This window comes from Capra hircus, chromosome 19 (genome assembly GCF_001704415.2).
Source record: "Capra hircus breed San Clemente chromosome 19, ASM170441v1, whole genome shotgun sequence".
Taxonomy (NCBI): domain Eukaryota; kingdom Metazoa; phylum Chordata; class Mammalia; order Artiodactyla; family Bovidae; genus Capra; species Capra hircus.
The window spans coordinates 54,222,941-54,277,899 of NC_030826.1; the positions used below are offsets into that span (position 1 = coordinate 54,222,941).

Here is a 54,959-nt window from a genome sequence, read left to right on the forward strand (position 1 = left end):
AACCATAGGTAAAAGTGATTATTCACAACCCTCTCTCTTTGATATGGATTGCCTTATGATAATTTGGACTTTTGATTTTTATCTTTGCTGAAAATAGCTACCTTGTAAGACAATATATATACCTGCACTATGTTGAATAAAACACCTTTGCTCCATCAGAGCTTGGGTCCCTGTGTCTTTCTTTCTCTCTCTCTCTCTCAGGCTAATTCTTTGGAGCGCAGAAGCCCTCTGAGCTTACTTTCTTGCCTGGGCTTCTAAGACCCTCTCGAGAAGAGGCACTGTGCCTTCACCCCCTCAAGAGAGTGCGTGGTGCCTACGTGTAGCAGTGCAAGCTCTGTGCCAAGAGCTTTATTGGTTTTCTCCGTAAACCAAGGAATATCAGCCTCTTTCTCTCTCTATTACTTTCTTATCGTTGACTCCGGACCACCAGGTTCCGGTCCATTAAAGGACCTCAACGGTCTACTTTAAAAGAACAAAAACTGAAAATGAAAATAACATAAAGTCAGGAATTCCCTGGTGTTCCAGTGATTAGGACTCAGGGCTTTCACTCCTGGGGCCCGGGTTCAATTGGGGTGGGGGTGGGGGAGAAATCTACCTTTTTACAATTGAGTAAAATAAAAAGTTTATAAAGAAACAAGCCAAAAGAATCACACAAAATTTCAAGAGTCAGACCATTTTCGTGGACTGTGTGTCCTTATTTTTTAGAAAATAAAATTTTTTTCTTAAGTAGTATGAGTTGAGTTGTAAGGAATTGTTTAACCATATTTTACTTGCTGGAAACCAAACCAAAAGAAGCCAATGAAACAAGCCCAAGTATTTATGTTAATGAGACATCTTGGCTAATTATGTAATTAGACATTAACTTTTTTTTTTTTTTTTTGGCTGCACCTTGCAGCCTGAGGGGTCTTGGTTCCCCAACCAGAGATGGAACCTGTGCTGTCTGCAGTGGGAACACGGATTCCTAATCACTGGACCACCAAGGAAGTCCCTAATTAACTTTTTTAATCAAAAAAATTTTTTTGAAATATAGTTGATTTACAATGTTATGTAAGTTTCTGTTGTACAGCAAAGTGATTCAATTATACATGTGAAAAGTGTTAAGTTGCTCAGTTGTGCCTGACTCTTTGCGACCCCATAGACTACCACCAGGTTTGTCTGTCAACAGAATTCTCCAGGCAAAAATACTGGAGTTGGCTGCCATTTCTTCCTCCAGATCTTCCCGACCCAGAGATCCAACCTAAGTCTCCCGCATCACAGACGGAGTCTTTACTACTGAGCCATTTGGGAAGTCCCAAACAATGTGGTTTATGCTAAATAAACACCTCTTTCTCTCTGCAAGTCTAGAATCCTGGCAAATGCCAGGCAGAGGCTGCCTGCAACCAGCCCCTGTAAAACCCTTGGGTGCGTCTCTAGCAGGCTTTCCTGGTCAGAAACATCGCATGCGTTGCTACATCTCTGATGCAGGGGCAAGAGGAAGCTCTGGGTGACCATCAGGGAAGGGAGAGAGAAAGCCTAAGAAAGCTTGCACCTGGATTCTTCTAGACTCCCCTCCAGGGTCTTTGTCTCTGATGACCTGGCTATGTATCCTTACCAGGTCACTGTAATAAACCCTGAGAGTACCCCTGATTCCTGCTAGCAAATCTCCCAATTTACAAGTAGTCCTGGGGTCGCCTGAGACATATCATGCAGGGCCACACAATTTTAGTGTGTTTTTTTTTTTTTTTGCCACACCTTGAGGCTTGCAGCAATTCAGTTCCCTAACCATGGATTGAACCTGGGCCACGACAATAAACGCGCTGAGTTCTAACCACTGGCCCAGCAGGGAATTCTTTTAAGCTCGACTATGTCCACATATTCCAGTTGCTGGGGCCTCCTTGGACTGTGACCCGTGGAGACAGCCGCTGCCATTAGGAGACGGTGAGAGGGGAAGAGTTCGCTGCTGCTTCAAGGCTGGGCCTGGCCTGCAGGCAGTCATGGGGAGGGCCTTGGAGCTCTCGAGACCCAGCCCTCAGCCTTTCCCCGGGCCCCCAGCACACTTGCCGGCCCAGAGACCCTGGAGAAGCTGACTGAACAGGACCCCTGACCCCGCCCTCAGGACAACCAGCTCTGTTCCTGTTACAGCTCTTGTTCAGTCACTAAGTCATGTTCGAGTCTTTGCAACCCCATGAACTGCAGCCCGCCAGTCTCCCCTCCACCATCTCCCGGTGCATGCATGCTGTCGCTTCAGTCACGTACAGCTCTTTGCGTGCCTATGGACTGTAGCCCACCAGGCTCCTCTGTCCGTGGGATTTCCCAGGCAAGAATCCTGGTGTGGGTTGCCAAGCCCTCCTCCAGGGGATCGTATCTCCCCAAGTTTGCTCAAATTCAAGTTCATTGAGTCGGTGATGCTATCTAACCACCTCATCCTCTGCCGCCCCCTTCTCCTTTTGTCACCATTCTTTTACTGCTGAGTCACCAGGGAAGCCCCCTATTACAGCAGCAGGCAGCATACTGCTGTATGTATAGGTCACACTCTATCCATTCATCTACTGATGGATATGGGTTGTTTCCACCTTTTGGCCATTGTGAACAATGCTGCTACAAGCATAACTGTACAAATACCTCTTCAAGTCTGTTTTCAGTTCTTTGGGGTACACACCCAAACAGGAAATCAGTGGATCAGATGGTGATTCTACTTTTACATTTTTTAGGAACTACTTTACTGTTTTCCATAAAGGCAGCACCATTTTACATTCCTAGCAATGTAAAATTCAGTTTTTCTTATGTCCTCACTTTATTAATTGGCAACTTTTTTTGTATTTTGAGAACTTAACTCCCAGAGGAAAGCAAGCCTCAATGTAAACAGCCAAAGCCTAGGTTTTAAGGTATTCAAGCCTTCGGGTATAGGGGAGAAGAGGTGGGTGGCGGGACTCCTTCACACAGAGTAAAACAGTTGTGACTCAATAAAGGTTGCTCCAGGGCTAAGCCAAATTTCAATATATAGAAATCTACAGCAAAGGAACAGCACACTCATACTTACACACACTCACACCCATGTGACACAAAGTGAAGACTTACTTACCCAGAAGCATAAATTATTTGACAGAGTATATAAGACAAACATAAAAATTAAATTCTTTATTTCATACCACATTTCAAATTCAAATAATGATACAAATTCAAACATGAGCTGTTATCAGTCAAATAAAGAGCCCACCAAGACCAACACCATTTACAGACATAAAGACTCAGTAAAAAACAAAACAAAACCCACCCAAACACAAAATGTGAGTACAGAACTTAAGGCGAAGAACATCACACATAACAACAGGAGGGAGGCGGCCCAGAATTCGTGTTCCTGACAGACTCCCCTCACTCCCTTTCGTTTCTCTTGTGAAAGCAGTTACCAGGAACCTTACCAGTGGTGATAAGAGGCTGCGGCTGCCCTGGGAGAATGTACTCAGTGGTATTAACAGAGGCTACTGAACCTCTGCAGCCCAATTCTGCAGATCTATCACAAGCAAAGGGAGCCTGAGCCTGGGAGAGTGAGGAACATGGGAGTGCAGGGCCCAGTTCCCAGCTGAACGTGAGACAGGCAGCCTTGTGAGACGGTCCTGGGGATCCTGGCTCTAGTCACTCCCTGGTGTAACCCCACCCCTTTCCGTGAGTGTGGCCGGGAACTAGTAACTTGCATCTAGTGAAGAGAATACAGCAAAGGTGATGAGATGTCACTTTCAAGATTTAGTGATAAAAGACGGTGACTTATGACTTGCTGGCACTTCCCTCTGGCTTTTCTCACTTGCTTTCTTTGATGCGGACAGCCGTGAGAAACTAAAACTCCTGGTCCAACAGCCTGTGAGGAATCAACTCCTGCCAGGATGAGACTAAGCTGAGAAGCGGGTCCTCCCCGGGTCACACCTTGGCTGCAGCCTTGTGACAGACCCTGAGCTGGCTGGAGGACCTGGTTCAGCCATGCTGAGACTCTAGACCCACAGAAACTATGAGAGAATACATAGGTCTTGTTTTTAAGGGTTGAGTTTTGGGGTAATATGTCACACAGAGATAGAAAACAAATACATCTGGGTAAACAATAATGTGCTTAGTGAAAAAAACTGTTAGTTGCTCAGTCATGTCTGACTTTGTGACCCCATGGATGCAGGGATCAAATGCGGGTCTCCTGCATTGCAGGCAGATTCTTTACTATCTGAACCACCAGGGAAATGGCTAAGTTTTGGAGTAATCTGTCATACAGTGATAGAAAACAAATACATCTGAGTAAACAATAATGTGCTTTAAGAGATAATAAATTCATTTCTATTAATTCTGAAACAGCATTTATAATTTATATAAAATCAACTATCAACTGAGTTTATCTCAACTTCAAGAAAGAAAACCAAAATTTTACAACTTGGAGCCAAAGAGTTTAGTGTTCCACACAAATGCAATTTCTCTAAGGGTTCCAGCTAACCACAATTCCCTACAATTGCCATCAAGTCTGAAAGTCACACTCCATAAAATTGCTAAGCAAGTTTAAAACAAAATATTGTTTGTCTTCTGATTAAATCTACTTTGCCATAAAACTCTTGATTTGTACAGTTAATTTTCAATTTTAAAAGTGAGCTTTCCCATTTAGAGGGAATATCCAGAAGAAGCAAATCCACAGAGACAGGAAACAGATTACTGACCACCAGTGCCAGGCAAGAGAATGGGGAATGTCTACTAGTAGGCAGGGTGGTTCTTTTTGGGGTGATGAAAACGTTCTGGAAAAGATAGTAGTGATAGCTACATAACCTTGTGAATGTACTGAAACGCCACTAAACTGTATACTTTACAATGATGAATTTTATGATTTCTGAACTATATCTCAATTAAAATAACTGTTTAAAGCTCTGATGGATTACAGTTAGCATTTCCATTCTAAACATCTCCCCAAATAGTTAGAGTCCATCCCCAGACATGCATACGGAATGGTGCTTCTTAGTGACAACAGTCTGCCACCATAGCTTAGACTTCACTACACGCTCTGGGTTTGTTTTTTATGCACTAAATCCTCAGAAAAATTACTAGCAAAAGCCTCCACCAGTAAATGTGTATTTTCTTAAGTGTGTTTCTGTTCATTTACAAATGTAAGATTTCTATTTTTAAAACTTAAAGACAATTTTTACCTCATTTCGTAATACTTGATTAGTACCCCTCTTGCTATGAACTACAAGAAAAATTAACAAAAATGTGCAAATCTTTTCAAAGATGCCATTTCAGTGTTACATGATTTACTTAAACATCATTCCCAGACACACACATGGGGTGGCACATGCTCCCTGTTACTACATAGTAACACACAGCCACACCCTGTAGGAGTCTTCACATGACATATGAGTCTTCATACACATATGGCCTAGCAGTTTCAATCAAAGCATGATCTCTCAATGAGAACAGGGGGCAGAAGAAAACATTGACATTTATAACATGATCATAAGGAATGTGAGACAGATGAAATGAAAAACAACATCTTCGAACAACATGACCAACAGAACAAGTTTGTCTTATTTCACTAGTTTTTAAACAATATCTGTAAACCTGAATACCAACTCTGGCAGATTTAGCAGTCTTAGATCTCGGAGTTTCCATCCTAAACAGCCTCCAAGGTATGGTGAAGATGAGAGCGGCCTCCTCTGCCCAGCCCTGCCGCTCAACCGAGGGTCTGGAGAGGCGGCCTCCTCTCACTGGCGCCCTTCTTCAAATACTTCGGTAGTCAGAGCCCCGGGCTACAATGGCAGCAGCTTCCCACTCCACAGTGAAGAAGGAGACAGTTCCAAAAAACCCAAATATCACCATGACCAGGAGTTGCCAATGAAGGAGAAGGTAGTTACTGTAGAAAAACGCCACGGCGGCGCAAATGGACTAAGAATAAAGAAGACGAAACAGATCATGAAACGTGCACAGGTGACCAGCCGACTCCACAACAAACCCCACAGCTCTGACCCAAGGCTTCCTGTCACTGCTCCCTGCTCTTTCTGCATCTAGAGGGCACCTCCTTAGTCACTAGCTCACAGACACACACCATCAAGTCCCGCTGAGAGCTGGGAATAATCAAGTAAGCTATAGTCTGCTGTGAAGTAGCACAGTCGTGTCTGACTCTGCAACCCCATGGACGGGAACCTACCAGGCTCTGCGGTCCATGGAATTTTCCCGGCAAGAATACTGGAGTGGGCTGCCATTTCCTTCTCCAGGGGATCTTCCCAATCCAGGGATCGAACCCAGGTCCCCTGCATTGCAGACAGACGCTTTACCGTCTGAGCCACTAGGGAAGCCCCATTTAAAATAGTATTTTGTTAAAAAAAAAACAAAACTGGAGTGATCAAATTATGTGCAGGCACAGTGAGATGCACACTTGTTATCTGTGAACGCCATGAATCCTAGCATCTACTGAAAGAAGTCTGAGTCGCAGAGGCAGGAATGTAAAATCTCTTATACAAGTGATGGGACAAAAGATCACAGTACTTATTGTCTCCTCATTCTGATCAGAAATCCTTTTAAAGGATCTCCTGGACTTTCACTTAAGAAACATTAAGAAAATGAAGTTATAGCACTTAAAAAAGACCCGCCTTTAAACACAGTCTAAAGAATTTACCTGCACAAATTTAAAGACAGCAAAAGCCGGGGCACTGTCTTCAGAATAGAGAAAACCTAAAATACTAAGCAGCTGGGTATTGAAGCAGCTGTCTCCAAGACCCAACAGGAAGCTGCAGAAGATGGCAATTTCTTTGCTGATTAAAAAAAAATTGAGAGTCAGCATTAATAGTAATATTTGTTAGAGTCGTTTAAAACATAACAGAAACTCACCCACAAAAACATTTTACTCTCCAATTTAAACAAGTTTATGAAACAAGAATGAATAAACACTGGAATTTACAAAGTAAGAACTTAGGCCCAAACGCTGTCACCTTCACAGTCTAGTTAACTATCAGGGAAGCAAACACTGTGTCTGGGACAGGGCTGCCCTTGGCTTGTGGATCCAGACATAAATGCCTACGTTGACAATGAATTTGAGGGTTGAGTGCAATAAAATGACACCCGCAGAACTGCCATAAACACTGTGAAAGGACTGGGCAGCCGACCCAGCAGACAGATCACCCCTCACTCCCCACTGCTCTTCCTTGAAGCCCAAACTTCTACAGATTTCAATGCTCAAAAGGCAGAGATAAAAAATCCAAATCAGACACTTACATGATCCTACACAGATCAAGAAAAAGATTTAGTGGGAAGAAAGGTTAAAACCAACAATCACGAAAATAACTTGAGATTCTCTATGGATTTCTATTCAAACTCATTCTGGCTCCATTAACACATGACAAATGACCTTATAACAGACTTACAGAAAAGGACTAATTGCTCCATTCTAAATTCCAAGCCATCCTTTACCTCCTGCCCTTCCTTAACTTACTAGAAAAAGGGCCGCCACTGTACCTGGGTTTGATGTAAGCGCTGCTGTCAGTGCCTTCAACAGGAGCAATGGGGGCATCCCCAGGCATGTTGAGGAATATTAAATAAAAAGCTATAAAATGCACCAGGATGCCCAACAGCACAACTGGATTCCTACCAAAACGATTATTCTTGCTCAGCAGGCCAAAGAGGCTTCCACCTATAAGATCAATGAACAAACAAAAAAACCCAAGGCCAAGTTAACATATCAAAAATTTAGTTTTGAAAAAATAAATGGACAAATAGTGAATTTAATAAAATAAGAAAAAGAAAGCACAAATATACAAAATAAGAAATAACTGTTGAAACAAAGGAAATTATAAAAATCAGGACAGACTTCTAGGTAAGATGGAATAACAGGAACTGAATTTACCCCGAGTCTAAACAAAAAAAAATACCAAAAATATGACACAATGGTTTTGAAGACACAGGTTCTCAGGTTACAAAGGGCAGTGATCTCGGAAAGACAGAAAACAAATGAGGTGAGGCCCACAGCTGCCCCAGCTGACTGAGAGGCTATGGGCTTCGGAAAGGGGGAAGGAGGAAGCAGAGCGGGGAGGAGAGGGGAAGGAGACCGGGAAGAGGGGCAGAAGGGGAGGGAAGGCAGGAGGAAGGCCACAGCCTCCCTGAGTCGAGGAGACAGAGCTCAGGGTCTGGGGAGACCAAGGTGCCTGAGTTTCCAAGACAGGGCATCAGAAAGGAGAGCTGATCAGCACAGGATGTGAGCAGCAGAGATCAGAAAGAACTTTCCAAGAGGATTAGTGGCATTAGTGCCCCACCCTGGGCTGGGAAGAGTACCTGGTCCCACCAGCCAGACTGGAAATATTATTCACTAGGTATTCATGAAAGGGTCTTCCCCTGGGGGAGAGAGATAATCAGCCCTCCTCTGAGCACTACTCTGGTTCCATCCAACACACTTTAAAAGCAAGACTCAAAAAGTCACACTGTTTCCAAGTAAATGAACCACATCCAAGAACAAAGCTCAGAACAGCAACAGGAATGTAAAAGTTATCCCACACCCAACAAGGTAAAGTTCACAATGGCTAGTATCCACATTACCAGGCATGCAAAGAAACAGGAAAATAGGACCTGTCATTAGACAAATCAGTCAAACACAGAGTTATCACCTGAGCCAGCGATTGCAGTCCTAGGTTTACATAAAACATAAGATCACACAAAAACTATACAGATATGTTCACAGCAGCATTATTCCTAGTGGGCAAAAAGCGAAAACCACCCCAATGTCCATGACACGATGAACGGATGAACAAAAATGTGGTAGATCCACGTGACTAAACATTATCTGGTAATAAAGAGGAATGAAGTAAAAAAGAAAAAAGAAATGAAGTACTGATACATGCTACACCAGGAAAAAACCCCGCAAACACTGTGTGAAGCAAAAGAAGCCAGGGACAACAGAAAAATACAAATTGTATGATTCCATTCACATGAGATGTCCGGAATAAACAAATCTACAGAGAAAGCAGATTAGCAGTTGCCTGGAAAAAGGCAATGGAAATGTTCTAAAATTAATTATAGGGAACAAAACAATACACCAACCTCCCCCCCTTTCTCCATAGTGCTTATCACTTTGACATTCTAAGTTTCAGTATTTTTACTGCCTGGGTTCTTCCCCCAAAATATAAGCTCCATGTTTTGTTCATGCAATGGATGCACAGAAAGTTTGGGGAAGCTCCTCACACGTTACACAGCATCCACTACTGCAGCTGTTGCATGGGTCACTGCTGCAGGAGCAACTGATGGCATAATCAAAACAGAGGTGTGGTCTTAGCCTGTTCTCTTCTCCCCGCTTTCTGGCATAGAGCTCCTAAAACCCTAGGAGTTTCCTCAGTGAAAGGAGTGTCTCTAATTATCTTTACTAACCCCTTCCAACCATACCTGAGTTAATGCTGACCGCTGAGGGACTGTGGGGCTGGCTCTAGTCAAGATGGGAGGGTGGTTGCCAGAAGGACCCAGTCTTGATTAGAAAACTAGAATGTTCAGCCCCACCTCCCATCTCAGGGGAGGGGAGAGGGGCTAGAGATTGAGCCTGCCATGGGATTTAATCCATCATGATGAGATCTGCATAAAAATCCCCACACAACAGGTATGGGAGAGCTTCCTGTGATGACTACATCACGTGTTGGGAGGGTACCACATCCTAGACTCCAAGGGGACAGAGGTTCCTACACCAGGGGTCCTTCTGGGCTTTGCCCTAAGTAGCTCTTCATCTGGCTGTTCATCTGCACCCTTTATTAATCAACTTTAACAAATAAGTATAGCATTTCCCAGGGGTGTTGTAGGAACCCTTGAATGTATAGCCAAGCTGGACAGAAGTGAAGGTGGCCTGGGGACTCGGGACTTGGACTGGCGTCTGAAGTGAGGTTGGCCTTGCAGGATTGTACCCTTGAACCTGTGTGGTCTGCTGCTAACTCTAGGAGTTAGTGTCAGAATTGAACTGTACTGCTAGACATACAACTGATGTCAGAGATCCAGAGAACAAGAAATTCAGGGATTCTAATACACCTTCCCTAAGTATTTTAAGAGGAAAATCTGGGAAACATAAAGCAAAAATCTTTATGTTTTTCTACTTATGGCTTTGCGTTGAATTACTTGGCAAAAGTTTTTATAATTTAGTTTTAGAACAGTGATAATAAAAGAAAAACCAGACATACCCAAGTGGATAAAAATAAGCAAAGAAATAGAAATCCAAGGACAGAGAAGTGAAATATACTTAAAATTTCCATTATAACTGTAACAAACTGATTTAATGCAAAAATTTTTTTAAACCAACCTAAAATTTCTCCAATGCCGATGAAAATGCCAGAAAGTCCAATGAGGCTTTTCTCTTCTGTTCCAAATTTATTTATAGCGCCAATACAGGTTCCATATACACCAGAGAAGAAAGTCAGTTCCAGACCTTTAGAAAAGAATCAGATTTAAATTACAGTTGTCCTTCAGTATCTGCCGTGGGTACCAAAATCCAGATACTCAAGTCCCAGAATCAGCTCTCTGCATTCAAGTCTCTACACCCTTAGAGTAAACCAACGGCAGATCACAAAGCTCTGGATTTTGTATTGAAAAAACAGTCTCCCTTTCCTGGTTTTTTCTTCGTCTAGTAGTATTTGAGCTATGCATGTATAAAACAAAATTCACTCAGACTGAAATGCTACTCCCCTAGCGGAGCATATTTTACGTGACATAACTGATGAAAAGGAATCAGCCACGAGATGGCAGTTGTCACGTATTTCAGGTTAGAACATACAACTCAAATAAGCAAAGACAGCATGATGTTAAAACAGTCACTCTGCACAGTAAGGGGGTGGACAGAGGACATAATTAACATAAACCTGTAACAAGGACACTAAAGTACTCATTATCCTTATTAATGGCTTTCCAAGGGAACAGGAACATATGATGGCAAGACTAATACCTACTATCTACTTTTGCTTAAAGGAAAAAGTTTTAATTAAACATGTTTTTCCAGGAAAAGAAATTTTTAAAATTTGGGTAAAAAATTAGAGCCAATCAGTAGAAGACCCGATTCCTTAACGTCACAACACCTTACCTGAATTTTGAAGACATTTAATGCTCATTCTATTTGACCTAAAAATAAGATGTTTCTACCTATACCCACGAGGCACACAGGGCTGAACCCTGCACAAATCGAGCTTGAACTGTGCAGGCCCCTGGAGTGCTACCGGGGCCACAGCTGGCCGACCGTGCAGACCAGGAGGCCCAGGGCTGACTACAGTCACACAGGCTTCTCATCACAGGGGAGGTCAGCACACCCAAGCCATCCCTTCACTGTCCAAGGGTCAACTGTGAAGGCAAAAGTAATGACGGACATATCAGAGCAACTTTTGACAAGGAAACAGATTTCCTTAAGACCTAAGCCTATTCCACCTATGACCATATCACATTATCACTGGAAGCCACAGAATTCATCCTGTTTTATTGGAAATTATCTTAATTCATACCCAAGTTGCAAAGATTTACTCATGATTATTTTCTGTAGTACTCCATTTTGTCCTAAAATCACTGGTTGAGATGAATCAAGCCTCCTGCTTTTCAAGCCCTTGTACAGAATCCTCCCCTACGTGGAATTTGGGCTGACCCTGTGATTTGCTTTCACCAACATGGGAAGGAGTCACACAAATGCTGAGACATGGAGAGAGATGAGATCCAGCTTGCATCAGACCCCTCCAGACCTGCAAATGAAACTACCTTGGAAGTTTTAGCCCCAGCTACACTATAACTTAAGTAGCCCCAAGAGACCCCAGCTGAGACCATCAGAAAAACCATTTCACTGAGACAGGTCAATGTACAGAATTGTGAGAAAGTAAGTGAAAGAGGAGAGCGAAAAAAGTTGGCTTAAAGCTCAACATTCAGAAAACGAAGATCATGGCATCCGGTCCCATCACTTCATGGGAAATAGATAGGGAAACAGTGGAAACAGTGTCAGACTTTATTTTTTGGGGGGCTCCAAAATCACTGCAGATGGTGACTGCAGCCATGAAATTAAAAGACACTTACTCCTTGGAAGAAAAGTTATGACCAACCTAGATCGTATATTCAAAAGCAGAGACATTACTTTGCTGACTAAGGTCCGTCTAGTGAAGGCTATGGTTTTTCCTGTGGTCATGTATGGATGTGAGAGTTGGACTGTGAAGAAGGCTGAGCACCGAAGAATTGATGCTTTTGAACTGTGGTGTTGGAGAAGACTCTTGAGAGTCCCTTGGACTGCAAGGAGATCCAACCAGTCCATTCTGAAGGAGATCAACCCTGGGATTTCTTTGGAAGGAATGATGCTAAAGCTGAAACGCCAGTACTCTGGCCACCTCATGTGAAGAGTTGACTCATTGGAAAAGACTCTGATGCTGGGAGGGATTGGGGGCAGGAGGAGAAGGGGACAACCGAGGATGAGATGGCTGGATGGCATCACGGACTCGATGGACATGAGTCTGAGTGAACTCCAGGAGATGGTGATGAACAGGGAGGCCTGGTGTACTGCAATTCACGGGGTCGCAAAGAGTCGGACACGACTGAGCGACTGAACTGAACTGAAACTGAACACAGTTATTGTTTTCGACACTTACTGTCATTATGCAGTTACAGAAAACCAATACTGTAATTAAGTCCATTACCTGTATAAGCAGTTGTAACGCTAAGAAGGAGCATCTCCTTGGTGACACATAACTTCAGAGACTTTTCTGCCCAAAAAAAAGAAAAAAAAATTAGGAGTACTTCACTAGATTTTAGTCAACCGAACAAAAATTCTAAAACATTCATTCAACCAATTCATTATTACTTGTTGTCATTAATGCTAGTAAACAGAGACACTGGGACACAGGTTAATGATTCAGATTAAAATGCTTAACATATGAACTAAACCTGCCCTGTAAGTAAAATGTTGATTTCAACTGTTTAAATATATTCTAGAGTTGTGTTTTCTCTAACACCTTTTCCAGCGCTCATGAAAACAAAACGTGAAACAGAGAAAAGAAACAGAACAAAACAACAGACTGTTCCAACAGACTTGATTAAAGGTTAGGGAGTCAACAGTTGGCAAAGTGCTAACTTCTCTAAGCAACTGTCCCAGGGCAGCTTTAAGGCTGGACTCAAGGTCAGAGTCAGCCCAGAGGTTTTTGAGCACCCCAAGCCGGGATAGCACCACTTCCTGAGATTCTCAGTCTCTGGATCTGAGGACTGAAACCTTAGTTCTGCTCAGTTGTTTCTGATCCCTTTAATTTTTAATTTTTGTTGTTTAACTGAGTTGAAATCTACAGTGGAAAATGCATTTCTAAAAGCTGTACATTTTAACTGTCTTGAACCTGCTCACATTTCATAACTTAAGGCCACTTATCTAGGATCCTAAACTAATGGGGGATCCAGATTTCAGTTCCTACTCAGTGGATGACTAGGAAACTCACATCAGTCATAGACACTCTGTCCTGAATTTCTCCATATATAAAAGGATAGCCTTTTTCTTGAATTTCACTAAAATAAAGTGAGATTAAAATCAGTAAGATATTTTCACCAATCATTTTCATATATTTCCAGAAAAAAATACTTGATTAACAAAGTTTAAAACAGTATTTTTAATTAGAAAAATCATATTAGCAAAGCATATTTGCTTTTGAGTAATCAGAAGATTTAGCTAACAAAAGAAAATTTTAAAACACAACCTAAAAAGAAAAATAATCTAGTATGATCCTATATGGTGAATTCATGTCCTCATACATTTGTCCAAACCTATAAAACATACACCACCAAGCAGGAACCCTAAAGTAAACAACAGACTCTAGTAATGATGCTGTGTCACTGTGCATTCATCAGTCGTTAACAAAAGTACACTGATGGGGGACAACGGTAACAGGGAAGGTTACACATGGGTGAGGGCAGGACATGTATGGGAAATCTCTGTCTATTGACAATTTTGCTGTGAACCTAAAACTTCTCAAAAAAAATCATTTATCAAAAAAAAAAAACCAATATAATTCATTTGAGGAAACTGACAAACTGATCCTAAAATTCATATGCAAATTCAAAGGACTGATAACAGCCAAAATAATCTTGAAAAAGAACAAAGATGAAGACTCAAAATTTACAATAATCAACACAGCATGGTACTGGCATAAGAACAGGCATATTGAGAAATAAACTACATTCACAGTCATTTGATTTTTACCAAGGGTGCCAACACAATTCAATGGGAGAAAGAACAGTATTTCTAGCAAATGGTGCTAGAATGACTGATCTCGTGCAAAAGAATGATGCTGGATTCCTACATCACAACATCCATAAAACCTGACTCAAATGGATCACAGAACAAAATGTAAAAGCTAAAACTATAAAACTCTTACAAAAAAATACAGGAATAAATCTTTGTGACTTGGAGTCTTCCTAGGATACCAAAAGCGCACACAACAGAAGATAAAGTAGATAAATCAGACTTCATCAAAAATTTAAAAATTCTATGATTTAAAAGATACTACCAAGAAAATGAGAAAAATCAACCTAAAGAATAGAAGAAAATATTTGTAAATTATATATATATAAGGGACTTTCATCTAGAATATATAAAGAACTCTTACAATTCAATAATAAAAAGACAAGGAATTCCCTGGCAGTTCACCGGTTAAGACTCAGCACTTCCACTTCTGAGGGCTGGGGTTCAATCCCTGGTCGGGGAACAAGTCACACGGTGTGGCCAAAATAATAATAATAATACAAATAATCCAATTAAAAAATGAGCCAAAGATCTGAGCAGAAATTTCTCCAAAGAAGAGATGAAATGCCTATAAGCATATAAAAATACACTCAACATCTTAGATATTGGGGAAATGCAAATCAAAGCCAGAAAAAAATCACTTTACACCTACTAGAACAGTGCTAGTCCCTCAGTCGTGTCCAACTTTTGCAACCCTCTGGACTATAACCCACCAGGCTCCTCTGTCCATGGAATTCTTGCCTGGAGTGGGTTGCCATTTCCTTCTCCAGGCGATCGAACCCGGGTCTCCCACATTGCAGGCAGATTCTTTATCGTCTGAACCATCAGGGGCTAGCAGGATAGCTATAATCAAAAAGATAACTCTAGAACGTGGAGAAATTGGAACCTTCGTCCATTGCTGGTGGGAATGTAAAATGGTACCGCCACTTTGGAAAACAACCTGGTAGCTCCTCAAAGATTTAACACAGAGATACCAGAGCCCAGCAAGCCCACTACTCCTGGGTACACAGCCAAGAACTCTGAAAACAATGTCCACACAAAAACTGATGCTAAGAATCCCGTCACAGAAGACCACTAGCCCTATGATTCCACTTACACAAAATGTCCAGTATAGGCAAATCTGTAGACAGAAAGTAGATTACTGGATAACTAGGGCTGGGGTTAGGGTTGGGAGAGGAAATGGAAAGTGATTACTAATGGGAAGAAAATGGGAACTGACTGCTGATGGTCAAAGAGATTCTTTTGGGGGTGATAATTAGGTTCTAAATTTTTAATTTTGGCCATATATGTACTGAATCCTAACCACTAGACCAGGTAACTACCTGAATAGGTTTTAAAGTCGATTACGGTGATATCTGCGCAACTCTCGGAATATACTAAAAACCACTGAATTATCTAAGTGGGTGAACTGTATACTATGTGAATTACATCTCAATAAAGTTATTCTATTAAGGAAAATAACCATAATCTAACACCTTAATGAGTCTCCTCCTAGGCTTTATGCTATTTAAAAAGAAATTTCACTACTTTTACTGTTTTACAATTTATTTTCATGTAACAAAGTAAACATTTTTTAACATTTGTAGTAATCATTTTAATGGCTACAGTAATTTATTGGATAGCTGCTTTGTACTTGAATATTTAAATTATTTCTATTTCTCACTAATATAAATAGTAACTAAATCTTGGGGAAAATTCTTAATTATTTCCTGAGGATAATCCTATTAGTGGAATTGCTGGAGTAAAGGGATAAACATTTTTAAGGCTTTTGATTCTTACCGATAAATCTATCTTCAGAAAGTAATACAAGGACTATATTCTTAACAATGTGGTCTTGTGCATTTAAGTACCTACAGCCTATATACTGAGATTTATCTATCTTTGGAAATATAACAGAAAACTTCTTACAGTTTTTAATAACTTTCCTTTGTTTATAACTTTTTTTCTACTGGAGTGTTTATGCCTTTCTTCAGTTCAGTTGCTCAGTCGTGTCCGATTCTTTGTGACCCCATGGACTGCAGCATGCCAGGCTTCCCTGTCCGTCACCAATTTCCAGAGCTTGCTCAAATTCAAGCCCATTAAGTCGATGATGCCATCCAACCATCTCATCCTCTGTCATCCCCTTCTTCTCTGGCCTTCAATCTTTCCCAGCATCAGGGTCTTTTCCAATGAGTCAGTTCTTTGCATCATGTGGCCAAATTATCAGAGTTTCACCTTCGGCATCAGTACTTCCAATGAATATTCAGGACTGATTTCCTTTAGGACTGACTAGTTTGATCTCCTTGCAGCCCAAGGGCCTCTCAAGAGTCTTCTCTCCAACACCACATTTCTAACGCATGCCTTTCTTATTGGTTCATAACCCTTTATCATATACTGTAAGTATTTTCCCTGCCATTTTAATTTTATTTGATTATTGTAAGAGATCGAAAGTTTATATTTTAGGTAAAAAAGAACATACTTTCCCCTTACTGTTTGACAGACCTGTGAAAGGCTTTCCTCTACCAAATTAATTTCTATTATGGTTTCATTTTTACATTTAATCTACACGGAATTTTAGTATAAGATGGGAAGTATGAGTTCACACTTTTCCCATGCGGTCAGCTGTCTGGCCTTGCTTTTAAGACTCTTTTACAGTATTCCACGCTCCTTTATGAACACAGACCTGTGTCTAAACTTCTGTTCCAGTGCTGTCTGTATTCCAGTGTTTTCAAATGAATTCATAATAGGTTTTGATATTTACTACGGAAAGTTCTTTTAAAAAATTCTGTTATTGACATGTTTATTCTTCCAGAGGAACCTTTTATTAGGACCAAAAAATAAATTTAAAAATCCTCATTGAAATTTTCTAGAATTGCATTAAACATATACATTGAGCTGAGGAACTTAAGTGCCTTTAAATAAGCAGGAATCCTTTCTACTCAATACCTACTACAGCATCAACTGAAGGAATATCATGATTAAATAATAAACGAAACATTGGCTCACAAGCAAATTAAAGCCTGGACATTCTTTTCCCTTTCTCTTTACCTTCAGCTTCATTGCCACCTCCTAACTTCATATTCCTCCCCACCTTCCAGGAACCATTGCCTAAATTTAAATTTTCTTGCCCTATAACACCTTATATGCCTTATCTTTTTTAGCTGCTGCCTTCTTTCTCCCCATTCAAACTTAACAGCCCAAATATCCTATTACTACCAAATCCTACAATAGGTAACCAACCAGCTCTGTGATAAAAAGCATGAGGCCCTCACTGTGTTAGTGTCTCATTTTACAGAGAAGTTGAGGCAAAGCTGGTACAACTATCTAGAAAGTACATCCCAAATCTGGCTAATATTAAGAGACATCCAGAGGCGGGGGTTCAGCGTATAGAGGCTGCATCCAGTCTTACCGAAGCTGGATGAACCAGCCCATAAGCCTGAAGGTCATCACCCTCCCTTTGCCTGACTGCATGTTCACCAAAGCAGCCAACATGTCTTTCTAGGCCTCTCATAACAAGAAGGAAATTCCTTGTTTGACCTTGAGTAAATAATTTTGCCAAAGCCTGTTTTCTTTTCTATAAAATGGAGATAATGATATATATGTATTATATGATACTCACAGATTTGTCGTAAGAACAAAATAAAACACATCAAGAGGTTTAGCCAGGAAGAACCCTCAACAGATGAGGATGATTGGTCTTACACATTATTGGGTCACCTGAGCCTCTGCTCTCTTCTAAGGAGTGACAAGCAATGCTTGAAGAAATGGTCTGTGTCCTTACTTCCTCCTATAAACTCCTAAACCTCTGCTGCCTCCTCCTCGGGCCTCCCTCACACATGCACTCAGGTAGGGCACTGAATTATTCTCCATCCCTCACAGGCCTCATGTTAGAGATACTTATTGAGAAGACAAGCGGATTTCAGAGCAGTATACCTAGAAACGTGAAAATACTGGGGTATTGTCAATGCAAAGCTACCAGAGAAAGGGGGAAAGTTATTCCTGAACAGTTCCTGCACTTCCGATACAGAAAATACTTACTAAATGCATCTACTGCCTTTGTCATGTTGTTCTGGGGAGACCTGAAAAGATAAAAAGAAAAAAGTTTTTCCCCAGAAAATTGAAAAAGAGAACAAACAAAAAAATGACCACATTTTCATTTAAGTCTGTAAAAGCTCTGTTCTCTATGTGGTCTGGTAAACACTTCAGTGGCCTCGATGCTCCCTGCTCCAAGGTGTCCTTGCTTCAGAGACTGTGAGTAAAGGGCTACTTGGGTGGCTCTTTATTAACCACAGAACATGATTCGCTCCCATTAAATTTATGACACAGAGTCATGCATGTCTTTTTTAGAAATGGTACTTCTCTGCACGCTCTACAGCCTGTCAGGAAAAGCCCATGCACCGCAATGAAAAGCCCTAGCCACAACGAGAGAAAGCCCACAAGCTGTACAAAGACCCAACCCAGACAAAAAAAGGAAAAAAAATTTAAAAGGAAAGAAAGAAATGATACTTCAGGCAGGACAAAAATCTCCTCTACCTTGCTGTTTCTAAACTGTAAAAACAAATCGTGAGGGCTCAATTTCCACCACTCCAACTACATAAAAAATTACTCTGTGGTTCTTCAGTGTTAAAAGCAACACCATCACCAGCTATATGGGTTTGGGCGTAGTATAACCAACTGGTTAAAAACGTGGGCTTCGATGTGGAGTCTTGCTTTGCCACTTATTAGTTGTGTGGTTTTAGACAAGTGGCTTCATTTCTCTTTTACTTTCTCATTTATAAAACAGGGACACTATCACTTACCTGTGAGAAGGAAACGAGATACAGTAACTTAAGGGTAAGTATTTGCAGGTCATGGTAAGAAAGTCTGTAAGAAATTACACTTCTCATCCTATCAGCCAAGTCTACTCCTAGATCTTGAAAAGATATCATTTACAAACAAACCGAAAGAAAAAAACCTAAAGGAGAGCAGGTGACTTAAATTACTGACACAAAAAAGGTAATATGTTTTAACCAATAGGAAAACATTTTCCCCCACCATAAAAACTCATGCCTGAGGGAGGCTCAAGAGGGAGGGGACATATGTATACCTATGGCTGATTCATGCTGATGTATGACAGAAACCAACACAACGCTGTAAAGCAACTATCCTTCAATTAAAAATAAATTAAATTTAGAAAAAAAACAAAAACCACACCTCATGCCATCCCTGGAAGCGAGTACTCTGTAGACTCCATTTAATGATAGTACCCTCACCTTGTACTTGGATAAGATTGGGTGGTGGTGGTGGTGTTTTAGCTGCTCAGTCGTATCCAACTCTTTGTGACCCCATGGACTGCAGCCTGCCAGGCTCCTCTGTGATTTCCCAGGCAAGAATACTGGAGCAGGTCGCCACTGCCTTCTCCAGGGGATCTTCCCAACCCAGGGATTGAACCTGCGCCTCCTGCTTGGCAGGTGGGTTCATTACCACAGAGCCACCAGGGTGGATATATTATTTAACACTCCAGGCCCCAAATAAGTAGGAACTGATTTGTAGGCTATAGACTATTGAAATAAAATCAACTCACTGTAAATCATTCAGAGTGGACTCCACTTTATGGAACCTTTAAAGTCAGACCCCACGCATGTCCTCAGTGCCTTCCGATCATATCAAGAACAAAATCAAAAAAACAATAATAAAACAAAATCCAAACTCCTGCCATATCCTGATGCAGTCATCTTGCTCCCACTTGCACTGAGCACATCCCGCGGGCCCTCCAACAGCCACCACACTCCCTTCCACACCTGGCCTTTGTTGCAACAGACATCAGCTGATCTTCACACCTTCTCACCACCCTGCTCTCCACCACCTCCCCCTCTCACTGTCTGGTAGAACTCACTCTGCTGTTTTCTTAACATGCATGGTGACTACCAGCCCGTCTACAATTTTCATAAGAAGAGGGACTTCTCTGTCTTGCTCATTACTTCTTCCCTACCTTTTGGAAGACGGCTGGTGCATGCATGGTGCTCTTTATAGAATAAAGACATAGAAGTTTCAAGATTGGGAAGACAATTCAGGAAGAGAGAAAGATCTACAAGGTGGAGCAGAACCACTCCGCACTGCACCTTATGACAGTTACATGCTCCTTTATCTAGCAATGAAGTTCCCTGAACACAGGGATGGACTGTATTTGTCTTCACAGCCCCTAACATTTGCTGAATGAATGTTGAATTTTTGCTAAATTTGTGTCATTTGGAGCCCCCTTCTCCAATATCCATTGGTTTACGCTTTTAAAAATATGTGATATATATATATATGTATACTCGTATAAACACCTCTCTTTTGCTTGGAACAGTGCAAATTCTGAATGCTTAATGATCCTGTGACTGGAGAATTTTATGCCCTTTTGGGGCTTTAAAAAGGCAGCACAGAAAGTTCAATGCAAAATTTTTAACAACAGATAAAATTCTATAAGGCAAGATTCACAATTTATCAATTCACGTAACACAAGAGTGGTAAAGACTTCTTATTCCCCTTTCTTCAAATCTAGATAATGACCTGCAGAGAAATCACCTGCAAGGTTTTAGATAGTTTCACTTACAACTTAAACAGGCCTCTGCTTTCAGCGGCAGGACCTGGGAAAGGGGCAGAAGGCGCCATGTCTGGCCTTGAAGATGGCAAGCAGCCGCTGAAGCAGCCCAAGAACCAGGCCGAGGGGATGGATGAGGAAGATAAGAGATTCAAGCAGAAACGGAAAGAAGAGGTCTCAGGGAATGGCCCCCTGGCCACAAGTGGAATTAAGAAATCTATTAAAAAGCAAGCTGTTCCTCGTGCCTGAGGAAATAAAGGCCCTTAATTCCATTCCTATTTAAACATCTGGATTTCCAGCTATGGCATCTGTTGCCACCTATAGCTAGAATGAAGTGTTGTTTTAGAGGCTGCTGTACATTTAAAAATAAACTTTTGTAAAAAAAATAATAATAACATGGGACTTCCCTGGTGGTCCAGTGGCTAAGACTCCATGCCCCCAATGCAGAGGACCTGGGTTCAATCCCTGGTCAGGAAACTAGATCCCACATGCCACAACTAAAGAACCCACATGCCACAACTAAAAATCCCTGCATGCCGCAGCTAAAAAATCCCGCATGCCGCAGCCAAGATTTCACATACTGCAACTAAGACCCAGCACAGCCAAATACATAAGAAATATGCTCAAGGTTACTCACAGTTTTTAGAAAAACAGGACTATGTACTTATTTCCCTGCAGGGATGATGTCAGTGGAAACTACCATCATAGGTTAGTGCAAAATCCAGAGCATGGGTGTAACCACGGCTCATCTATGATGACTGTTGGTGGCCTTGCCACTCACTTGTACCACATGATTGGAAATTTTTAAGCCTGGATCCAAGAAAGTGACTGAGGACTATTTTCTATTTAACTTTATGAGCCCATATGCTCACACATTAAAACACAGAAGATGTCTGCTGAACTGTAGGAGGAAATTGAGACCTAGAGAAAGTCAGGGGAACACTGCTACTGTCCAGGGTCACACAGGATGTGACCTGGGATGAGACTAAAATCCCTCCACAAACCTTTTAGCTACCTCCCCCACCTCTATCTTCCTTTCCCTTCTTCCTCCCTGACAGCTCCTCTTTATCTTCTTTCTCTGCTTATTTGCTTTAAAACTTTCCCCTCATGTCTGCCCAATGCTGGATATCAGTTAGGGCTATAACAGGTTTGTAATTTCTAGACTGTTATCTATTCAAAATATAGCTTTAAATAGAAAGGAATGTTTCCAACTTCTTACTCGTTGATGTCCAAGTCCTGGTCATCAGAAGATTCATCTTCTCCCAGGACATTTTCAGAATCTGGTTTCCGAATGAGAAAGAAAAGTACTGTCCCCACAAGGCTAATCACTGTTAGGGCGATAAACACTGTTCTTCGGTCACTCTCTAGGGAGAAAAAAGAAGTTGAAAGTAGACAGCACTAGCCACACAAACAATTCCAGAGTCAGTATCACGTTCAGTATTTTGTTTATAACTATTCACATACTTTATCACTAATTTTACTGCATCAGTAAAAACCTAGGACAAAGAGATAAATAGGATGCATCCACCTCTGTCTTTCAGATAGAGAAATACTAATAAGCCAAAAGAAAAACAGCATAAGAACTTAATCATATTCTTTTAATCAGAGTATAGACAAAACAACTGAATTAAAAACTCTTTTGACAACTGATTAGTCTACCCACACATATACAATCTTCTCCCACACTTTGAGATGCTACTTGAAGCACAGTCACAAGCTGTAAATCCTAGTATAATAATATAATCCAAGGGAAGATATTAAAAGCAAAAATCTGAGAGGACTTAAGAGTACCAACGTTCACTAAAATAATCTGAACCAAGCATACTGGGAATTTTCATGGAACTGCTATTTTGCTTTGAATGTATCTGAATAAAGCACAGTGAATAAAACAAACCTGATATCTGAGTTTTCCCTTGCCAAGCAAAATATATGTAGAGATTTCCAAAGAACAAGCTGGGGGAAGAAAAGGAGGAAGAGGATGTTGGGAAGTTATTTTCATATTTATGGGCTTTAAAATAATTTTTCCATTCCTTGTTTTAAAAAAAAGAGAGAGAGAGGCCTTCACAATGAAGTTATCTACCTGCCCTAAGTCATTTAGAAGTACCGACTTCACCCTCTTTCTGAAAAACTCAACTGACCCAAAGGGAACTCAGTCTCCTTCCACATGACAGCAACCTGATTCAGAACTGGCTTCCAAAGACCTGACTCACTTTGAAACATGTGATGTATTGGAGTCTGGAAATGACACCCAGGAAACAAGTTTACTCTACCTCTAAAATTCTGTAAAGAACTGGTGAAAATATCAATGATTTCGTTAATCTGCATCTAATCAAATACTTTATTTAGCACTTTCCTTGGGAAAAAATCGGGCTTCCCTGATGGCTCAGCGGTGAAGAATCTACCTGCTATCCCTGGGTTGGGAAGATCCCCTGGAGAAGGAAATGGCAACCCACTCCTTTGTTGTATTCTTACCTGGGAAATCCCATGGACAGAGGAGACTGGCAGGGCTACATTCCTTGGGGTCACAAGAGTCAGACAGGACTGAGCGACTAAACAGCAACAGGGAAGGAATCATTCACTTACACTCCAGTTTCTTAATATACAACCCCTTAAAACAATATTCATATTTGTTAAGCCTTCAGTTCAGTTTAGTCGTTCAGTCGTGTCCAGCTCTTTGCGACTCCGAGGACTGCAGCATGCCATGCTTCCCTGTCCTTCACCAAATCCCAGAGCTTACTCAAACTTCTGTCCATAGAGTCAGTGATGCCTTCCAACCATCTCATCCTCTGTTGTTCCCTTCTCCTCCTGCCTTCAGTCTTTCCCAGTGAGTCAGCTCTTTGCATCAGGTGGTCAAAGTACTGGAGTTTCAGCTTCAGTATCAGTCCTTCCAATGAATATTCAAGACTGATTTTCTTTAGGATGGACTGGTTGGATCTCCTTGCAGTCCAAGGGGCTCTCAAGAGTGTTCTCCACAGTTCAAAAGCATCAATTCTTCAGCGCTCAGCTTTAAGGTCTCTCACATTCATACATGACTACTAGAAAAACCATAGCTTTGACTAGATGGACCTTCATTGGCAAAGTAATGTCTCTGCTTTTTAATATGCTGTCTAGATTGGTCATAGCTTTTCCTCCAAGGAGCAAGCATCTTTTCATTTCATGGCTGCAGTCACCAACTGCAGTGATTTTGGAGACCAAAAAAATAAAGTTTTTGATTCCACTGTTTCCCCATCTATTTGCCACGAAGTGATGGGACTGAATGCCATGATCTTAGTTTTCTGAATGTTGAGTTTTAAGCCAACTTTTTCACTCTCCTCTTTTACTTTCATCAAGAGGCTCTTCAGTTCTTCTTCGTTTTCTGCCATAAAGGTGGTGTCATCTGCATATCTGAGGTTATTGATATTTCTCCCAGCAATCTTGATTCCAGCTTGTGCTTCATCCAGTCCAGGATTTCTCTGCATATAAGTTAAATAAGCAGAGTGACAGTATGCAGCCTTGACGTACTCCTTTCCTGATTTGGAACCAGTCTGTTGTTCCGTGTCCAGTTCTAACTGTTGCTTCTTGACCTGCATACAGATTTCTCAAGAGACAGGTCAGGTGGTCTAGTATTTCCATCTCATTAAGAATTTTCCACAGTTTGTTGTGATCCACACAAAAGCTTTGGCATAGTCAATAAAGCAGTAGATGTTTCTCTGGAACTCTCTTGCTTTTTCGATGATCCAACGGATGTTGGCAATTTGATCTCTGGTTCCTCTGCCTTTTCTAAATCCAGCTTGAACATCTGGAAGTTCATGGTTCACGTACTGTTGAAACCTAGCTTAGAGAATTTTGAGCATTACTTTGCTAGTGTGTGAGATGGGTGCTGGTAATGCTTCCTAAGGCCCACTTGACTTCGTATTCCAGGATGTCTGGCTCTAGGTGAGTGATCACACCATTGTCGTTAACTGGGTCATGAAGATCTGTTTTGTATTGTTCTTCTGTATATTCTTGCCACCTCTTCTTAATATCTTCTGCTTCTGTTAGGTCCATACCATTTCTGTCCTTTATTGTGCCCATCTCTGCAATGAAATGTTCCCTTGGTATCTCTAATTTTCTAGTCTTTCCCATTCTATTGTTTTCCTCTATTTCTTTGCACTGATCACTGAGGAAGGCTTTCTTATCTCTCCTTGATATTCTTTGGAATTCTGCATTCAAATGGCCATATCTTTCCTTTTCTCCTCTGCCCTAAGCTTCTCTTCTTTTCTCAGCTATTTGTAAGACCTCCTTAGACAACCATTTTGCCTTTTTGCATTTCTTTTTTTTGTTAAGCCTTATCAAAGCCAAAATTTTAGGCATTTAGGATATGAGGGTAAATCCTCAGGACAGATTCCATGACAGCATGCCTGCTGTTGCTTTTTACTGTGGAAATATATAACATGCTGTATCCTTCAGTGGCCATAGAGTTAATCTCTGTTTGAAAATTTAATTGTTAACAGTTGTCAAGTAGCATAACTGGGTGGGAAGGACATGGCCTTTGGAATCTACATGATTGGATAAGTTACTTAACTTTTAGTTAAGCTTTTGTTGGAGATAATACCTTCTGATCACAGGAGATTGTAACTATTACTGAGATTAAAGAGCCCAGTAAGTAAGTAAAGTCACTGAGTCGTGTCCGACTCTTTGTGGACTGCAGCCCACCAGGCTCCTCAGTCCATGGGATTCTCCAGGCAAGAATACTGGAGTGAGTTGCCATTTCCTTCTCCAGAGGATCTTCCCGACCCAGGGATTGAACCCGGGTCTCCTGCATTGGAGGCAGATGCTTTAACCTCTGAGCCACCAGGGAAGCCCTAAAGAGCCTAGTAGTATGTAAGATATATACAAAGTATGCATGCCTGCAAGTCACTTCAGTACTATCTGACTCTTTGTGACCCTATGGACTGTCAGGTTCCCCTGTCCACTGGTGTTCTCCAGGCAAGAATACTGGAGTGGGTATCATACACTTGCTCCACAGGATTGAACCCAATCCACATTGGCAGGCGGGTTCTTTACCAGTGAGCCACCTAAAGTATAGTAAATGCTATATACATTATGGTTAATATTATTTTCCATTTGCTAATAATAAATTTCAGTGAGGTAGATCCATGCATCTTTAAGTAATCCCATAAAATTTTAAATCTCTATGACATGTACCTAGGAACTTAACTCGTGTAAAAAGAAGATCTGAGCTCTCAACACAATCGGGATCTAACAAAATGGTCTGACCAAAAAAAAAAAAAATTATAGAAAAGATGGAGCCATAAGAATTATTACCTAAATTGTAAGAGCGCCCAGAAAATTCCACTGTTTCTCCCAATAGTGTGCTCATCTGAATTTATTGTCAGGCAGTTTCCTTGTGCTGTCCAAAGTACTAAAATTCAAATCAAGAGTTTATCAAGGGAATGAAAGCATTTAGCTTTATATATTAAACATATAAACAATACTCTTAGACTCAGAAAATAGAAATCAAAATGCTTACCAGCAGCTGCAATTCCAATGAAAACAGAGGCTGTGTAGAAGGACCACGGGAAAGGCTGGATAAAAACGGCAATGTACATGCTAAAATATAACAGGTCAACGTATTACAGTCAAACAATACCTGAAACAGAATGTCAATTATGCCTTCTAGGAATCAGTTCTGAGGGATCTCTTCTTTCAAAATTCAAGCTGTAAAGGGCTTCTCCAGTGTTGGAAAAAAGAGGACGAATGTCATTTCTTAACTTACTATTTCAAATTTGTGAACTCAGACATTGAATGAAGGTTTGCAACTGGCCTTCGCCAAACAGCTCAGCACACAGTGGGACTACAGTTCTGTATCCCAGAAAAAATTTAATTCCCATTAATTTACTTAAGATTATTACTTGAGTTCTTTTCAAGCCTATAGAAAGGTTTTTGGATATTATATATATTAGTGGCAAAAAAAAGCAAATATACACAAATCCCATCACTTTAAAACAATAGTACCACTAAGCATCAAGAGCCAAAACTCTAAAATGCTACCTATAATCTATTCCAATCAAGTCAGCAAGTTCAAAGCACAAGTTTACTATGTGCTTGAAAGAAGCTGAAGGCATGCTAATTAAATGAAAGAAAACGGGATTACTTACCTGTAAAATAAACCACTAGCAAACATAGAGAGTTGAGGTCCTACAATAGCAACCACTGATGGTGTAATCAAATTTGAAGCAGAGAACACTCCATAAATAATTGCCATGCTGCACACATAACATACAAAAGGGGGAAAAAAAAAACTCTTGAAACACTGTCTCAAAGCTCAATTTTTTTCAAACCTAATTAGAGTCTACAGTTTTGTTTTTTTTTGTAATAACCACTCATATTATTTAGTCAGAATTCATAACTACTTCCTTACACTGAATGTCACATTAAAGTTTTCACTTGTTCAAAATATTGAAGTCCTGTCAAATGAAAAGAATCAGTCTGCCTTGGACAATATGAATTTTAATGTACCAGTGAATTATTATAGCAGCTAACACAACTCCATGAAGAACATATTATTTTTTATGGAAAAGAGAAGTGAAATACAGAGGGGTCAAGCAACTTGTCAAAAGTACAGCTGGACAGCTAGTCAGTTGTGGAACCAGAATCTCATCCCTGGGAATCTGATTCCAGAGGCCCTCATCAACCAGTCTGCCCTACAGATTTAGCTGACAACTCCTGGCAGTGGGATGAAATCTCACTGCTATAAATAATCATGTAGCTATAACTTGTTTAAACCAAAATTTATTTAACTCAACATAATGGCTCACTCTTGAGAGTCCCTTGGACTGCAAGCGGATCCAACCAGTCCATCCTAAAGGAGATCAGTCCTGGGTGTCCAATGGTAGGACTGATGTTGAAGCTGAAACTCCAATATGTTGGCCACATGATGCGAAGAGCTGACTCATTTGAAAAGACCCTGATGCTGGGAAAGATTGAGGGCAGGAAAACGGGATGATAGAGGATGAGATGGTTGGATGGCATCACTGACTCAATGCACATGGGTTTGGGTGGACTCCGAGGAGTGGTGATGGACAGGGAGGCCTGGCATGCTGCACTTCAATTCAGTTCAGTTCAGTTGCTCAGTCGTGTCCAACTCTTTGCAACCCCACAAATCGCAGCACACCAAGCCACTCTGTCCATCATCAACTCCCGGAGTTCACTCAGACTTATGTCCATTGAGTTGGTGATGCCATCCAACCATCTCATGCTCTGTCGTCCCCTTCTCCTCCTCCGCCCAATCCCTCCCAGCATCAGGGTCTTTTCCAATGAGTCAACTCTTCACATGAGGTGGCCAAATTATTGGAGTTTCAGCTTTAGCATCAGTCCTTCCAATGAATAGCCAGGACTGATCTCCTTTAGGATGGACTGGTTGGATCTCCTTGCAGTCCAAGGGACTCTCAAGAGTCTTCTCCAACACCACAGTTCAAAAGCATCAATTCTTTGGTGCTCAGCTTTCTTCACAGTCCAACTCTCACATCCATACCTGACCACTGGAAAAAGCATAGCCTTGACTAGATGGACCTTTGTTGGCAAGGTAATATCTCTGCTTTTCAATATGCTATCTAGGTTGGTCATAACGTTTCTTCCAAGGAGTAAGCGTCTTTTAATTTCATGGCTGCAATCACCATCTGCAGTGATTTTGGAGCCCAAAAAAATAAAGTCTGACACTGTTTCCACTATTTCCCTATCTATTTCCCATGAAGTGATGGGACCAGTTGCCATGATCTTTGTTTTCTGAATGTTGAGCTTTAAGCCAACATTTTCCGCTCTCCTCTTTCACTTTCATCAAGAGGCTTTTTAGCTCCTCTTCACTTTCTGCCATAAGGGTGGTGTCATCTGCATATCCAAGGTTACTGATATTTCTCCCAGCAATCTTGATTTCAGCTTGTGCTTCTTCCAGCCCAGCATTTCTCATGATGTACTCTGCATGTAAGTTAAATAAACAGGGTGACAATACACAGCCTTGACGTACTCCTTTTCCTATTTGGAACCAGTCTGTTGTTCCATGTCCAGTTCTAACTGTTGCTTCCTGACCTGTACACAGATCTCTCAAGAGGTATTCCCATCTCTTTCAGAATTTTCCAGTTTATTGTGATCCACACAAAGGCTTTGGCATAGTCAATAAAGCAGAAATAGATGTTTTTCTGGAACTTTCTTGCTTTCTTGATGATTCAGCGGATGTTGGCAATTTGATCTCCGGTTCCTCTGGCCTTTTCTAAAACCAGCTTGAACATCTGGAAGTTCACAGTTCATGTACTACTGAAGCCTGGCTTGGAGAATTTTGTAGTGCTGTGGTTCATGGGGTCAAAAAGAGTCGGACACGACTGAGCAACTGAACTGAACTGAATGGTTCACTTGAACATTATTCAGCTACTGCAGACCTGGTCCCAGTATACATGTAGCAAAGTGTGACTAACACCATTTCAAAAGTTTATAAGCCACTATTTATAAATCCAAAGTAAATCATTCTTTAGCTTGTATGAATTTCTCAAATACCAATGGTTCTTTCACCTGTTCTTTACAATATATATATGAAGAAAACACATTAGTAAAAATTGTGATATTATTATTCAGTTCAGTTCAATCACTCCGTCGTGTCTGACTCTTTGCGACCCCATGAATTGCAGCACGCCAGGCCTCCCTGTCCATTACCAACTCCTAGAGTTCACTCAGACTCACGTCCATCGAGTCAGTGATGCAATCCAGCCATCTCATCCTCTGTCATCCCCTTCTCCTCCTGCCCCCAATTCCTCCCAGCATCAGAGTCTTTTCCAATGAGTCAACTCTTCGCATGAGGTAGCCAAAGTATTGGAGTTTCAGCTTTAGCATCATTCCTTTCAAAGAAATCCCAGGGTTGATCTCCTTGCAGTCCAAGGGATTCTCAAGAGTCTTCTCCAACACCACAGTTCAAAAGCATCAGTTCTTCGGTGTTCAGCCTTCTTCACAGTCCAACTCTTACATCCATACACGACCACTGGAAAAACCATAGCCTTGAGTAGACGGACCTTTGTTGGCAAAGTAATGTCTCTGCTTTTGAATATACCATCTAGGTTGGTCGTAACTTTTCTTCCAAGGAGTAAGCGTCTTTAGTCACTTAGAAAAATGGACATTAACATTCTTATGCTCTCAAGTATTATACATAAGATCAGGTTTAGGTTAGATAACAAAAAACCAAATAAGAAGAGTTGAGGAGGGTGGGAGGGGGAGCTGACCACAATCTAACATTTCAGTTCAGTTCAGTTCAGTCCAGTCGTGTCCGACTCTTTGCAACCCCATGAATCGCAGCACGCCAGGCCTCCCTGTTCATCACCAACTCCCGGAGTTCACTCAGACTCACGTCCATAGAGTCGGTGATGCCATCCAGCCATCTCATCCTGGGTCGTCCCCTTCTCCTCCTGCCCCCAATCCCTCCCAGCATCAGAGTCTTTTCCAATGAGTCAACTCTTCGCATGAGGTGGCCAAAGTACTGGAGTTTCAGCTTCAGCATCATTCCTTCCAAAGAAATCCCAGGGCTAATCTCCTTCAGAATGGACTGGTTGGATCTCCTTGCAGTCCAAGGGACTCTCAAGAGTCTTCTCCAACACCACAGTTCAAAAGAATTCTTCGGCGCTCAGCCTTCTTCACAGACTAACTCTCACATCCATACATGACCACAGAAAAAACCATAGCCTTGACTAGACGGACCTTAGTTGGCAAAGTAATGTCTCTGCTTTTCAATATACTATCTAGGTTGGTCATAACTTTTCTACCAAGGAGTACGCGTCTTTAAATTTCATGGCTGCAATCACCATCTGCAGTGATTTTGGAGCCCCCAAAAAATAAAGTCTGACACTGTTTCCACTGTTTCCCCATCTGTTCCCCATGAAGTGATGGGACCGGATGCCATGATCTTCGTTTTCTGAATGTTGAGCTTTAAGCCAACTTTTTCGCTCTCCTCTTTCACTTTCATCAAGAGGCTTTTTAGCTCCTCTTCACTTTCTGCCATAAGGGTGGTGTCATCTGCATATCCAAGGTTACTGATATTTCTCCCAGCAATCTTGATTTCAGCTTGTGTTTCTTCCAGTCCACCGTTTCTCATGATGTACTCTGCATAGAAGTTAAATAAGCAGGGTGACAATATACAGCCTTGACGTACTCCTTTTCCTATTTGGAACCAGTCTGTTGTTCCATGTCCAGTTCTAACTGTTGCTTCCTGACCTGCATACAGATTTCTCAAGAGGCAGGTTAGGTGGTCTGGTATTCCCATCTCTTTCAGAATTTTCCACAGTTTATTGTGATCCACACAGTCAAAGGCTTTGGCATAGTCAATAAAGCAGAAATAGATGTTTTTCTGGAACTCTCTTGCTTTTTCCATGATCCAGCGGATGTTGGCAATTTGATCTCTGGTTCCTCTGCCTTTTCTAAAACCAGCTTGAACTCAGGGAGTTCACGCTTCATGTATTGCTGAAGCCTGGCTTGGACAATTTCGAGCATTACTTTACTAGCATGTGAGAATGCAAAAGAATGCTCAAACTACCGCACAATTGCACTCATCTAACATTTAACCATAGAGAAATTAAGAAATCTGTTTGTGTTTATATGCATGTATGAGTTACATTCCCAACTTCAATCACAATGTACTAGTGACCTATGAAGAGCTTTTCACTTCATTTTCTCCACCTGTAAAATTGCCACTAAACACCTTAAACACCTTAACTGAAATCTAAAAGCTCCTGATGACAGTATATTAATAATTATGAAATTAGAAAAACAAGAAGACCAACAAATATTTCAAGAGTCTTATAAAATATCCTCTGTTTAGCATTGGGAAGATGTAATTATGACAATACCTGAGTGCGTATTAAATGCCAGCCACTCTGCTAAGTGCTTTACACACATTAACCTGAGCAAGGAAACTGACCACATAGAAGCAATTTCCTAAAATACCACAGCAATTAAGTTTTGAACCTCCTATTTCAAACTCAGTGTCTAATTCTACTTGAAACCTAAACTCATCACCTTTATCACATTATGTTCCCCTAAACAGTCTAGATACAGAGAAGAAAAAACAATCCAATCACAGCATCTTATGTTGTCTGTGACTCTGATGAACTTTTAAGCAATTTCTAGGATATACAAAGTAGAACCAATTATACAGTACGATACCTGGTATATCCACTGCCATGAAAATCTGTACTATTTAGGCTCCTGATGACAGTTTGCTGTGTAGAAAATAAAACTAATCAATGAAAACGTTTTGTAACCTCCCTCCCCCTCAGAAAATCTGTCTCCAAGTAGTGAGAATGAAGTAAAAATTCAAGATGCTGGATACTTAATACAGAAATCCCAAGAGGAGAGAAGGGAAAGGAGTACAGAATGGAAAGCAAACCAAAGGCGGGCAGGTCAGGTGGGGAGGGCTGAAGACCATCTATAACTAGGCTTCACGTTTATTCCCTTAACTGTCCAAGTACTAATATAGTCCTTAATACAGATAACAAAAATGAATAGGTCAATATATAAACCCCAAATCAGATCAGAGAAATAAACGACCCGAGATGAAATCAAATCTTATCATGGAAAGCGAGGAAGTGTTAGGTGACAAAATAAAAGGTGAAACTTTAGCGTACTATTAGACATAATCATTTTTGGAATGCATTATGACAAACACTGCAAAGGAGGGAGAACAAAGTCCAACTCACCGCTACATTTCCACAAGTCTGAAAGGCGGTGAAGATAAACATAAAGGCAATTCCTAAAATAATGATGTTGAAAAGCTTTTTAGATTCCGGGGACATTTTGGCTCAACTCTGCTGGAGGTCAGCAGTACCCCAGGGCAGTCAGTCAGCTCTCCTCCAGGTGAACCCACTGCAATCCTGGGAGAAGAAATGAGATGGTGAGAGGAGGCAGATCCAGGAGCAGGGCAGCCAAGCTGTCAACTTCCAGGTCTTGGAGTAGAATCCGAGGCTTAGGGTGAAGTTCTCCCCACAGGCTTAGCTAGGACCTTCCTAACACACGATTCGAGTAGGGAAGGACCCAACACCTTGAGAAGAGGAAAGAACGCTGCTGCTCCAAGTTGAGGAGCCAAGAGACAATCAGGAGTCAAGGGCGAGATGTAGCAGCCGGCACGGCCCCGCCGCCTTGCCCTGACTCACCTCAGGTCAGGCGACTCGGTCACCTGACCGCAGCCGAGACGCCGGCCGCTAGGCTCGCTGGGAATTGTAGTCCAGGGCGGCCGGGGAAGCGCAAGCTCGCGGCTAGGGCTCCCGCATCCACTCGGAGGGAGCAGGGAGGACCTCGAGGGCTCCGGAAAGGCGGAGGCTAAAATGTGGAACCCAGCGAAGGAGTCAGGAATTGAGGAAGGAGGCCTGGATGCCGCGAAGCCGGTCTGAGGAGACGGAAACACAGAGGGGCAAGGTGAAGGAATACCCCTTAACGGAGAGGGCGGAGGTTCCAGCAGCAAAACTGAGAGATTAGAAACTGGCACGAAAAGAAGGCGGAGCCCAGCAGGGGAGCCCCTCCCTTTCCTCCTGTCACAACGGGCCTCGCAGCCGGAAGGAGCGTTTCGCGGGCTTTCCAACTGTCGGCCAATCCCGCTCCCCCTCCCAGCAGCAGTGACTCCGCGCTTTTCGACCCGCCCGCCGACTCTGCGCAAGCGCGCCGGACAGGGGCGGGGCGCGTGGCAGGGACGTTGAGGGGCGGGGTGAGATGAGCCAATCAGAAGATTCATTTCCGGGTGGCGCGGGCGCCATTTTGTGAGGAGGGATATAAACGGGCGCTGCAGCCGCCGCCGGCCCAGTTGCTTCTCTGGTGGAGTCGGTTGGGCCTTTCTCTTGTAGACGTTTCCAGTTCGGCCTTTCCAAACGTCTCCACGCGGAAACCAACCGCCAGGAAAGAGGCGCGGCGTCGAGCCGAGCTAACCTGAGGAAACCGCTGCCGCTGCAGCCGCGCTCGCGGGCCCGCCGGGGCGTTAGTTCGCCGGCGCGCAGCCCCGGCCCGACTCTCCAGAGCCATGAGTTACGGTCGCCCGCCTCCCGATGTGGAGGGCATGACCTCCCTCAAGGTGGATAACCTAACCTACCGCACCTCGCCCGACACCCTGAGGCGCGTGTTCGAGAAGTACGGGCGCGTCGGCGATGTGTACATCCCGCGGGACCGCTACACCAAGGAGTCCCGCGGCTTCGCCTTCGTCCGCTTCCACGACAAGCGCGATGCCGAGGACGCCATGGATGCCATGGACGGAGCCGTACTGGACGGCCGCGAGCTGCGGGTGCAAATGGCGCGCTACGGCCGCCCCCCGGATTCGCACCATAGCCGCCGGGGCCCCCCGCCCCGCAGGTACGGGGGCGGCGGCTACGGACGTCGGAGCCGCAGGTAAGCACGCGGGCGTCGCGGCCGGGGCTCCGGGAGGGCCTGGCTGACTCACAAAGGCCTACGGGGACACGTGGTGGCGGTCGGGCCGAGTCGGCGGGGCGCGGGAGGGCGGGGACCCGGGCTCGCGACCAGGGAAATGGCGTCTGGCGGCGAGATAATGGCGGCCTGGGCGGGCGGGAGCACGCGGGCGGGGCCGCCGAACCCTGACGCGCCGCTGTCCCTGTCCGCAGCCCTAGGCGGCGTCGCCGCAGCAGATCCCGGAGTCGGAGCCGGTCCAGGTCCCGGAGTCGATCTCGCTACAGCCGCTCCAAGTCCCGGTCCCGCACTCGCTCAAGATCGCGATCCACCTCCAAGTCCAGATCGGCGCGAAGATCCAAGTCCAAGTCCTCGTCGGTCTCCAGATCTCGCTCGCGGTCCAGATCCAGGTCTAGGTCCAGGAGTCCTCCACCCGTGTCCAAGAGGGAATCCAAGTCCAGGTCGCGATCCAAGAGTCCTCCCAAGTCTCCGGAAGAGGAAGGAGCGGTGTCCTCTTAAGCAAATGGTAAGGTTCGTGCGACTCCGAGACTTCACGGCCCGAATTCAGAAATGGGGTTTGAAGTAGTTGTTTTGTTCCGTATTAACATAAAATTGGCTCCTGATGTTAGGAGTACTGCTCTGAGCTAACTCGGCTTTGGGAGTTATACTGAAGAGGGGTCTGCAGAAAGGATGTGTATAAAGCTTAGATAATGGCTGTTTCATGAACTGTTTTGAGACCTATTAATGAAAATGACTATTTCTTGCTGTTTTTATCCAACGTCTGCATTTTCCCCTTTAAAGCTGCGGTCTCCTGTTTGATAAAAGAATATTGGCCAGTATTGCAGATTTTAACTGATTTGGCTGATCCTCCAGGGACCAGTTTCTGTGGGCGTGTATTGGAGCAGGTTTGTCTTTAAATGTTAAAGATGCACTATCCTCTTAGAGAAAACAATCAGTTCAACTATTGTTGTACTGACTGGGACTTCATATTTTAATGGATGTGGCAAACGAATTGTGAAAAAGAAGCAATGAACTTTTGGAATCAAAAGTTTACAGGTATTGATTGCACTGGGTGGGGAAAGGATAGTGTGTCTTTAACTCTCAAATTGTTTGGTCCTATTTTTTAAAAGGAAAGGGCCCTAAGTAGCTCAGATGTTAAAGCATTCTAAAATGCCAGTGGTTTCATTTGAAAACTAAAAACTTAAAATATACTGACTAATTGTTTTGTTTGGATACAGCCCAACCCTCCCCCCTCCTTTTTTTTTTTTTCCTACTTTTTTATCCCCCCTTACCATTTTTCACCTTGGTCATTTGGCCAAGAATACATAACATAAACACACATTTTTAGTGCTGATGGTAACCTTTGTGAAAGTTTCCTAATTGGGCCTTTAAAAAAATGGATAATGGCTGGTTGGAACCTTTCTGTAACCTACTGGTTTCACCAGATCCTTAGTAAGTACTGAAATTGAAACCATGTGCACTTTTGGTGATTTTGTTAATGGAAGGTAAACTGAGCTTGTTTCTTTTCAAACCTAGATGTGTCGACAAGCAACATAAAGAAGGACTTGGGGGAAAGGACCACTTACCTGGTAGTACTCAGTCCATCAGAAGAGTCCTTGGAACAAGCAACTGGCTATTGAAAAGGTTATTTTGTAACATTTTGTCTAACTTTTTACTTGTTTTAAGCTTTGCCTCAGGTGGCAAACTCATTTTATGTGCCATTTTTTTTTGCTGTTATTCAAATTTCTTGTAATTTAGTAAGGTGAACGACTTCAGATTTCATTATTGACTTGGATATTTGAGGTAAATTTTCCTTTTTGTTTATATAGTGCTGACTTTTTTTGTTTGGAATTAAACAGATTGGTAACCTAATTTGTGGCCTCCTGACTTTTAAGGAAACGTGTGCAGCCATTACACACAGCCTAAAGCTGTCAAGAGATTGACTCAACATTGCCTTCCTACCTTAAAATTAAAAACCTACAAAAGTTGGTGTAAATTTATTTGTATATGTTATTTACCTTCAGGTCTAAATGGTAAACAGAACCCAAATTTGTATAAAGACTTTTCAGGTGAAAAGACTTGATTTTTATTTTTTTTTTGGGAAGGATTGTTTACCAAACACAATTCTAATCTCTTCTCTTATGTATTTTTGTGCACTAGGCGCAGTTGTGTAGCAGTTGAGTAATGCTGGTTAGCTGTTAAGGTGGCGTGTTGCAGTGCAGAGTGCTTGGCTGTTTCCTGTTTTCTCCTGATTGCTCCTGTGTAAAGATGCCTTGTCGTGCAGAAACAAATGGCTGTCCAGTTTATTAAAATGCCTGACAACTGCACTTCCAGTCACCCGGGCCTTGCATATAAATAATGGAGCATACAGTGAGCACATCTAGCGATGATAAATACACCTTTTTTTTTTTTTCTTCCTCTTCCCCCCAAAATGGTAAATCTGATCATCTTCATGTACGAACTTAAAATATGGAAAATGTTAAGGAAGCAAACAAATGGTTTGTAATTTTGTAAGTACTTATAACATGGTGTATCTTTTTGCTCATGAATATTCTGTACTATAGCCATTGTTTCTGTAGTTTAATTAAAACGTTTTCTTGGTGTTAGCTTTTCTCAGAATATGTGTTGATCTTTTTTCCCCTCTCATTTATTTGAAAGACCTGTGCAATTATCTTGTGAATGTTACTGACTGTATAGAATGAAAGTGAATGTTTGGTAGTTGACTTCCCGCCCCCCCCCCCCCCAAGTTAAAAAGTGGAAATGCCAGGTCAGCACCTACTCTCCTCAATGCTCTAAGGTAGCACTTTGTTAAAAGTTGAATAACCCCCTTCTTATAACCTAATTTATGCCCTATTTTTAATAATTTAGGAACAATCCAGGTCCTTTTTATTATAGTTATAATTTTTTGTCTTAATGGTTATGTGACCCATCAATCTAAAGCCAGCAGATCTGACCATCTTCAAACCCACTGTACTCAAGAAGCTGAAGTGGTCTGAGTCACATAGTTGGCTTGCCAGGTTTCTGAGCAGTATTGACATTGTCCCGAAACAGTTTTTAGGTGTAATTCAGATTGTCCTTTGCAAAGGAGATGACCAGCATTTCAACAGTATGTCTTCCTGGAAGGGCAGATTCTGCTATATCTTCTTTGTCTGCACCAAAAGACTCCAGAGGAATATGGACACATTTCATGTCCCACTTGTAGAGCAAAGCTTCAAGTGACCAGTCAGCACTGAAAAAAATAAATTACTTTTAAAAAATCAAGCTTTTCTTGTTTTACTTTAGATATGTTCTCATTTTATCCTTAAGTTAGACACTGAATCAGTAGTAAGGCTTGCATTAACTTTAATAAAACTGGGAGTAAACCACAATTCAGGCTTACCTTCTTACCTGATAAGTAGACCATAATTTCACTTTGGGGTTCTTCTGCATCAAAAAGTAAACGGTAGTTAGAATGTCCTCAAAGTCTGGGAAGAAAAGACTTATTAATAGACTTAATTTCATTGTATCTGTGGTTAAATTGACTTGAGAAGAAAAAAAATTTACCTTCTGGTTCAAAGAATACATCAGATGCAAGAATAATGTCTTGTGGTGGTAGAGCCAGAAGATCCCGAGATACATGACCCCAGGTGAGTCCTACAACATGGACTTGAGGCAGATTATTCATTTGGCAGCTTTGCTGACAGATTTCTAGGCAGTGAGGCAACTCTGAACTGTCTGACAGTGTAACTTCAGCACCACATTTTGCAGCCACAATTCCTGGAAGGCTCACTCCAGCACCAATCTAATAAGTTTAAAGGTTTTGCTTAGAACTGCAACAAGTTGTGGATCTTGGCAAATGATTTCTCATTTCATGCTTGCGTTGGCCTTTTAAGTACAGGGTCTTTGTGTAAATTTGAATTTTCCATGTCTATAAAACACCATTCAACACTGCTTTACTTCCTTTAAACTTATGACAGTTCTAACTGGGTCAAAAGAGTTGGTCTATTTCACCATTTTAAAGGGCCCTCAACTGCAACTACAGGTTTGAACTGGGAGGCTCTGTAACTAGGACTCTGCAGTCCAGTTTCTTGAGTCAGGATGTGGGAACAACCACCTGTTTTACGTGGATTTTGAGTTTTGTGGAGGGTGGGTGCTCCAATCACTGAGCTGTTTGAGGATCAACCATTTCCAAATGGGACCATATCTTGAGCAGTTCCATTGTTTAGGATGTCCAGGGCATTATAGCACTATAGTGACCTTCAGTCACTTTAGTTCTCATGATCTATAAGGAGCTCCTAATTATACCAGGTCTCTAGAAGCTCAGTGGGTGATTTGAATGTACAACCAGCCATTAAGTTGCTACCAATTTTAAGTAACATGGCTAAAGTCTGACAGGTCTACAGCATGACTTTACTTGAGGGGATTTTTCCAGTTGGGTCTTTAGAGCAGCAAAGAACTTAAACATACTTTGCATAATACCAAGAAGTCCCTTCATAAACATTACTATTGCTATGGATTGAAACATACTTCCTGTTCAAGGATCAGCACTCAAGATTCCCAACCTTTTTTGAGTAGCTAAAAACCGTCACTACTTTGAGCCCGAATTATGCACCAAATGCCTTCATTTCATTTACATGCTTTTGCAAAAGATAAATGTCCTTAAGCTTCTGATTTGTCTTCAGCCTTTGGGTTTAAGCATAGTACCATTTCTGCAAATGACTTAAGTTTACTTCTGTAAGCCTTCAGCAGTCTTAAGCCAGGTGGAGTAGTGAGAAAGCACTGGATACATTTTAAAACTAATTTCAAGATTTCCAAAGATGAAAGCGGTTTTTCAAGAAAGGCTGCAGTGGTATAGTAGAGCCTGGATGACCCTGTTGGGACACCCTAGAAAGATGGCCTCAAAGACTGCTTCCACGCCAAGATTCCTTAAGATTAGTCAATGGTTTTCACTTACACTTGAAAAAGTGTTTTTAACCCACCTGCCATGGAGACTGGCCACATCATCCCTGACTTAAAAATATCTAACAAAACCCAATAACCAGCATACAGACTTATAATCTAGGATTTTTGCAAACCTCAAGGGCACTTTTACCTCTAAGACAGCCTTGCCTGGCAGAGATCCTCTGTGAAACCACAAGTACTGGGCCAGGACCACAGCACAGGGCCAAACATACATTCCATATTGAAGATGCAGGACCTGAAAAGAAATTTTTCGTATCCCATAAATAACAACATAAACAACATGCTGGAAGTCAGAATATTTATACAACAGTTACTGAGTGCCTGGCACTGGCATCCATTACAAAAATGACAATTCTTTGTTCTCTAGTTTACCTCCTATGGGTGGGTAACTGAAGTGAAAGTCGCTCAGTCATGTCTGACTCTGCCACCCCTGGACTATAGTCCATGGAATTGTCCAGGCCAGAATACTGGAGTGGGTAGCCTTTCCCTTCTCCAGGGGATCTTCCCAGCACAGGCCTCCCACATTGTAGGCAGATTCTTCACCAGCTGAGCCACAAGGGAAGCCCAAGAATATTGGAGTGGGTAGCCTATCCTTTCTCCAGTGGATCTTCCCGACCCAGGAATTGAACCAGGGTCTCCACTGAAGCAACTTAGCAGCAGCAGCAACTCCTGCATTGCAGGTGGATTCTTTTACCAACTGAGCCATCAGAGAAGCTCCTTGCGTGGGGGAGAGGGAATATAAAACTATAACACAATGTGATAAGCACTTTTTTTCCTTTTTGTGATAAGCATTCTTTTACTCAACTAGAATTTATCCAGGGCCTGAGTGGCTTGTGGCTTAGTGGCTATTTTAGGCTAAGGATGTAACTCATGGAATATGTGTGTGTGTCTGTGTGTGTGTATCTTACTGTGGAGAGACAACAAGCAAATATTTTCAGTAACAATGCTACCAGCACAGTGTAATAGGGTGATGTGAGAGTAATGGGGGTGGGCAGTGACCACAAAGTGGTTGCTCAAGATAGGGAGAGGATGATTCAGGCAAAGGCCAAGTCCTCTCCCAGGGCCCTCTCCCTGGCAGTGTGGGCCTGAGGGCTGGTGGCAGGGTTGCATAGTACAAGCATAGGTCAGAGGGGAAGCAAAGACCAGACTTGTGGTGTCTTGTAGGCCATGGGAAGTTTAGCTTTTTATTTAAGTGCAGTGAGAAGATACTGGAGGGTTTTAAGCTAGGCATAACCTGGTAATGGGGTAATGGGCTTCCCTGGTGGCTCAGGTGGTAAAGAAGCCACCTGCAATGCAGAAGGCCAGGCTTTGATCCCTGGGTTGGGAAGATCCCCTGGAGAAGGAAATGATTACCTACTCCAGTACTCTTGCTGGGAAATCGCCTGGACAGAGGAAGCTGGCGGGCTACAGCCCATGGGGTCACAAAGAGACAAAACTGAGCAATAGCACAAGCAGGAACGTGCTAATGCTAAGGAGGAACAGGGTGGTTCTAGGATGGCATCTCAGATGAGGTCTGAGTAGAGCTGTCCTGGAGTTAGGAAGGCAGGCAACTTGTAAAGCAGTTGGGGAGGCACTGAATCATGAGGATGGTATTTAGGGAGGCAAGGTAACAGCTCACAACTCTGGAATAAGCCTGCCTGAGTTCAAACTTGAGAAAGGTAATTTATCAATACTAGCTGTGTGACCTCACTCAAGTTATTTAACCTGTGCTTCAGTTTCCTCAACTGCAAAACACTATCTTCATAGAATGTCAGGAAAATTCAATGAAAACTAGTTAGTACAAAGTATACAAAGTTAGTGACTGTTAAACTGCAAAACTGCGAGTCTGTTTCGTAAAGGGTGCCCCTGCCAGGGTGATAGGCTGAAAAGGTAAAAATATCAAAGGTGAAGGAACTGAAGGTCTGAACATAATCATTCAATACACTCAACAAAAATATTGGTGACTAGGCTGCACTTGCCCACTGAAATGGCCCACTCTTGTCTGTGGAGTGTGTTTCTAAGTAAATACACTTCTTACCTAAAAAAATATACTAGGTGTGAATAAAACAAAAATGCCTGCCCTGGTGGATTTTACCCTGGAGTACAATGAAGGAGTTCTGATCTGAAGTGTGAGTTATCCAGATTTAGGTAATTAAAGAAAAAAGACATATCTTCAACAATACCCCATTACAACATTTTTTTAAAATTAAAGATGTATCTTTTCACAAGGTGTATCTTCACGCACTTCCTAAATCTGGGAAGAAATCCAAAGGAGAATTTTAACACGAAGGCTTTTAGAGACTGCCAGAAACGGATTCCACACCAGCCTTCAACTCTTAACCTGTTTCTCATATTCAAAACCGTTACCGCCAATGTCTACCCCACCAGCTGCTGTTAAAATCAAATGAAAAGCTGCAACGTGAAAATGCTTTGAAAAATAGGACGCATAAGAAATATATAATTGCTATTGAGAATTTGGGGGCAGCCATGAGCTGAAAGGAAGCAAGGCCAAGCCCCAGAAACTTTATTTGATCAATGAGTGTTGGAATCCCCTGTCCCAGATAAACCTCAGTTAACACGCCCTTCAACAAGATTAAAAAAATTAGGTGTCAAGAATGTCACTTTCCCAGCAAGAAGTATTAGGTATGGAGAGATTCCCCTTCTCGACATTTAATCTGCCAAAAGGCTTCATACCAAACCGTTTGGCTCTGCGGGTTCACCCGAAGGCTGAATGAAAAAGCCCCTGACCCCCTCCCCTATACCCGTCCCTACCGCCCCAAGGCAATTCCCGCCGGGTGCCTTGGCACACACCTGCGGGACGCACACCTCCAGTATGGCGCCCCCCTCATCTCCCAGACCCGGCCCCTGCGAGAACCGAAAGCGCTGGGCCCGGACCACTTGCCCTCGGAGGCCACCTTCGTCCGAAGAGGAGTCGGTGGCCTCCGTGCGGGCCGGGAGCAGGGGAGGGCGCCGGGCCGCCAGGCTGCCAAGCTGCACGCGCGAGGACCCCCGGGTCGGCTCAGGCCTTCTCCCCGTAGCACGTCAGGTCGTTACTACCCGACAGCAAGCGGGGGAAGCACCCCTCGAGCGACGAAACGACCACGCGGCGAGAACAGACCCCCACACCAGGCAAACGAGACACTGAGAACAGGTGGAGCGGGCGGCTAGCCGACCGGAAGAGAGCCAAAAAAGACACCTAGGGCGGCCGGAAGTGACCAACCGGAAGCGGGCGCGGGAGAGGCGGGGCCGCAACGAAGACTTAGTTCGACTGGGCTGACCTTCCCAACATGGTGGATATCCGGCCTGTGTGAGGGCTGGCCCCGGAGACGCAGAGGCCAATGGCTTATCGCGAGAGGCCGGAGGGCGGGGAAGACAGCTGCCACTGGTCCAACCGGAGGCTCGGGAGGTGGTTACGGAGTGAATCTTCTGGAAGGCGACTTTAAAGGCGCCGGGCCGGAGCGAAGGGCGTTTTGGTGCTGCCGTCGCCGGAGTCTGGGAGTGTGTGTGGGGGGAGGGGGGCGGCGCATTGGTGGCAGGAAGCGAGCTGCGCTGAGGTTGTCGCGGAACCAGCTGGTGGTGACCCTGCAGGATGAACCACAAGAGCAAGAAGCGGATCCGCGAGGCCAAGCGGAGTGCGCGGCCGGAGCTGAAGGACTCGTTGGACTGGACCCGGCACAACTACTACGAGAGCTTCCCACTGAACCCGGCGGCCGTGGCGGTGAGCGGGCCGCGATCGCGGGCCGGGCGGACCACGGGCATCCGCCGGGGGCTTTGCCCACCTCTCCCGGGACCGGGTTCCGATGGCCTCGCCCGCACCCAGCGGAGGTCGGGGTCGTCGGCGCCCGTTCCAGGGCGGGCCTCCTTTCTCCTCGCCGCAGCCGCGCCTGCCGGGGGCATCTGGAGCCCCACGCCCTTGACGCCCTCCACGAGGCCTGTCACCCCTGCACCCCTTTTGGGCAGCAGGGCCATAGGGAACCTGGGTGTTCAAGGCCACAAGTGGGAGACGCGAAGCCCCGCTTCCTTGGTGGGATGGCGGTTTTGCTGTGCCCGAATGCACGCAAGTCCTTTCCCCTCCCTAAGAGGAGCCAGAACTAGAATCTGGCTCCTTGGGCATATGATTGCTAATTGGCTTTGGGGAACACCCTTACCTGCCACCGGGCTTTTCTTTCTCTCTCTCTCTCTTTTTTTTTAAAATTTGATGGGTCTTTTCTGATTCCCTCAGGACAATGTGGAAAGGGCAGACGCTTTACAACTGTCGGTGGAAGAATTTGTGGAGCGATACGAAAGACCATACAAGCCCGTGGTTCTGCTGAATGCCCAAGAGGGCTGGTCTGCGCAGGAAAAGTGGACTCTGGAGCGCCTCAAAAGGAAATACCGGAACCAGAAGTTCAAGTGTGGCGAGGACAACGACGGGTACTCGGTGAAGATGAAGATGAAATACTACATCGAGTACATGGAGAGCACCCGCGATGACAGCCCCCTTTACATCTTTGACAGCAGCTACGGGGAACACCCCAAAAGAAGGAAACTTTTGGAAGACTACAAGGTGCCCAAGTTTTTCACCGATGACCTTTTCCAGTACGCAGGGGAGAAGCGCAGGCCCCCTTACAGGTAAATACTGGGCAGTGATGTGGCTATAATCTTGTCTCTGGCAACTAATCTTTTTTCTGAAACAGTGAATGGTTCTGCCTTGGTTGCATATGGAACTTAGAGGGCTTCCCATACCTGCCCAGGGACTCCTGCCTGATGCTGCCTGGGCATCAGATTTCTGAAAGCTCCCCCACGTGATCCAAGCATGCAGTCGAAGTTGAACCAGTGATCTGTAAGGGACATTTTATTTTACTTAAATATTTATTTATTTTGGCTGTGCCAGGTCTTGGTTGCGGCATGCAGGCTCTTTTAAGTTGTGGCCTGCAGGATTTAGTTCCCTTTTGTTGTTGTTTAGTCGCTCAGTCGTAGCCAATTTTTTTGCCACCCGAGGGACTGTAGCTCTCCAGGCTCCCCTGTCCATGGGATTTCCCAGGGGAAAAGGCGGGAGTAGATTGCCATTTCCTACTCCAGGGGATCATCTCAGTCAAACCGCCATCTCCTGCATTAGAGGCGGATTCTCTACTGCTGAGCCACCAAAGAAGCCCCTAGTTCCCTGACCAGGGATCAAACCTGGGCCCCCTCCATTGGGAGCTCGTAGTGTTAGCCACTGGACCATCGGGAAAGTCTCTGTAAGGGACATTTTAATAGCTAAAGTCTAGCAGTAAGCCACATCAGTGATTTTTCTGTTAGGGATCAGCCCGTGTATAATTTACTCAGCATTCTGTATATCAGAATTTGCATAGTTTTCAAAATAACATTTGTATAAAACTGAAAGCTGCTTTTGTGGCATGTATGTAGTTAAATTACACTGTACATCTTGGATGCTTCCATCCTTTAGGTGGTTTGTGATGGGGCCACCACGGTCCGGAACAGGAATCCACATCGACCCTCTGGGAACCAGTGCCTGGAATGCCTTAGTTCAAGGCCACAAGCGCTGGTGCCTGTTCCCTACCAGCACACCTAGGGAGCTCATCAAGGTGACTCGAGAAGAAGGAGGGAACCAGCAAGACGAAGCTATCACCTGGTTTAACATCATCTATCCCAGGACGCAGCTTCCAACCTGGCCACCCGAATTCAAACCCCTGGAAATCTTACAGAAACCAGGAGAGACTGTTTTTGTACCAGGTATACTTTCTTTGATTTCAGTAATCTGTCATTTTGGAGCACAGTTTATACACTGAGTCAAAGAAATCCCTCTGTATGCTGACTCTGGGTGAGCTGACTGGGGCCTGCCTCTGGCTGTGATGTGTTGCTGTGTAATCACCTGCTCAGGGGGCTGCTATCCAGCTTTCTTGTAGCCTGTGTGTATAATGACTATTGAGAAACTTCTTATCTGCTGGAGAGCCTATTCATGTTTATTCCTACTAGTTACCCAGTGTCTTTGTGTGTATTCAGTGACTTGTGCTTATTTCCATAAATGGGGTTTTTGACACAGTGTAGCACTGGGTGGATTGAGTCAGGAAACAGTTACTTAAAAGCCAAGAGGCGGGAAATCACACACCTGAAAATTATGCTTTATTTTGATAGGCTAAGTATTAGAATTGAGGGTATTTAAGATATGCACCCTCTTCCTAGAAACCGAAGAACTTGCTACCTTTACAGTTTTGGTCACAGCTTTGGGTGGACAGGGCTGGACACATTTGTTCTGTAAAAGAGCCAGAGAATAAATATTTTAGGCACTGCAGGCCGGATGGTTTCTGTCGGAAGTGCTCAGCTCTGCCCAGGGGGCAGGAAAGCAGGCGTGTCCAGGCTCCAGTGAAACTTTGCACAAGCAGGTGGTTGGTGGCTCCTGCCTCAGGAAGACTGCTAAGCACACCGGGTCCTGGCTCTCTTAAGACTCTCCCTTGTGGACAGGAATCCCCAGTTTCTGAAGTTTGTGTTACATGTTATGTGAAATTTGTGTTGTAGGGCGATTGTGTGTAGAGCCCATTCCTGTTTAACCGTTTATTTGTTGGATTTCAGGAGGCTGGTGGCACGTTGTCCTCAATCTTGACACCACCATTGCCATCACCCAGAACTTTGCCAGCAGTACCAACTTCCCTGTTGTCTGGCACAAGACGGTAAGAGGGAGACCAAAGTTGTCAAGGAAATGGTATAGGTGAGAGACATTTTTGTTTTCTTATTTTTTGCTTTTGCTCCAGCTTCTACCCCAGAGATACAATGGCAAGAGTCCACTGCTGCTGTAACATGTGCTGAGTTTAAGTCAGGCCTGGGAAACACTGGGGCTGCAAAACCTCATGGGTAGAAGAGAGTGGGTCCAAGGTCAGGGCCAGTTCTCAGGATGCTTGCCAGCCTCGAGGTGACAGGTTCAGAATGCATGTTTGATCGAGGCCAGGCAGTCCCAACAAACACGGTCATAACTGGGATTGTTCGTCATTTTCTGTTTTCGTTTCTTTGGTTTTGGTTTTTTTTTTCCCTCAAAGCTAGCTTTAGCAAAGGAAGCCATTTTTGTTTGGGTTTGATTTTGGTTGTTTTCTTTTCCTTATTCCAAAAGCTTTACCCCCATTTGAACTTATTACCTTCAGTTCTCGTGAGTGAGGTGACTGCCCTGGAGACTTAGCTCCTCTGTTTATCCACAGAACAGATACAGCACGGGCAGCGGCAGTGCAAGCCACCCCCAGCCACCCCGTGCCACTGTGTCCCAACCCTGACCTGGAGGGACCAGCTCTCGGGGTAAGAGAGGGATCCCGGCTTGCTCAGTGCTCAGCCTCCCTGCTGAGAGGGCCAGCAAGGGTGGTGGCTTTGTTCTCCCCGGACTCTCGGGCGTCCGAGGCCCACTGACTCCATCCCTCAGGCCGCTGTGTGCTGCCATCTGGTCCTTCCGAAAGGCCTTCCCGAACAGTGTGTCTTTTGTCCCCGGTTGCAGTGGCCGCCAGACGAGGTCCCTAAGGGGCGGGCTGGCGGCTGCCCCCCGACAGTCCCGTCCAGCTTTACCTTCCAGTGAGGGGGGACCCTCTCTGTCACCCGACGCTTCTTACCTCTCACAAACCTCGTTGTTTCTGCTCTTAACAAATAGAACATTAACTGAGCCCAGCTCCCATCACTGAGCACTGTGCTGTGGAAAGGAGAGGTTAAAAAACATCAGCTAGGAAGGTGCAGGGAAGAGTACGAGGGAGAGAGACTGTTTCTCCTGAGACTGACTCAGGGACTTGCGGCCTCGTGTGGGCAGCACACGTGGCTTGTGAGCTCAGGTAGCAGCAAGTCGCGTGCGGCTAGTTTTCCTTTCAGGAAAGCCTGACCAGCAGGGGGCTCTGTGCCCGGCCTGTGGATCCGTGTCTATCCTCAGCACCGTGCCGGCACGTCTAGCAGAGGCAGGGCTCAGCCCTGAATCTGGGGCTCTGTGGGTGGCTGTCGCCGCACTGAGAGCACGTGTCTCGTCCCTCAGGATCTTGAAACAGGAGCACCCAGAGTTGGCGGTCCTGGCTGACTCCGTTGACCTGCAGGAATCCACAGGGATCGCCTCCGACAGCTCCAGTGACTCCTCCAGCTCCTCCAGCTCCAGCTCATCCGACTCAGACTCAGAGGTGAGGCTGCGCTCACTCCCCAGTCCTCCAGGGCAGGGCACCCTGGAAAAACCAGAGGGGACTTTGCGCTTCCTTCCCAGGAGGGAGCGGTGTTTCACCTTCTTTTTCCAAGAACTACAACTGCTCCCAGTCCTTCTGTGGGGTAAAGTTTGCCCATTTTATAACTCTGAAGGTGTTTGTTAATTGTTAAAATAGTCACTGGGCTTCCCAGGTGGTGCTAGTGGTAAGGAACCTGCCTGCCAATGCAGGAGACATAGGAGACACAGGTTCGATACCTGGGTTGGAAAGATCCCCTCAACCCACTCTAGTATTCTTGCTGGAGAATGCCGTGGACAGAGGAAGCTGGCGGACTATGGTTCATAGGGTCGCAAAGTGTCGGGATGCCTGAAGCGACTTCACCTGCACGCACACGTGCACGCAGAGTGGTCTCTAGGGGTGAGAAGTAGCTGAAGATTCAGTGAAGTAAATGATGCAGGATGACGCAGCTGGGGACAGTGGGGTTGGGATTGAAACTTCAGGCATTCTCCAGACCGAAAGCCCACGTTAGGAATTTCCGTGGATGGTAAATAATAAGCCTAGAGGGAGTTGCCTCGTGTCCAGTGGTTAGGACTCTGCTTTCACTGCTGAGGGCCCAGGTTCAGTCCCTGGCTGCCTCCAACTGACGCCTCGTTTTTCTCCTTCCGCATCCAGTGCGAGTCTGGCTCTGAAGGCGAAGGCACGATGCACCGCAGGAAGAAGAGGCGGACGTGCAGCATGGTGGGGAACGGGGACACCACCTCGCAGGATGACTGCGTGAGCAAAGAGCGCAGCTCCTCCAGGTGACCGCGCGTGGCTGTCGTCTGTGTGCGAGGACGCGCCTGCAGCCTGCGGCAGGGCCCCGGGGCAGCCCCGTGGGTCCTGCAGACCGGGGAGGGCCGGCGAAAGCCAGAGAATGAGGACCTCTGGGGCACGGGAGCCGTTCACTCAGTGTTTGCAACAGTAGCTTTCTTTTCTGCTACCGATGCAAAAGCACGTGGCTTGTTTTATGCATAAGGATGAGGATCTGTGTGAATGGTGCCAAGGGAAACCTTGATGTTATTTAATAAAAGTTAAATTCATCTTATATCTTTGAAATTTTTTTTCCTGGAGAACACCAGAATCTCCTCTCATTGCTCTTCTTACTGTGACCTTGGGAGAAAAGACTGACTCTGCTGGTGGGTGGTGGCTGCCCTCGATGGGGAAATGATGGTTCATTATTGCAGTAAAGGGGGAAACGCTGAAACGTTGTCCCCAAGCTTCTGAAGAGTCTGAGGCGTGGCCTCCTGCTTTTTCTCCCAGTTTGCCACTGCTCCATGGAGCACTTGCAGATTTTTTAAATAAAATCTTAATCATGTCTCCAGCGGGGTTTTGTGTTAAACCTGAGTGAGAGAATTCCCTGGTGGTCCAGTGGTTAGGACTCTGAGCTTTCACTGCCAAGGGTCTGGGTTCAGTCCCTGAATTTGGGGAACTTAGATCCCACAAGCCTAAACAAACTAAATTATTTTTTTTTTAAATCAATTGGATCTAAATAAGTTAAAACTTGAGATAAAATCAATAAGCTAACCTTTCTGCAAGTGGCTACCCCAGTGCTGCACACGTGCCAGGCTCCCACTGAAGTGTGCAGACCCTGCCTGCGTCCTGGGGCAGCATTAAGAGGGATGGTTTCTGGGGAGACAGTGAAATCCTGAAGCTCTTGGGATTCTGTCTGAAGTCCCTACCTGCTGCAGCTGATGCCACTGTTACGTTCTTGGTGTCTCCAAGCAGCCTGGCACTTGCTTCAGTGTGACAGCAGTGGAGGACCCACATTCCTCTCTGTCACTTCTTCCTCATTCTCTGGGGTCTGGTTGGCATCCCGTGGGGGCTATTCGGGTGTCCTAAGCAGATGAATTGATGCCACTGGATCATGCAGTTCTCAGCCTTAGTTGTCCTTTCCAGCCTTAGATTTCTCTTCTTGCCTGGTTTCTATTGTTGTAGACTTTTATCTGCCCCTGGGGTATGACTTTGTATTCATGCCCTGTAAGGAAAGTCTTTGGAGAAGGCCCTGCCATTGTTTCAGCCGGGGCCCTGGGGGTTCTGCTTGTAACCTTTCCTTCCCCTTTGCAGCAGCCCTGCTGTCCACCTGCTGATCACCGGCGGTTGTACTTTCCTTGACAGGATTAGGGACACTTGTGGAGGCCGCGCTCACCCCTGAGCTGAAGCTCTCCCTGAGGGGGCTCCGTGGGAGCTGTTGGCAGCCACTCACCTGTCTTCCTGTCTTCTGCTCCTACCTTCTCCTTTGTCTTCTTTGAATTTGGATAATCCTCTCTGGCCCAAGCTCATGTCTCCGGTCAAATGCTGTTTTTTCTCTGCTGACTGAGACTAGATTGTCAAGAAGTTAAAAAATTTCAGCACGCTCGGCGAAGCACCGAAGGCCGCTGTGACGTCAGGTGAGAAGGTTCTGTGCTTCTTTAAAACCGTGCTGGTCGACCAACTGCAAGCCTGGAGGGCTCTGGTCCTTTGAATGTCTTGCCGCCTTGCTGGTGTTGGTGAGGGACTCCCACCATCCACACGTAGCCGGCTGCACGCAAGCAGAGATGCCAAGAGTGGTGAGTGGACTCTGAGTCCCGTGTGAACCAGTTATGGAAACGAAGGACCCCGAGAGCACCGCCTTCCTGTGTGCCATTATCTGTCCAGAAATGCAGTTGGCAGCAGAAACCCGGCCGGGGGCCAGCGCCACTCACTCACCCACTGCCTAGTGCGGTCTTAGCGTTCATTACCTTTTCTCTGTGGTCAGAGAGGCTCTGAGATTCCAAGGATATTTTCATGTGGTGTGTTTTGTGGGGGAAGGATGACACATCGGGCTTGTTGGGTTTATGATCAGAGTGGGAAAGGTGTTCAATGTGTTGTCATCACAAAACAAGTTATAAACGACCAGGGTCTTACAAATTTGTTCCCGTCTTTCCCACCACGTGTGTGAACCCTGAGTCAGAAGTTTTTCGCTCTCTAAGAGCCTTCATAATTAACAGCCTCATATCTTGGACGTGGAGACATTAGGTGGGCAGTCCTGTTAGCAGCCAGGAATAAATGCAGAGGTGGTGCCTCTGGTCTTTGGGATCTGTTTAGGTTTCTAAATAACTCTGGTTTAAATAGTTAGAGGTTGACCAGCAGATTCCATCTCTTGCCCTCTTGATTCACCTGCTTGCCTTCATCTGTCTCCAAATTCAACTAAAGTGTTATAAAAATAAGAGGAGGCTGTCAGGACACATCCAGTGACAATTTCCAGGTTGGACTGCGGGAGGGAAGGGCACCAGCAGGTGCAGGCAGAGGAGCCTCACCAGCGCCAGCAGGCACAGAGGAGTGGGCCATCAACTGGAGTCCTACCCATTGGCTCTCAGAATCCTCCCTTAAAGTGGGTGTGATCAGGGATCCTGTTTACTTGTCTACAGACCAGTCGTCCCTTCCAAACTCCCTGGGTTGGTCGTGTGGCTTTACTCTAGAAGGCTGGTCCCCTGTTTTGTCTTTGCCCAAATTTCTGTATTCTGAAAGGCCAACCAAAACTCATGTGTGGATTGGATGGAACTTCTGCTCTTTTCCTAGTATCAGTCTACCTACTACCAGTCTACCCGCCCCCCGCCCCCCAACACACACACACACCCTCTGGCCCCCGGGCGTGTCTGTGCCTGTGAGTGCTCGGTCACTGAGTGGTATCTGACGCTGTGACGCTATGGACTGGAGCCCTCCAGGCTCCTCTCTCCGTGGGATTTCCCAGGCGAGAATACTGGAGTGGGGTACCATTCCCTTCTCCAGGGGATCTTCCCAACCCAGGGACTGAACCCGAGTTTTCTGCATTGCAGGCAGATTCTTTACCACTGAGCCACCAGGGAAGCTCGGAAAGTGTTTCTAGGTGTGAGGAGTCCAGACCCTGAAGGGATCATCCAGAGATCGCGTTCATATCTGAACGGCGTTCCTCCTCCTTTTTAAAAAGCTTGTCTTGACATCTTGAAAGTGCTTCTTTTTTCCCCCCAGGGTTGCTGCCGGGCTGTCACACTCCCTCTCCTCTCCAACCCATACCAACTGCTTCTCCCTCAGCTTCAGTGTAAAGGATCAAACCACCGGACAGGCCGCCTGCCGCCAGGGGGCGTGGTGGGCATGGTGAAGTAGAAGTTAGGTTGGAGAGCCTAGCCACCCAGTTTTACTTCCCCAGATGCCAAAGGTAATTCCTGTTTGATAAACAACATCCAGAAATAAGAGATCCAGCCTGTGTGACAGGCCCGCAGTCCCCTCTCCTGAAAGTGCCTGGGTGGCACAGGTTACGCCACTTGGTTCCCGCCACCCTGGGAAGGACTCTGGGGCCCTCCTTCACTGTCTTAGCCGGGTGAGATTCAGCAGCTGCCTTTTACTGTCACTGTGCCAGGCAAACACACGGCTGTGGGCGAAAAGTAGCGCCGAGGTGAGGAAAGAAAGCAGTGGAGTGTGGCCAGGTGGTCACTGTGAGGCAGGAAGTGGGGTCCAAGGGCCCATCTGTTCTAAAGCCAACCCTTCTACCCACCTGGCATGAGCTGCTCCTTTGAGTGGTGTCAAGGACAGTAAGGAGAAAGATAAAACATTAAAGTATTTTTAGAGATTATTCTCTGAGATGGCAACTGATATTAAAACCAACAGCGGGGGGTTGGCGGGGGGACGTCCCTGGTGGCCCAGTGGCTATGGCACTGCACTCCCAATGCAGGGAGCCTGGGTTCAATCCCTGGTCAGGGTAACTAGATCCCGACGTAGCGCCACTAAAGATCACGTTTACCCCAAGAAGATCGAAGACCCCACATGCTGTAACTGAAACTCAGTGCAGCCAAATAAATAAACGTTAAAAACAAAAAACCAACAAACTGGGTCCTAGAAGAAAGGATCTGGACTAATAACTACTGAAGAGGAGGATCGGGGTGCGTGAGACCAGAGTCGGGGACCTAAGACATCTGGGTCTGTGGAGACGAGGGAGGTCACGACAGGCTTTACCATCAGCCCGAGGTCTCCAGTGTCGCACACTGGTAGGTGCCTCTGAGGTCCGCAGTGCCGTGATGTTGAAGGTGACTCCTGTGAGGGGAGAGCCACCAAAAACAGGAACACCGTTCACATTTTGCTCAGCTTGTAGATGCCCATTTGTTCATTATTAAAACATTCAACAAACGTTGGAGCTCCAGGCTCTGTTCTAGGTGTTGGAGACGCCACACGGACAAGCCCAGATCCCTGACCTCCTAGATCTTCACGGACTGTGAGGGTGCTGTTGTTCATAAGGGCTACGAATGGGTCAGGGCAGGGAGAACCGTACACGTCCATCTCCATGATCAGAAAAGCAAGTCTAACCCTTACTAAGTACAAGTTAATAAGATCTTCATAAAGGAACATAATTCTAATTTTAGCTGTATTTTTAACTGAGGACACAGCTTTGTAAATCAGCTAAAGGTATTTAAGGAGCAGCACAAAAATTGCTGGTACAAGTGCTTTACAAATTTTTTAGAGGTTCTGCCTCTATGTACTTTAAGATGCTAGATAAGAGTTGGAATGGAACAGGGATTTTCTAGTAAACGTAAAAAGTACTGTTTAGGAAGTAGGCATTTAAACACGCAGCCATATATTTCTTGAATTGTATGTAGCATTTCCACAAATAAGTGTTTTTGTCACGTGTACTGGGTCCTGCTGATGGTTCCACGTGGAGTCTGGTTTCTTCTCACTCCTGCCTCCCTAGCTTCTGTCATGATGATACATCAAAACTGCAGGAGCCCTCCCAGGATGGCTTTTAACTTTGTCTCATCTATAGTTCAAGTTCAAAAACTTTGAACACCTCACACCCATCCTCTGTTCTGGGAGCAGGAGAACTGACCTCGCCTGCTCTCTCCACGGAGACTGGACACTACAGAGGAACTGGGACCATCTGCTGAGTACCTGGTGCCTCCTCAGTCATTAAGTCAAGCACGCTGAGCACCTGCTGTTTCTGCTTTAGTTTTTCCTGTGGGGACTGTCACCAAGTCCTGGGAGTGCTGGGGGACAGCCACCACTGGACTGGCATTTTTAACTTGGACTGCGATGAAACTTGTTCCTCATTTTAAATAAAGCAACTTGATTTGGGGTTGGGTTTTTTGCATTGTCTTGTCCTCGTTTTCATTCTCACTCATCTGAAAGTTAACAGAGTGTACTGAGTTTGTCCACACAAAAGGACCTCTTAAAAATACACTTGACCCTTGAACAACTCAGGGTTTAGGGGTACGATCCTCCCTATGCACAGTGGAAAATCCAAGAAAAGCTGAGAGCCAGCCTTCCATATCCAAGTTTCACAGTTCTGCAGCCAGCCTCGGATTGCATAGTACTGCAGTTCCTGTTTAATGGAAAAATATCAGCATGTAAGTGGAACCATGCACTTCAAACGCATGTTGTTCAAGAGTCAACTGTACACTTTAAAACAGAGGACACAGGTGACAAATATAAGGCCCAAACACTTTGAGTGAAAGTCCCCCAGTGGTCAAAAGCTAGCAGCCAGGAGAAGAACTTCATTCCACATTTCAGAGTAGTGGGCATTTTTATCAACCTCCGCTAAAATTCCCTTTGTGTGTTCCCCTAACGTTATGTGATGTTGCAGGATTAAGCTCACCCTGCTGTTGGAATCTTGTTTGTTGTAACTAGAGCTCAAGAGGAAGCTTAGGAGTGTTCTTGCATCTTCCTTTTAAAAAGAGGCACTGGTTGGGGCAGGTGATGGGTGGGTTGGACCTCATGGTCCAGTGGTTGAGGGCCTGGGTTCCATCCCTGGTTGGGGAAGTAGGCCTCACATGCTGCAGCTAGGAGTCTCCACGCCACAACTAAAGAACCTGCAGCGAAGATTCAGGGTGCTGCAACCAAGACCCAGCAAAGCCAAATGAATACAAGTAAAATATATTTTTTAATTAAAAAAGAAGCATTCCTTCCAGGATCTTACATCAGCTATCAACTCAGACACTGCTTTTCCCAAAATAGAATGCATCCTAAGCAAAAACCTGGGGCCTGGTTTTTTCAATATTAGTCCTATGCTTGGCATGGCACCTTACAAACTTTGTCCACTGTTTGTTGTTTTTTTTAAAGAAAAAAAACTAGGGCAGGGTTTGGGAGTGGTAAGGGAAAATGGTTTTCTGTTACATTTATCTCCAAGCTACACTGTTCAGTAACAGCCCTGGAAGGGTCTGGAGAAGCAAAAAACGGTAGACGTCTTTTTTTTCATTCCACCCTCTCCTACATTACAGAATTATTCAAAGAAGAAAGACTGTAGAGAAAATCGAATTTGACCTTGAAGCCCGTCTTTGGGGGCAGCCTCCACACCCTGAGGCTGTGTGGAGGCCTGCTGGGTCCAGACCGGAATGGGGCATTCACGCACCAGCACCTGGAAAAGTCCTCCGTGAGAATGAATATATCAAGGCAACCCCAAAGAGTAAAGCCGCTGGCCATGGGTCTAGAAAGCGGCTGAAAGTAAGCAAAGCTGGTGTTCGGCTTTCATTGTCCTACAGCCTTTACCTTGCCCCCAGCATTCCCTGGCTGTGCTGTGCTTAGTCACTCAGTCGTGTACCACTCTGTGCGACCCCATGGACTGTAACCTGCTAGACTCCTCTGTCCATGGGATTCTCCAGGCAAGAATACGGGAGTGGGTTGCCATACCCTTCTCCAGGGGATCCTCCCGACCCAGGGATCGAACCCAGGTCTTCCGCATTGCGGGCAGATTCTTTACCGTTTGAGCCACCAGGGAAGCCCTAGCAATTCCAAAATGCTCAAAAGATTACTTGTGCGGGGCTAAAATGATGCC

General features: G+C 44.5%; 4 protein-coding genes across 14 annotated transcripts; 2 read left to right on the forward strand and 2 right to left on the reverse strand.

Moving 5' to 3' along the window:
• Nucleotides 3,103-32,987, reverse strand: MFSD11 (major facilitator superfamily domain containing 11). Of its 2 annotated transcripts, none has more exons than XM_018063724.1 (14): nt 32,882-32,987; nt 32,429-32,602; nt 31,896-31,951; nt 26,858-26,965; nt 26,230-26,309; nt 26,025-26,121; nt 22,633-22,691; nt 21,958-22,102; nt 18,212-18,252; nt 12,609-12,674; nt 10,256-10,381; nt 7,447-7,621; nt 6,611-6,746; nt 3,103-5,880 (listed from the first exon to the last, which is right to left on the reverse strand). In XM_018063724.1, the coding sequence occupies exons 2-14, from the start codon at nt 32,522-32,524 to the stop codon at nt 5,716-5,718; spliced, it is 1,350 nt and encodes a 449-aa protein (XP_017919213.1). In that variant the 5' UTR covers nt 32,525-32,602; nt 32,882-32,987; the 3' UTR covers nt 3,103-5,715. The 2 variants fall into 2 exon arrangements, with proteins under 2 accessions (XP_017919213.1, XP_017919214.1); XM_018063725.1 differs by lacking the exon at nt 32,882-32,987 and adding an exon at nt 32,770-32,875.
• Nucleotides 32,969-37,365, forward strand: SRSF2 (serine and arginine rich splicing factor 2). Of its 4 annotated transcripts, XR_001919627.1 has the most exons (5): nt 32,969-34,100; nt 34,331-34,641; nt 34,917-35,020; nt 35,652-35,759; nt 36,276-37,365. XR_001919627.1 is itself a non-coding variant. In XM_018063729.1 (3 exons), the coding sequence occupies exons 1-2, from the start codon at nt 33,739-33,741 to the stop codon at nt 34,632-34,634; spliced, it is 666 nt and encodes a 221-aa protein (XP_017919218.1). In that variant the 5' UTR covers nt 32,971-33,738; the 3' UTR covers nt 34,635-34,641; nt 35,652-37,345. The 4 variants fall into 4 exon arrangements, 1 of the variants encoding a protein (XP_017919218.1); XR_001919625.1 differs by having other exon boundaries at nt 35,652-37,345; XR_001919626.1 differs by lacking the exon at nt 34,917-35,020 and having other exon boundaries at nt 32,971-34,100.
• On the reverse strand, nt 36,516-42,235 carry METTL23 (methyltransferase like 23). 3 transcript variants are annotated; one of them, XM_005694106.3, is made up of 5 exons: nt 41,847-42,229; nt 39,187-39,291; nt 37,659-37,896; nt 37,495-37,579; nt 36,516-37,344 (listed from the first exon to the last, which is right to left on the reverse strand). In XM_005694106.3, the coding sequence occupies exons 2-5, from the start codon at nt 39,268-39,270 to the stop codon at nt 37,170-37,172; spliced, it is 582 nt and encodes a 193-aa protein (XP_005694163.1). In that variant the 5' UTR covers nt 39,271-39,291; nt 41,847-42,229; the 3' UTR covers nt 36,516-37,169. The 3 variants fall into 3 exon arrangements, 2 of the variants coding, with proteins under 2 accessions (XP_005694163.1, XP_013827799.1); XR_001919628.1 differs by having other exon boundaries at nt 37,257-37,344; nt 37,503-37,579; nt 41,847-42,235; XM_013972345.2 differs by lacking the exon at nt 41,847-42,229 and having other exon boundaries at nt 39,204-39,275.
• Nucleotides 42,409-50,916, forward strand: JMJD6 (arginine demethylase and lysine hydroxylase). Of its 5 annotated transcripts, XM_018063726.1 has the most exons (8): nt 42,429-42,753; nt 43,258-43,646; nt 44,464-44,750; nt 45,588-45,685; nt 46,210-46,298; nt 47,011-47,149; nt 47,840-47,967; nt 49,322-50,916. In XM_018063726.1, the coding sequence occupies exons 1-8, from the start codon at nt 42,625-42,627 to the stop codon at nt 49,356-49,358; spliced, it is 1,296 nt and encodes a 431-aa protein (XP_017919215.1). In that variant the 5' UTR covers nt 42,429-42,624; the 3' UTR covers nt 49,359-50,916. The 5 variants fall into 5 exon arrangements, 3 of the variants coding, with proteins under 3 accessions (XP_017919217.1, XP_017919215.1, XP_017919216.1); XM_018063728.1 differs by lacking the exon at nt 46,210-46,298 and having other exon boundaries at nt 42,409-42,753; nt 45,588-45,723; nt 49,322-50,913; XR_001919623.1 differs by lacking the exon at nt 49,322-50,916 and having other exon boundaries at nt 45,588-45,723; nt 46,205-46,298; nt 47,840-48,253.

What these genes read in the sequence shown, in the direction of transcription:
- MFSD11 (XM_018063724.1), bottom strand. Translation starts at nt 32,524, where the DNA reads ATGTCCCCGGAATCTAAAAAGCTTTTCAACATCATTATTTTAGGAATT. An exon ending in TGGGCGCTCTTACAATTTAG is followed by an intron (nt 22,692 to 26,024) that starts GTAATAATTCTT and finishes TTCTTCCCCCAG; the next exon opens with CTTGTTCTTTGGAAATCTCT. An exon ending in AGCGCTTACATCAAACCCAG is followed by an intron (nt 6,747 to 7,446) that starts GTACAGTGGCGG and finishes TTTTTTAATCAG; the next exon opens with CAAAGAAATTGCCATCTTCT.
- SRSF2 (XM_018063729.1), top strand. Translation starts at nt 33,739, where the DNA reads ATGAGTTACGGTCGCCCGCCTCCCGATGTGGAGGGCATGACCTCCCTC. An exon ending in TACGGACGTCGGAGCCGCAG is followed by an intron (nt 34,101 to 34,330) that starts GTAAGCACGCGG and finishes CCCTGTCCGCAG; the next exon opens with CCCTAGGCGGCGTCGCCGCA.
- METTL23 (XM_005694106.3), bottom strand. Translation starts at nt 39,270, where the DNA reads ATGTATGTTTGGCCCTGTGCTGTGGTCCTGGCCCAGTACTTGTGGTTT. An exon ending in TGTATTCTTTGAACCAGAAG is followed by an intron (nt 37,580 to 37,658) that starts GTAAATTTTTTT and finishes TTTTCTTCCCAG; the next exon opens with ACTTTGAGGACATTCTAACT. An exon ending in TCTACTTATCAGGTAAGAAG is followed by an intron (nt 37,345 to 37,494) that starts GTAAGCCTGAAT and finishes TATTTTTTTCAG; the next exon opens with TGCTGACTGGTCACTTGAAG.
- JMJD6 (XM_018063726.1), top strand. Translation starts at nt 42,625, where the DNA reads ATGAACCACAAGAGCAAGAAGCGGATCCGCGAGGCCAAGCGGAGTGCG. An exon ending in AAGCGCAGGCCCCCTTACAG is followed by an intron (nt 43,647 to 44,463) that starts GTAAATACTGGG and finishes TCCATCCTTTAG; the next exon opens with GTGGTTTGTGATGGGGCCAC. An exon ending in AGAGACTGTTTTTGTACCAG is followed by an intron (nt 44,751 to 45,587) that starts GTATACTTTCTT and finishes GTTGGATTTCAG; the next exon opens with GAGGCTGGTGGCACGTTGTC.